Genomic DNA, 72,089 nt, shown 5'->3' with positions numbered 1-72,089 from the left:
ACAGGAATTTTAAAACTATATTAATGTCCCATAGTTGCCTAAATTTGGGCATAGGGGGATTAGACAATTTTACTTCCTTCAAAAGACGGCAAACAAGAGGATGTTCTCCAACTTGTTTTCCATTCACGTAGGCATGGTTGGATGAGATAGCTGATCTATATAAGTTGATGGTACGAAAAGCTTTACCTTTGCTGGCTTCAGCAGATAAGAAATTGGCAATAAAGATCACATCTGCTGAAAAGGAATCAATGTTTTTTCCCAAACACCAGCTGTGCCATAAAGACCAGGCTGATTTGTAAGCTTCCTTGGTCCCGGAGCCGAGGATTGTGAGATGTATTGTGAAGCTTCTGATTAAATGAAAGCGAGAGATTGGGAATTGCCGAGATTTTCCAAGCTGACAGGGTCAGGAGATTGTCCAAAATGAGGGTCTGGGGACGGTGAAGCGGATCTAACAAAAGGTTCAGGAAAGAAGGAAGAAGGAAAGGAAAGTCTAATGAAAGTTCCAGGAGAGTTCGAAACCAGATTTGGGATTGCCAATATGGAGCTATGAGCACCAAAGTGGCTTGTTGTTGTCTGAGTTACGCAAGCACCCTGCTGATCATGAGAAAATGGGGGGAAGGCGTAATTCAGGGAGATTGACCAATCCTGTAAAAAGGCATCAGATGCTAAGGCCAACGGATCTGGCCGCCAACTGTAGAACTGAGGAAGCTGATTGTTGAGGCAGGATGCAAACAAATTGATTACTAAAGGGCCCCATATGTTATGAATTTTTGGAAAAATTGAGGAATTAAATTTCTAATCGCTCGAGTCTCGAAGAGGGCGCAAATGCCAATCTGCTACTAAGCTGAGAGCTCCTGGAAGGTACTCTGCATGAACCGAAATATGGTTTGAAAGGCAAAATTCCCAAAAGCCCTTGGCTAGTTCCGCCAAGGGTTTGGATTTTGTGCCCGAGGTGATTTATATATATCGGACTGCCGAAATATTGTCCATCCTGAAAAGGATAGCACAACAAACTTTTTTCTTTGAGAGGCTTCTGATTTCAAAGGAGCCGGGAAGCATTTCTAAACAATTGATATGCAATTTGGACTCCTCTAAAGACCACGTACCTCCAGTCGAGATTGGCCCACATTGTGCCCCCCTGCCTGTACAGCTTGTATCTGATTCTAATACTAGATCTGGGGCTGATGCAAAGATAGTTCTTCCGTTCCAGGCGTCTAAATGGTCTATCCACCATTGAAGTTCTGTGCGCGAATCGAGATCTAGCGGGATGGTGTCTGAATATGATAGGCCTTTTCCTAAATGTTGAAATTTCAGTCTCTCGAGAGGCCGATAACCTAGGGGGCCTGGAAATATCGCTTGAATAGAGGATGAAAGAAGACCAACTATTCGAGCCAGCGTTCTTAGAGAAATCAATGAGCCGCGTAAGATCTGAAGAATCTCTGATTTTATGCATTTGATTTTTGCGGAAGGAAGAAGGAGGATGGCCGAAACTGAATTTATTTGGAAGCCTAAGAATTCTATAAGCTGGGTCGAGATTAGAAAGGATTTTTCTCTGTTGATGATAAAACCTAGGTCGAATAGGAGAGAACATGTGAGAGATAAGTGAGACATAAGAGAATGAGGAGACTGGCTCATTATGAGGATGTCATCTAGATAAATGATGGGTCTTACACCTTGAGGCCTGAGAAAAGCTACCACCGGTCTCATGAGCTTGGTGAAACACCATGGGGCCGATGACAGACCGAAGGGTAGAGCTGTAAAATGAAAGTGTTGGTTTAGCCACTGAAATTGGAGAAATTTCCTGAAATCTGGATGAATTGGAACAACTAGATATGCATCTTGAAGGTCCAAACGAACCATCCAATCATGTTGGAGGAGCGTATCTCTGAGGTGAAGGATGGTTTCCATTTTGAAATGTTGATAGACTACGAAATGATTGAAGTACTTGAGACTGATTACTGGCCGCATCTTTTTGTTTTTCTTTTGGACCAAGAAAATGGACCTGGTAAAACATGACGGATCGGCTTGGGTAAGAGAAATGGCCTGTTTTTGCATGAGGGATTGTACTTCTGAAGAAATGAGATCGGACATTTCTGTGGAAGAACGTGGAAGGGGAGGCAGCTGTGTTTGAACAGGGATTGAATAAAGTTCGATAATATAACCTTGGACAGTTTTCAGAACCCAAGGCTCTGATGTGATTTCGGACCATTTTTGAAGAAAGTAACAAAGACGACCCCCTACAGGAATAGACCCAAGAGGTAGACTTACCTGATTGATTAGAAGATCTGGAATTTCTATAACCTCTTGAATGGAAACTTCTGCCTCTCTGCGGGTAGAATTGCTGCCTATATTCCTAGTAGGATGCATTGTAATAGCCTCTGGAAACTTGGTTGGAATAGCCACGGCCGGCAAAGCGGTTCCTGCCTCTGCCAGCCATGACAAAAACACATTGAGCAATCATTTTCTTTAAGGATTATTGAGCCTTATCCAGTGATGTGAACGTGGCCACATATTTACTCAGTTCTTTGATGAACGTTTCTCCAAAGAGTAAACCTTCAGTTTTGATATGAGGATGTACAGTCGCCAAATTGACTAATTTTGGATCAAGTTTCAATAAAAGACCTTTCCTCCTTTCATGAGTAAGCGTGGAGTTAGCATTTCCGAGGAGACAGGAAGTGCGCTGAACACATAAAGAGAGTTGCGTGTCAGAGGCACGAGAACATCGAAAAGTTTATCTTGGCAAGATGACCATGCCTTGTCCACCTCTTTTTGCGGATCCTTACCAAGTTTTGTAAAAAATGTTAGAAGAGGTTGGTCAATAGAAGGGGTAATAGAGGTTTTATGAGAAAGGGTAGGGTGAGGGCATTTGGACTTTAACTTGGCCCTGGTCTGTTTCTCCAAAGGGCAATTCAATTTGGCAGAAACATATTTGGCCAAGTGGTCCTCAGGAACCCACTCAGTAGAGTTGGGGTGAAAAATGTGGCATGGGTCAAACATTGGTAAGCCTTCAGGGTCCAAGAGAGTCATGGGTTTAGAAGTGTCAAGGGAGGATAATCTGTTTCTTTTTAAGGAGGGGGGCGATAAAGAACTTACGTCATCCTTGTCAGATAAATTAATATCTGATTCTATGTCAGGCATGTCGTCATCCGTATCACAGATGGAAGTAATGATTATAGGGGGTATATATAATATTTTTAGATTTAGATTTATGCTTTAAAGATGATTTGACATTGTCCAGATTTTTATACTCCTTGGTAGGAGTCTTGTGAGGAACCGTGTCCTCTGCCATGTGTGAGGAACCCTCACTTACCTTTAGCGGCATTTTTTGTAATTTCTTGGCATGCTTAATAGGTGAAAGGCGCTGACTGCTTTCCCCCGCAGACTGGGCGAAATGGTCTTGGTAATCATGTTAGAGATTGATGACTCCAAATTTTTTGATATTTTTTTGAGAGGAACATGAAACTGCCTGTTGTACAGAGGAATTAATAAAAGCATTAAGTTCTTGTCCAGTGGTGTTAATGTCATCAGGTGCATCCTGCCCTAAAGGAGAGCTGTCAGTCTCCATATTGTAGCTGTAAACTGAACCTGACTGAAAAACCTCTGAAACCAGCAAAAAAGGGGTTAAAGCTGGAGAGGGAGGTGAAAAAATGAAACACCGCCTATGGGCGGTACTATGAAGGAAAGAGGAAATCCAGGAAAACTGTAGCTGTCGCTCGAGCAGAAAGGAGGAAGCGACGAGCCCAGGTAAGGAAAACGTTATAAATAGAAAATATACTGTGTGGAACGAAAAAGAGATGCTAGCGCTTCCTCAGATGAATTAAATATGGCGACTGCGGTCTGAGGAAATGAGAAAACCGTTGAAAAGGGGGAGCGCGAGGAGCAGCGCTCGGGATACGCGTGCGGCAACTTGCCAACTAGTGAAAGGGAAAAAACGTCAGAAACACGCCAGAGCCTGAAATGCAATAACCATGAAGACTGTAGTCGAAATATAATAAAATACAATGAAAACACAAGTAAATATTGAATAAAGAAAATATGAAGGTACTTAACTTGACTGCAAGCTGCAAGAAAAGAGGGCTGTTCACAGTCAAGTGATGTCATAATACCCTATATGCATTCTGATTGGTTGCCATGTTGTGACTACGTTTTTGTCCCCATTGTCTCTTTTTCCTTCGCCTCATAGGATTTGTAGTATGTTTCTTGATTGCTGCTGTTTAAATAAAGTAAGAAAAGAAACGCATAATAGGCGCCTCCGGTCTTGACATAAAATTGCACTCAGAGTCTCATTATGTAGCCTAATGTTACTGTATTTGGACACAGTGAAGACATTTTGAATGTCGATTAACTTTACAATGTAAACTTCACGTCTTGCGCAATTCACAAGAATATCAGGGGTAGCGGAAGTGACATCACACGCACTTTGACCTTCATTTTTACTTACACACACGTTTACACATACACGCATTCACACTTACACATAGTCTCTCCCTCGCGTAAACACACTACCCGCAAGCACGCACACAACATACATTTAAAAGCATTTTTTTACTTACCTCAGCTGCCAGGGAAGGTCATATTCCGGCCAATTGTACTCTATTTGTATTACACTAACAGTGAATGATGAAGCATTATTCACTATTATTGTAGTAAAACAATTGTGAGAGCAAAGAGAGTGGAGCCCCAACCGACGTCATGAGGACGAGCTGCCACTGAGTTCCTGGCATTGAGTTTGCCACCTCTGATACCAGGGGTTGTAAAGACAATGTCAGAGGTCGCAAAGGATAAGCAAGGGGTCGCAGGTGTGACCCCTGGTGACCCTTAACTGACATCCATGAAGATGAAGTGGTAATTATTATGGTAAAGATTAATTTCTAAAAAAAAATTAAGGAGGCCTTTGTCTACGAAATACTTGGAACTGCTGTGTCGATTTGGTAATCATAAAGATGTCTTTTGAAGGAATTTACATGTTGTTCTATTTGTATTTGCCCCTTTGATGCAACCTGCACCCTCCCCCCGCCTAAAAATTCCAAAAGTATTTAAAGAGTGTGGGGTTTTCTCAAAAACTCATATTTTATTCTGGGTTCCTTGGTGTATTGCGTCCTAAATTCCTTGTCCGATAGTTTATGCCGAACAATAACTTTTTTTTTTAACTTTGTTATTATTTTACTTTAGCAAAAATGATGATCCGTGTTTCGCTCTGCAGGATAAACATCCTTTAATCGCTTTCAAAGCATTAAAACGTGACTCAAATCACAGCAGTTTTTCTTCTCTTATTGCTCTATCTTGTAAAGTTGTCTCTTGTACTCGGGAGGCAGATCATAAGCCTTCGTCAGTTGTCTTCATTGGAGGTTCTTTGTGTATTGTATTCAGTCGTGTTTTATATTTGTCAGTGTCACTTTTTTCGTAGTTTCCAAAACACATACGTAAGGCCCCAGCAAGTTTAAAGCACAAAGGGCCAGATGTAGCAAAGGTTTTTACCCACTCTGTGTCTATGGGAAAAAGTGTTCGTATATATGGCCCAAAACTCCTTACTGTGACCAGAGTCGGACTGGGAAGAAAAATAAGCCGGGTGCTTAAAGAAATTGGCCCACATTTGTGGATTGCGACCTTTCGTGAAGCATTGCTTGGTTAGTATCAGGGGCTAGTTTTAGGAGAGGTTTGAGGTAACTGAAGCCTTTTTCCATCTGCAGGGCCATTGTTTAACAAATTTCACATTCATCTTGATGTCCATGAACCTCCCTTCTCCCGCGCTCGGATCCTCGAGACACCTCCATGCTTTTAGGTCCCAAAGCTCCTGCTCATTCATGGAGAACCTCATTGTCTACTAACCTACAGATCCCCAAGTGATAAGGTTCCCCCGTAGGTCTGAGTTTTGTTTATTCTCCGGGACCCGGATGCCTTGCTCGCCTTAAGACACTTAGGCCCATATTTATACTTTTTTAGCGCCACATTTGCGCCGCTTTTTGATGCAAAAGCGGCGCAAACTTACAAAACACAATGGTATTTTGTAAGTTTGCGCCGCTTTTGCGTCCAAAAAAATGACACAAATGCGGTGCAAAAAAAGTATAAATCAGGTCCTTAGGGGCCTATTTATGGGGAATCGATGCAGGGATGTGCTGCAACTTTTGTTGCTGCTCTGCGCTACGCCAATGCGAGAGGGCAGGAACGCACCGTATTTATGAAATATGGAGCATTCTTGCCCTTTCCCTCTGTGCTGGCTCACAATTGGCTGCCTAGTGCTAATGCAGGCGCCCTTGGTGCAAGAGTGCCTCCGTTGCATATGAGATTGAGAGGTTTGCACCGCTGGAGCGTAAAAAAGAAAAGGATGCAGCATCGGCGCAAGCCTCTCATAAAACAGCCCCTTAGGTTTTTGATCCTCATCAGTTGGTCCTAAAACTACCTGCTCTCCCACAGGGCCCTTAAACTCCCTGGTCCTCTGAGGCTCCCGCTCAGACTTCCATCCCTGAGCTTCCCGCTAGCATTGAGAACCCAAGAGGCTCATCTTCACTTTCAGTTTTACAACTGTGCTTTTTCCTAGCAAGGTCCGCGTAGATCCTTGTTCAACCTCAGGCCCTGAACCTCTTGCTCACTTTTACCCAGAAGCTCTTCCTCGCCCTCATGTCAGTGGAAGGCGTAATCGCCACGCAGTGGTGTAACGAAACTCGAAGGCACCCCCCTGCAAAGTACATCGAGGGCCCCCCTCCAGACTCAATTAGGATGACTCTGGCCAGAGTACTGTGAAGAGGTGGCCCCTGGAGCTTGGCCCCACCCCTGCACCAGGCGGGCTGCAGGGGCCTATGTTATGCCACTGTCACCTTGATTGACCGAGGCTTCTGTTTACTGTCAGCTCTCCTGGTGCTCAGCATACCCTCTGGCCCTGAGGTTCCCACTCACAGCTCGATCTCCCAAGCCCCTGCTTACACCTAAGCACCACAGACTCCTTCTCAGACTGAGGTTCCAGGCAAAGGCCCTTCTCAATTTAGGTCTTTGACTCCAACACTCAGGTTACTAAGGCTGCAGTCTTAATCTCAGTTGGCAGGGACTTTTTCTAACCCTCAGTATAATCACTGTTTCTTAAGGGCGACGCTCCTCCACTTGGGGGCCTCTGTTCGTAACAGATTTTAATTTATAAACCTATTTCAGCTCTTTCATGCCCTCTTTAGCCAGGTCACTGACAGTGCACAGGCACACTGGCCCAAGATATAAATGTGTGTACATCTAACATTCAGAAATACCGACATGTGTTTACAATATTTTAACACAGCAGCAGCTCACTCATATTATTGCAAATCATTTCTGGGATATGATACCCTTCGATTTCTCATATATGAGGTCCTCTTTTGATGTAAAAGAAACTTTTTTTATGGATACTGCATGAAACATAAACACATTTGTCTGCAAAATGTCTGTAATAGACTCTCATACATCACCCACATTAAAAATAAATGAAAGGAAAATGGTATCTAAAACAATCTGTTTAAGAATTATTCAAGGTCGCCAGAGCAAGCCTCTCTGAAGATCAGAGCAGGCTGTATCAAGGGGAATCCAGAAAGGTTGGGTACCTGGGCCACAGCCCACTTTGCCCATGCCTTAAAATGTCTCTGGTCATGTGGAACTGCCCTTTTAGTAAACGTTCCCCAGAATAAAAAACCACCCTGGCACTGAAATTTCAAGAACAGAGCTCAGGGTGGCCTTCCTAGCCAGTAAGTCTGTTAAGTGCTTGCAGAAGCTGAGGGGCTTTAGACCAGAAGGACTCTGCGATTATTATTTTTTATACAATGTTATGTTATTGTTTGCAATAAGTATTGTTCTGTTTGAAAGTATGGCTCTGAAAAATCTATCTGAACACATATGGTTCTGTAATAAACTTATATATGAGTGTTATATGTTGAGTATTTTTTCATGTTGTAGTATATCTCAACAATTCTTTTGAAAATTGAACAAACAAACATTTGTGATAATTTGCTCAACAAGAGAACAGACGACATCTGACACGTGTTTCACTATGTTGCCCTTATGGCCCTCTAACTTTGCTCAGGCGAAATGGAATGAACATAGCCTCAGTTATGAATTTGATGGCAAGAACCAGACCTCTAATGCAGATTCCACAGGGTTAGGTGATGAACATGTGTTAAATTACACTGATTGTTGCTATTACCACATACCCATTGAATTGGTATTTACTGCATATGTTGAATATCGAAAGTGTGGTGAATACCGGGCCCAATAAATAGAACATGCACAAAATATCAGAAAGTGCTCATTTTCAGCTATTGAAAGTTTCAGGAGTGAGAAAATGAATTGCTAGAAAGTGGAGCTAGGGAGGACAACACACGGGTGCACCTCAGGACACCCCTAAAGTACTCCAATACCTTCTTCTTGTGTGGGAGTGTGAAGACATTCTATTTGTATGGACAAAGACCCTTGAAGCAAGACAAACAGAATCTATTGCCATCCTCTGATATCACTCAGTCATCACCAGGGGAATCCATCCAAACTCCATCATCGACCACAGCAGGGTACAGAAGTAACGTTTTACGGATCTTGAGCTGGAGGTCCTGGCCAAGGTGGTGGTAAGACACCAACGCCCTCTGAAGGGTCTTCTCATGCTGACGATGCCATCAAATCAAACAAGAAGATGCTGTGTAACACGATAACAGGCAAAATCAATACCGTGTCATTATACCCACATGATGGGGAGAACATAAAAACAAGTTCTTGAAATTCCAAGTCCTTAAGGGAGTTGGCAGGATCAGGCAGCAGAGAACAGCAACTGGTGGTGCTTGTCCACCATGGCTCTACCTCAGATCATGAGGAGAAAAAGTGATGACCATCCTCAACACGCTTGGAAAGAAGTTCTTGAGGTAGGAGGAATGCAAGGCAAGAGGCATAAGAGTTGTAATGTAAGTAAATGTGGTTGTTAAAAAGTTGACTTGGCTGAGAAACATCATCATTGTGAAGTAACCAATGTGACTTGTTAGACATATTCAGATTGAGCCATGAATGTGCTGCCATTAGGGGTAACAGCTCTCTCCTGGGACTGCTCACACGCATTGAGATTGAGGGGAAACAATAATAATGCATTGTAATCTTGCTCATGAAGGGTTGGTTTGTCGCCAGTGCATTGAGGGTAATGCGTCACCACATTATGACCAATGCTGCTTCTCTGCAGGATCATTGCATTGTGGTTTGACCCAGGACACCTATCACAGCCGTTCACTATACACTGGTCCACATCACGCAGCAAACGCACATGAATAGTGTGCTTCGTTTTACACTTGTGGCACACTCCTACGTGAGGCTTCCAGGTGTCCGTGAGTGCAGTGAATTGACCCGGCCCTAGGATATAAGGAAATCCAGCTGCGGCATAGGTGTTTGCTTTGCTGGCAATGACTGCATGAGTGTCCAAGAGGAATTGTATATGCTGCCCACTCACTCTCTACAAAGCATCCATCACATTGCAGCGTATTTTGCTGAAGGTTGACTGACAAATGTCATGCACAAGTCCTACCGACTGCTGTATAGTGCCTGTTGCAAAGAATGCTAGTGCCGCAACTATTTCCAGGGAGGGGGTAGCAGTGGCTCCCACATTGGGGTCCATGGTATGAACATACAGTATGTGTTGTAAGGTGCCCATATTGAGTCTGTCTACCCTCTGGATCTCAAACTGGCTCATGTTTATGGGTTCCAGTCTTACTCCGTCAACCCTGAAACCCATCCTATGTTGCAGCACCATTTGAGGTCATTGACTGGTGGCCTGGTTTCCATCCTCATGCTGCATGGTTTGCTGTAGTAGAATATGGATCTGACATAGTTGCACAGCTTTTTTTTCCATTCACAAGACTTTCAGCATTTTTTACCACCTGCTTTTGCCTGGAGGTATTTTAAGGTGGCATTTTCTGCTGATTCTCAAGGACCTCTCATACTTCTTATGAGGTATTATTTATCCCGTGTGTTTTTTGCGTGTGGTACCTATATCACAACTGTAACTAGTACATGTGGTAACTAGTACATGTGGCCCCAGTTACACAGTATTTAGCACAACTGCAATATATCGCTTGCGGATTGTAACTTGTGATCAGCCATGTAAATACATTTCTGAGCTGTTTACACTGGCTTGTAGTAATTACCACTACGCCTAACTCATCATCAATTTAATAACAAAACAGTAGTTCTAGAAATACCGTCTAACTTCAAGGCATTCAGTAGAATTGTTCAATGATTAGTTTTATGTAAATATATAATCATACAAATTAGTCGAGATCCAGCGCTTCACTGCTTGGTAGAAACTATCTTTTTCTTCATATAGGAAATATACATACAAGGTGCAAACTGTACAGGGGAAACGTGCATGTGACGCAGTGCTGGTGTCAGGGAATATATACAAGAGTGATGAAAAGTTTGTGTTGGAATTATATTCATTCATATATTCCCTCCATGTGATTTTGCTACCAGGGTGCCAATGTTTTGGACATAATCTCAATTGTAAGGTCTCACTGAGACCAATGTAACCTGTCTAAAGCACCCAGGGCATCGGCCAGTATACGTACAAGCAGTCACAAATAACCTCCTGAGGAACACATTTCTCCAGTAATTCACGTTAGTACAAAATCCATTAAAATTATCTTCAAGTGGATGCCACCAGTTATTCCAGGATCTGTGCTACTCTACCCTACGGAGTCTGGAGTCTCATTCAGCAACTCATAATCGAGGCCTAAATCTTATAAGCAAATATAGTGATACCATACAATATCAAACCCAGATGTAAAATGGCTACTTTAAACCTGCGAAACCATAATCATGTATTCATAGTGATTTAATATTATTGTTCCCCTTCATCTCTACATCATTCGTGCACTAATATATTTTATAGTCAGGTGTGAATACTGCTTTTATCAATCTAAATTGGCATTTAAACCTAATATGCCTTCTAAGTTTCTTGACTGTAGTAAGACTAGATGCCATTTTATTCAAAGTAGTACGTTTGCACATTTCCTACATCTCAAAGCAAAGCATAAACTCCCTTTCAATGTTGTCAACCAGAAGGGAGAGTTCAGGAAATGAATGAACTCAGCAGGATGTTCATAATGTGTATTTACTTTCAAGGATGTCTTGCATTTTCTCCATGAGAAGATCCTGCCACCTGTTCGTTAAATAAGTTTTCTTGAAGTAACAAGTGCTTGTCACAGTGTCATAGACTTGTACTGAGTGAAAAGTGTAGAAAGGCTGTAAACATTTCCATCCTCTTTAGCACTGCATGCTCAGACTGACCTTTTATCTGATTGTTTGCTGTGCTACTTGCTATTTTTGCATTGAATGCATGTTAGACTTTTGGGCTTCAAGAAGTATTGTGTTTTATTTTAACAGATGGTGCATCGTCAACAGAAAGTTAACTCCACAACCAATACTCCACATCATGACTCCAGGAGCCAGAGGCAATGGATGAGCTTCTCCCAGGGTGATGGGGTGGACCACGGCCCAGCAGTGGACCTGTGGAAGTGGCTAAAAGTGGATGCACATCCAGGGGCGTAGCTCCGGGGGGTGGATGTTTAGGGTGTCACCCCCCCTAGAAATTGTATTATTTAGCATATAGTAGGGTACAAGTGCTTTCAGTCGGGTAGTGTGAAGTATCTGTCAGATTTCACCTGCAGTTTGTACACGACCACTCTGACAAACACACACACACACACACACACACACACTCTCTCTCTTATGTTTTGAAGGCCTTAGGAAATGTTGATTAGTTTGAAAAATATTGCATTTGAAGCACCCCTAGCATTCTGCACTCCTCTCTCTTTCCAGTGCCCCTTGATCCCCCCAATGCCCTGCTTCTCATATAATGTTTTTTAACAAGATATCCCAGCGTGACTGAGGCTCACCTCAGCCCCCCCAATCACACTGACCAAGCTACGCCCCAGTGTGCAGCTGAATCAAAACTGTAGGTAAACTGTTCATTCCTTATATTTGCATCCTTGCTTTGCAAGGCCTGTAAAGTTTTAGGGTTGTCAATGTATTGTTAAAAATAGTGTACACAAATGTCGCCCGATGGGAGACTACAGGTAAAAAAATGTTTGTGGGGAAAGTAGGATTAGGAGGACTTCAGTGTATTGAAAACAAATTGCTGCACTTTTTCAAGTGCTACTGTTACCGCAAGACAGGGCATCCTGGTGCCGTAACGGCAAAACAGCAAGAACTAATTGTACTTTTAACAGCCCAGTTTACAGAGGAGTCCTTAAAGAAAGATTTGTAGGAGCAACACTAAGATACTCAGGCAGATAATTTCGAACTGCTCTAAAAGAAAATGAACAGGCCCCAAATTTGGCATTTATTGATTAGCTGAACCTCTAAAAAAATGACAGAAGAGAAGCATAAACCAGTGATTGGTTCTTAACTATCCTCTTGTCCTGTAAGGCATTGTAAACAAAAAACAGGACTTTGAAGGCACATATTTTAAAGCAGGGGCCTTCAAACTGGAGGGGGGTGGAGGAGCCCTTAGGGGAGCCTCAAGTGATCAAGGGGGCTAGGCGCCTGGCTCTGGCCAAAAGAAGGAATATGCAGATAACAGTGCTTTGTTTTAAACAGAAAAAACATTTATTGCATTTTTTAAAAGGTAACAGAACTTAACTGCAATGTTTAAACAAGTCTAGACATATTTAAACATTGCCAACCTAATAGAATAATTGTGAAAAATTCTGAGGGGGGGTGTTATTGTTTTCCTCCACTGGGGGGCTGGGCATTAAAAAGTTTGAAAACCACTGTTTTAGAAACTGAAAGTCAATGCAAGAGTGGATCATGGTGGCGTACAGCCTGCAACGTAATTTTAGTATATGCTGAAGGACTACATTTTAATCAGTCTACAGTGTATTAAGACAATTAAGCCAGAAGGCCAAAATATAAAGATATTGGATCATCTAAACTGCAGGTGATCAGAGCCTGATCCACCGTTTTCCAACCGTACGAATGGATTTAAGTGTCTCAAAACATTTGATGACACTGAGGAGACCTGAGGACCACTGGAATTGTGCGGCAGGAGATGGACAAATTAAGCGTCTGGGTTCAGTAAATTATGCAGCAGGGAAAGGCAAAGTACACAGCATAATGCAGCACAATTTTTATAGTATTACTTAATTATTTTGTTATTTTCAAAGTTGTTAACACTGTCTGGGCATTGGTTGCACATCTTTAGTAACCATACATAGCTTTAAGCAACAAAACTGTAACTAGCAACAAAGGGCCTTCCACTGCGCTCCGACGCTAGAGGCTGCATTTCTAGAGACTTTTCAAGTGTTTTGAGCTAAAGGCAAATTTTTATTTTACGTTAAAATCTGCATATTATTCGCCAGGTGATGGTTTATGTGGCAAATACGTCACATCTATAATTATGCGACAATCTCCGCGGCCACACAATCGCATAATTCCCGTGGCCCTGTCTATAGGGCAGTGCTCAATTTGTGCTTGTTGTTTCCGGTGCTGAGCACCGGCACTCATTTTTGAGGGCCAGCGCTTATTCTTCGGCCTCAAGCATTTGCTGCAAGCAAAAGACACTTATGGGAAAGACGAGGAATAGAAAAATGAAAAAGCGTCACAAAGCTAGAAAACAGAAAGCTGCAAGAGTGAGTTTAAGAGGCAGGGAGTGGTTTTAAATGGATTGAAGAGGCCCGAGAAGGCTTAAGGATTACGCTGCCTCAGTATTCCATGCTCGGACGTTTAAATGCAGGAGCCGCGTATTTCAGAGGAGAGCCCTGGGCACCGGCACGTTTTTATTTACAAATTAAGCACTGCTATAGGGTACTTTTTTCCCAGCTGCTCGTTTCAACAGTTAACACATACGGATTGTTCTTTCGTAGTGATGGCTAAAATATAAGTTCCCTCAAAGTTACAGATTTCCCCACCAGGTGGCAGCATTGCATCACAGATGGATGTAAAACGAAGCACGCGGCTCTAATACAGTAAGAAGAGGGATTTAGATGTCCGTCCAGATGGGGAAGATCCCACGAGCAGGACAATGGGCCAAAGCAAGAAGATGGCCTCAGGCATGAAATTCCTCTTTTTCTAGCATTTTATCAGAAGCACCATCTTTAAATCAATGTAATGAATGATGATGAGTATCTGAATGGCGATTGCGGTTCACGGAGAGACCTCGCAGGCTTAAAAAACCGAAGTAGGGGGCTAACCAAGTTAGGCAATCTGCAAGTGACATCATGGAGCGTGACATCACAGTGCCAATATCACAACGCTTGACATTTCACATGGTAGCCCAGGAAGTGGCATCACAGCCCATGACCCCACAGGAAGTGACATCACAAGAAGTGACATCAGATGTTTAGACCTCACCCATCTGTTTAACAGGTCTATCATGAGTACATTTCAGCGCATTACAATATTTAACAAATGAGCGGCGCAACTCTAATGCAAAATCTGAGTCTCAACTTATACATTTATATTTTTAAAACCCTGTCACAAAGAAATTGGCAACAAGGAGGCGTGGCAGTAGTTCTGTTCTGCTTAACTGGTTGCAAAGTCTGCATTTTCAAATACCTTATAGGGTTAAGACGCCTGCTGCAGAGATCTTTGTGTGCCCGATAAATCATCTGTGATGTAAAGTGCTCCGACACCCTTCTCTGGGATGAGCAGAGCTATAGCGCTATAAAAGAAATAAAACAAAATAGTGGCATTTAAATTGTTATTTCTGTAAATACTGTAACACATTTGACATTCTTACAGTGTATGCATGTGCCTTATACACAGAGACTGAACAAAGTCAGAAGTGTGCCTCTCTTAACTACCTGTGAAGTGATAAGCTGTGTTCCTTTGTTTCCCCTCCATTGCATTTAAGTGTGAGGCTCCCCATATCTCCCTGCCAGGATACTCCAACAAAAGGAGGCCTGATGCCCCCTTAACTTCAGCCTTTGTTATGGGCCCAGCTGGAATATGATAAGCCTCCTCTCTGCCTGAACATTGCTGCTCGTAGGGAAAGTAGACAACGTTCAGGCGGTGCTGAATGTGTCCCGGTGTCTAACAATTACACAGGGACAAGTTTAGCATAGCTTTGTGGGGACCAACCTCTTGGCAGGGTAGATGGCATCCACCTTGTGAAAAGAGCATGTAGATGCCGTCTGCCCGTGTCTACCCTCAACTCGTACACTGTTCGCAGATTCCAGAGGCGTGCGCTCGATGTCCTGTGGGCAGTGCTTAATTTGTGCTTGTTGTTTCTGGTGCTAAGCACCAGCACTTATTTTTTAGGGCCGGGGATTATTCTTCTGCCTCAAGCATTTGCTGCGAGCAAAAGACACATATGGGAAAGACAGAGGAAGGGAAAAACGAAAAAGCGTCACAGAGGGAGAAAGTAGAAAGCTGCGAGAGTGAGCTGAAGGGGCTGGGACTGGCAGTAAATGGATTGCAGAGGCCCGAGATGGCTTCAGGATTACGCCACATCAGTACTCTGTGTTCGCACATTTAATTGCAGCAGCCGCGTGTTTAAGAGGAGGGCTTTGGGCACAGGCACCTTTTTATTTACAAACTAAGCACTGCATGAGGGTACCTTGTGCTCGTTGTCCCACTAGCACATGAAACAAGATGGGTGTGGGCGTGCATGTACAGAGTACCCCTGGCACCCACTATTTCTTGAGGGAGGTCTGGCAGACAGTACGTTTCTGGGAGAAAGAGCTTTGGGTGGAGGTGGGGGAGCCAGACAATTCATGGGAAGAGCAGAACCAGGGCTCTGGCTTGGCTCTGAGATCCCAAGTACGAGTGGGACATGCAAAAATTTTTTAAAACAACCTCCAGCAGCCACAACATGACAGAAAATAGAGATCAACTTGGGAAAGGTGGAGGAGTTCAGCATCCACTTACCTGGCTGGTGCGATAGTGCTGAAGAGTATCATTCCCTCACACTAAACCACCCCACTCGCAGCATCTCTTCCCTCTCATTTCGGGTGTTCATGGGGAGCAGGCCGGCTCCAGGGATTTGTAGTTGGATGGGACAAGGGTGCATTCGAGTAAGCCAGGGTGAGCCCAAGTTTTGTCGCTTCTGGGGGGAGCCTACAAGCCCTAGATTACATTATATGTAGGTACCACAATACAAAGCTTAGACTCTGTGTTTATTCAGAGCATGTAGAGAGCTACTTGAAAGTAATAGCTGATTTCTGTACACTACACATTGCCTTTAACACAAAAGCCTTGAATTATGAATTTCTAAATGAGGGTGCTGTGCTGCTTTGGCAATGGACTGATTATGCCATATATGGGACTAATTTCAACTCTCTCCCCCAATCCAAGGTATTCTGTTGTAGCAGTCTGTAAACTCATTGAGCTGCGGGCACCCCTGTATGCTTCCAGGAGACTGGAATTGTCTGAGGTATGGTTGCTCAATTTTATTTTTATCTTTGTATGTTTTTCAAAATGATCCTGTTTGACGGGGTGCTTAGTTGAAACAGTGGTGCATTACGTTGTGACCTACATGAGGCATGATGGTATTCTGCATGAGTGATCAGAGTGGCACTCATTTCTATTTTATTTGTTGCTGCAGTTGTAGGAAGCTGGCTCTGTATGTACTATATCAAAATGAGATGTAGGGGGTCATTCTGACCCTGGCGGTCGGTGACCGCCAGGGTCACCGACCACGGGAGCACCGCCAACAGGCTGGCGGTGCTCCGTCGAGCATTCTGACCGCGGCGGTTCAGCCGCGGTCAGAAACGGAAAGTCGGCGGTCTCCCGCCGACTTTCCGCTGCTCAGGAGAATCCTCCATGGCGGCGGAGCGCGCTCTGCCACCATGGGGATTCTGACACCCCCTACCGCCATCCTGTTGGATGGCGGTAGGGGGTGCCGCGGGGCCCCTGGGGGCCCCTGCAGTGCCCATGCCAATGGCATGGGCACTGCAGGGGACCCGTAAGAGGGCCCCACAAAGTATTTCAGTGTCTGCAAAGCAGACACTGAAATACGCGACGGGTGCAACTGCACCCGTCGCACCTTCCCACTACGCCGGCTCCATTCGGAGCCGGCGTCCTCGTGGGAAGGTAGATTTGCCCTGGGCTGGCGGGCGGCCTTTTGGCGGCCGCCCGCCAGCCCAGGGCAAATCTCAAAATACCCTCAGCGGTCTTGCGACCGCGGAGCGGTATTTTGTCGGGGGAAGACTGGCGGGCGGCCTCCGCCACCCGCTAGTCTCAGAATCACCCCCGTAGTGTGCACAGAGTCCAGGGGTTCCCCAGGAGGCTTGACAGAGGCAATAACAGATAATAGTAATGCTCTATTTGTGGAAGTATGGTCGAGCAGTAGGCTTATCAGAGGGTGGTGTTAAGCATTTGTTGTACACACACAGGCAATAAGTGGAAACACACACTCAATGACTTAACTCCAGACCAATAGGATTTTATATAGAAAAAGATTATTTCTTAATTTATTTCTAGAACCACAAGATTCATTTAGCAGGTAAGTACATTAAATGAAAGGTACTTTGCATAGTAATACTTAGAACTTTGAATGGAATCAACAATGTACACAGTTTTCTTTAAAATGGCAAAAAGCCATTTTAAAAGTGGACACTGCAATTTTCAACAGTTCCGGGGGAGGTAAGTAAAGTACAGTTTTTGAGGTAAGTAACAAACTTATGGGTTCAGTCTCCGGGGCATAGGTAGCCCACTGTTGGGAGTTCAAGATAACCCCTAACATCCACCACCAGCAACACAGGGCCAGTCAGGTGCAGAGGTCAAACAAGAGCCAAAATAATATGGGTAGCTATGGAGACAGGGGGTACTCCGGGTCTGGTCTGCTGGCAGGTAAGTACACGCGTCTCGGAGGGCAGACCAGGGGTGTATGAAGGAGCACTGGGGGGCCCCAAGTAGGCACTGGGACTATACCCTCAGCGGCGCAGGGGCGGCTGGATGCGGTGTGCAAACAGGGCGTCGGGTTCTCAATAGAACTCAATGGCGGGATCCGGGGGTCACTTAGGCGCTGAAGGCAGGGCACAGGAGGGCTGCTCGGGCAAGCCACCGACTGGGCAAGGGTGAGGGCCGCCAGATGGTCATTGCTGCACCAGTGGTCGGTTTCTCTTGGGTCTGGGGGCTGTGGGTGCAGTGCTTCTCCTGACGACGGATATCTTAGTTCCAGGCAGTCGCGGTCAGGGTGGAGGGTCCTTGGGATTCCCTCAGCAGTCGTCGTCGTGGGGGTCTAGAAAGACTAACCTAGGATGGACACAGAGTCGGAGTCGCGTGGGGATCCTCTCTAGCTAGTTGGTTTCTCTGGACACGGGCCAGGACGTCGGGTGCAGAATAGTTTGGACTCACGCTTCCGGAGTGAGGTGGGAGTCCCTTTAATGATGGTTTCTTGGTCTTCCTTTTGGACAGGTCAGCTGTCCCTGGGAGTTTCTTGGTCCTCGGTGATGCAGGCAGTCTCCTGGAGGCTTTTCAGGGGTCGCTGGTCCTGCAGAACGCGTTGCTTCTTCTCTTGCAGCTCCCCGTCAACAAAAGGATAACCTTCAAGCTCCTCACCCATGCACACAAGGCACTCCACAACACCAGTCCAGCCTACCTAAACAGATGACTCACCTTCTACACCCCGTCCGCCAACTCCGCTCAGCCGACCTCGCTCTCACCACCGTCCCTCGCATCCGAAGAGCGACCCCCGGAGGCAGATCCTTCTCCCACCTCGCCGCCAAGACCTGGAACACCCTTCCATTGCTCCTACGACAGACCAAAGACCTGCTGACTTTCAGGAACCGCCTCAAAACCTGGCTATTCGAGCAGTAGCAGCACCCCCCGCCCCTCAGCGCCTTGAGACCCTCACGGGTGGGTAGTGTGCTCTACAAATGGATTGATTGATTGATTGATTGATTGCACTTACAATGTGTAAGAATTTACTTAGACACTGTAGGGGCATAGTGCTCATGCAGCTATGCCCTCACCTGTGGTATAATGCAACCTGCCGTAGGGCTATAAAGCCTGCCAGAGGGGTGACTTACCTATGCCACAGTCAGTGGTTTGTGGGCATGGCACTCTGAGGGGAGTGCCATGTTGACTTTGTCTTTTCTCCCCATTAGCACACACAAACTGCACGGCAGTGTGCATGTACTGAGTGAGGGGTCCCTGAGGGTGGCATAATACATGTTGCAGCTCTTAGGGACATTCCCTGGTCACAGGGCCCTTGGTACCAGGGCTACCTTTTACAAGGGACTTAACTGTGTGTCAGAGCTGTGCCAATTGTGAAAACAAAGGTACAGTTTTAGGGAAAGAACACTGGTGCTGGGGCCTGGTTAGCAGGGTCCCAGCACACGTTCAATCAAAGCTGCCATCAACACTAGGCAAAAAGTGAGAGGTCACCATGCCAACAGTGGCATTTTCCTACACAATTGCTTCCAAATTTCCTAGGTCCATGCTAATAAGGCCAGTCCAATTTTAATTAGAATTCTGAGACTTGTATTTTTATTTAACCTGGTATAAAAGTAGAACTACAAATCCAAGATTTCTAAGGAAAAAAACAGGACTGGTACAATTAGTCACACATTGACCTAAGAACTTGGCAGCAATGAACTAGATGCTTAATAGCAGGAAGGAGTGAGAGATGGAATGCAGACAATGTACAACATCTGTTTGAGATGGTCACATATGGATCTCCCTACCTACAAACAGATGAGTGATAAACAACATGCTCTTGATAGCGGCAGTCCTGGTATAGGTCTGTAACATCCCCCAGACTGACCAGCGAGCACACAGCAGGCATGTACTATATACATGCCAGCCATTACAAATAATCTTGAGCCCAACCAGCAGTGGTGGCGAGCGATCCAGGGCGTGCACCAGTTACAGGCAGCCGGAGACGATCTACCTGGGCTCCATCCAGGAGCAAGAGGAAAGGGTAGCATGTGCATGACCTTGTTTGAAGGCTGGTTGGTAACAGCTTCGGGTCCATCTAGCAGCAACAGAGGAGCAATCCAATGCATAGAAGGGTCCAAGTGGTTATAGGCAGTCAGAATAAATGCACTATGCATCCACCCATGAACGACAGAGGGGTAACTTAACGCTTGCACTAAATGTAGGTGGTCATTGTAAACGTAAGGCATTACTAGTATGAACCTCCTCTTTCCCAGCGTCAAACAATATAATACACTCTGAGGTAGGGTATCCCGTTACAGGTAGGTTATATGAGCAGTAAGTACTGTACTGCGGCCTACAACCTCACACTTACGTTCATTCTAGTAATGTTGTAGCTGACAGCGGAGGAAGACAGCTTTAATCGCAAAATGTCTCTTATTTCTCAGGACACTGCCTTTATAACACTGTCTTTACCATGCAAAGCCTTAACCACAAATGCTTTTATCATGCATGCACCTTTGCTACACATGGTAAGTATCTGCAAAGTAAATATATTATGAGGTAAAGGTGGCTTTAGGGGTTGGTAGTGGTAAAAGGTGGTAAGTGTATTTTTAGGGTTAAGGGGTGGGAAATGGGAAAGGGGTTAAGGGCGAGTTTAGGGTTTTCGGTGGGTAGTGGTAAATTGAGTTATTGATAATTTTAGGGTTTAGAGGTGGGTAGTAGTGATTTTAGGGTTTAGAGATGGGTGGTGGTAGATGGATGTAAGCATTCTGTGCGTTATAGTCTTAGTTTGCTTCTACCAAATTCATGCGACAAACGGATACCAATGGTTTGTGAGTTTAAAGTGTAGTATTGGAAACTATGGGGGTCATTCACGCGGCCCCCATTCCGACATTCCCGCTGGGCCGGCGGGAATGAGGCCGCAACACAGGAGCCGGCGGTGTTGCGGCCGTGCGACGGGTGCAGTTGCACCCGTCGCGCTTTTCACTGTCTGCTTTGCAGACAGTGAAAAGCTGGCCGGGGCCCTGTTAGGGGGCCCCTGCACTGACCATGCCAGTGGCATGGGCAGTGCAGGTGCCCCCAGGGGCCCCAGGACACCCCTTACCGCCAGCCTCTTCCTGGCGGTGAAAACCGGCAGAAACAGGCTGGTGGTAAGGGGGTCATAATCCCCAGGGCAGCGCTGCTTGCAGCGCTGCCCTGGCGGATTATCACCACCGGGGCAGAAATGGTGGAAAACCGCCGGCCCCGGCGGTGCGACCGCGGCTTTACCGCCGCGGTCAGAATAGGGAAGAAAGCACCGCCAGCCTGTTGGCGGTGCTTTCAGTCATTATAGCCCTGGCGGTCTCAGACCGCCAGGGTCAGAATGACCCCCTATGTCTGTGATTACATGGAGAGAATGTGTGATCCAACACACAGACAAATGCTTCTGATACCTTCAGATTTAGCCAGGAGAAAGCTTCCTAAATGCAGTGGGGCCTAGGCACAACTGCTGGAACTGGGACTGAAAATTGCCAACTCTCAGGGCTGCAATTGTCCTGCGCTTTGCACAGAGTTTGAGTACCCACATTACATGGAAGTGTTAGAACCGCATTTCTACCATCTCACACTACTGAGTAAAAGGAGCAAGGAAGGTGAGCAAGAGCAGGTTAACATAACAAAGGACTATACACTAACTGCAGTATAGCTATAGTAACAACTCCTATCTTATGAGATTCAGGCTGTCGTGTAATAATAATTTCCAGATGATGCCGCTCAATACAATTCCACCTTTCATCCCACACAGACTGGAAGCGGAAGTTGGGCAGCGTAGCACTAGGCCTGGGCAGAGTTTGAGGAATTCTGCTATGCTGAACTTCGCAAAGTGCAGAAAAAAATCCATCGTGCTATGCGGAGATCCGAGAGAGGTGGAGTTTGTGTAAATCAGACTGTTCGCACTGATTTTCAGCGCCAAGAGTTTCTCCCGTGCTGTAAAATCAGCACGAATGGCATCATATGGAGTGCCAAAGGGCACTAATTTCTTTCTACCGCTCGAGTAGATTTTCTACTCGAGCGGCAGCTTCCTCATCGTGAGCAGTCACGGCCTACCTGACCGCCCTCATTCAGAAATCTCACTTGCGTTTGCCACCTTAGAGATTTCTCTTGCTCACTCTCGCCAACTTAAAGTTGGCAAGCAAGAGAAAAAACTCCACTCCACATCAGTCCGCGTGGAGTGGGGAAAACTCTGTGAACTAAACCAGCGGAGCAGAATTCTTCGTTCACCCCTAAGCAGCACGCACCCATCAGATTCACAGTAGTTCACTCTGAGTCAACCTCTCTTCTAGTTTATTAGTGCAGCTACAATAAACATTGCAGTGATGCTGGCTGTGGAGTAGAGCCAGAAGCAACTCATCACCACAAGCACTAGGCCTGGAACTGGCTCACAGGTTCGTCTACATTACCTTTTGGGTGATTGCCTCTTTCACAAGAATTGGTTGCCACTTATCACAGGAGATCAAACCCTATGCAGGAGATACCTCCCCAACAAACAATTAGGTACCCACTGATAGTCCATTACATGATCTGTCCATTTCCAGCAATCAAAGTCCGAAAAGGCTGATCAGAACTGGTCTGTTATACTTATGGTGGTGTGTCAAACTTTTCATTGACAAACTCCAATTTTCCTTTCTTAAATTACATGTTAAATGCTGAGTCCCAGAGCACCTACATTCTGCATATTTCTACATAGTTAGAGATTACAGTGGAATGGTCAGGGGTGCAATGTAGGCCCCTGCAGCCCATGTGGTACAGGGGTGTGCCCCACCCTTCAGAGGGCCCCCACTCAAACCAAAGCAAATGAATAGACATTCTTATGGGTGGCTCTGGGGCCCCACATCACATTGTACAGGGGTCCAGCCCCTGGGAATGATCTCGCTCCATCAGGGTCCAGGGACTCCCCCCGCAACACCACTCTGCCCCCCCCCCCCCCCCACTACGGCCTCCAGGAAGGTGCACTGAGTTCTTACATCACAAAACCTGCTGTGGTTGAGGAAGAAGTTTTGGTGTTCGGTTATAATATGAAACTCAGAGAAAATTGAAAAGGCCTCAGAAAGGTCTTCATCTCTGGTATCTGCCAGTGGCGTGTGAAGTGTCATGGGCCCTAGTAGGAGAAAGAAAATGGGCTTCCTGTTTGAATTGTAAAATGGTTCAGTGGCCCCCTCCAGCCTCTGGGGCCCGGTGCCAGTACACCTGCTGTACCCTGGTATCTCTTGTCTTCTGCTTACCAGCCTACCAACATCTCTGGCCTCCACCCGAAGTATCCAACCTCTCCAAAATAGATCACTGCCTTACAATCCATATCCTGCAGCTCAATATTCAAACATCTGGAATTGTCATATCCAACACATAGGTTGCAACAAAGCCTTTTCTATGCAGAGCCTGACTGGAATTGTAATGTCCCAGGGGGAACAAAAATTAGTAAAATCACCCAAGGCCGATATTGTTTCCAATTTCATACTTAAAACAGTAAAGATCAGAAGAATACTCTTTAAAATCTGTTCCTAGCTATACATATGACCTGACTGATAATTAAAGTAAAAAAAAATCAGAAAAGGAATGGTTAAAATGAAAGGAAACGTTTTTATTTTAAGTTGTATTTATGGATCATGTGTATGCCTTTGCAGAAACTTAAAATGTGAACAAATAGTATTTATCTGTGGGAAAGGTGTCACCCCTCCCCCCCATCATGTGTGTGTAGATTTACATAGCAGGCTTATCACCCATGAGGGTCTCCAGGCGCTATCCATAGGCACAGGAAGAATAAGTGATTGGCCCAGAATCACAGGATGTTACGTCAACGCCAATGCACGAACCCAGATCCCCAGCTCCCACCTCTCCTTATCTAACATATGTACTTAGTTGCTTTGGTCTTTAAAAACAAACTTTTGCTCACATCTTTATCTGATTAAACATTAGCAGTAGGTTGAGGAAAGGTGCATGGCGGTAGCAGGATTAATTCCTGCCCTATGGGGGGGAGACCACAAGTGGGATCTACTCTGAACAGAGTAGCAGGCGCAGCGGATGGAGTCCCTCGCCACACCCCTAATCTACCTGCACTAGTGCGTGGGGACAACGCCCACATCTCTAAAAGGAGATGCGTGATTGGGTCTCCTATGAGGCAGAGATCCTGGACCAATCAAGCAACTCCAGTAACAGTAAGACGGGACTGGGAGAACACCACGATATTTAGCAACGACACATGAGAAGTTAACAGGTGCATTTTGCATTGCCACTTATTCAGTGACCTAGAGCCAGATGTATCAAAGGTTTTTACCCATTCTGTGTCTATGGGAAAAAGTGTTCGTACATATGGCCCCTGGAGGGCTAAGGGCCATGTTTACGCGGGTCTGGACCACCTGGCCCCCCCTCTAGAACCGAGCGTGATTGGGAGGGCTGTCAAATGCATAATCCCAGCAGCTGTGAATGTACTGGTAATGTTTGGGGTGCCAAGGATGGGGCTGGCATGTTACACCATTTTTAAGTTTCCTGATGAGCCCCGTGCCTTGGAAAAGCCTGCATTTCTTTGTCTCAAGTTCCTTGAGAGAAACTCTAATACCTGCCCTGAGAGGGTGGGATTCCCAGTGGTAAATGAAAATTCAAAGGGCCCCTGCATTGGCACCGGCTTCCATGGGTTGCCAACTTTCCACAAGAAAAACATATTGGCCTTATGTCCATGTTTTAAGAGTCTGTAAAAGCCTGAATTTTATACTTGAAGGAAACTATATAAAGTCATCTGTACTTATTTGTAACATGACCTTTCTGGTTTTTTTTAGTTTACTTAGAAGTCAGAGTTTGTTACGGCAGCTCTAGAGCAGGTTTTCACATGCTTTTCATGTTATATAGTAAGAACTCAACCCAAAAGTATTGGTGTACTTTAAATGAGGACCATTTACATAACACAAGGTCTCGTTCATACTTTTTTGGGCGCGGGAGATTTGCTTAGAGTCACAGGATGTAAAGCCGACCAAGACTTGAACTGTTGATAGCTCTAGCAATAATGCTACCCCCTCCAGTGTTGGCGCTTTTAGAGTTTTAATACAATTATGGTTTTCACAGCTTGTTCAAATCAACATTGTGTTAAACTTATGGGAACACCAAGACAGATGCATTGTTTATTGGTCAGACATGAAAAAGTCAATTCATTTGTGTTAGAAATTGGGTCTCTGGTTGGCAGAGCTGAGCCAATTCTTTGAAAAATTAGTGCAGTTCCACACTCTCTCATTCACACAACACAATGCAGGAACTTGACATGCCTCACAGCGTTGCGTGAAATATTTGGAGATGTGGACCCTCATTTTTACATTTGGTACATTTCAGTCAAAGCAGAAATATCATTTAATGTGCTGCATTGCAATACGTGCAAATGTTAAAAATAGATTATTTCACAATATTGTGTAATTTGCCCGGCATGGCATTAGTTTTGGTAAATTGGCTCGTGTTTTTGGTGTCGGGGGTAAGGCAGACCCTGGCTCAGGACTGAACTTGCTGGCTTGCCTGCCTCTAATGATGAGTTGTGCTCTTGACATTCTCGCTGCCTTGCTGAAATAAGAGTGAATGTAGGGGGTCAATTAGGACCCAATGTGATGAAACTTCAAACGACAAATTGTCGTTTGCTTCTGTCTTCAGTAACTGCACTGCAGGGAGGTTCACATCCGGCCCCAAGGGCTTTTCCAAATTCTGTGTCAGGACCGGAGGCTCAGATTATGCTTCTCTTTCCATGCTTTATTTTTAACAACAGCCAATGAAAACCATGGAAAGTAAAAACTACATTTCCCAATACTAGTAATAACACGTGATGAACCATAGAGGAGGAAGCCTATAAAGTGTTGCATCACACCCAGCCACTCCTCTTTCTTTGCTGCTACGCAGCCAGTTAAGTGATTTTGTCTTTTATCTGTTATAGATTGTAAAAATGTATGGAGCGGTTTTTCCCTCTGTTTTAAAGCGTCCTTTGGATCGCTTTATGTAAATAGTGGAGTGGGAGCAGGGGAGCGAGGGCTCGTGCGTTCCCGCGCAGTCCTCTCTTTTTGCCGGTGTTTAAAGTTTTATTGCCAATTTTATTACTCGCGCTACATGAGCGCGTTGGCCGGAGCAGTGCTTTTCTCCTGCACGCTTCTCCGGAGCCCTTCTGGTCTCGTGCCAACCCGCGAACAGCCGCGCATTGATTATTCTGCCCCGGGGGGCCTTCCAATTACTCGTACTCGTCAACCGAGCGGAGTTTTGTTTGCCTTTCCCTCAGGGAGCCCCTTTTTCAACTAGTGCTCGTACCGGAGCGCGTGTTTTCAATTATTTAAACCCTTTTCAGGACGCTTGGCTACACTGCTACAGAGGCTCTGCCTCTTACAAGGCTAGCGCTGCTGCGCTATTAATTACTTGTTTTTTCTTATCTCCACCTGCTCAGCTCCCCAACTACACCCCAGTGCCTGGACACTGGGATTGAAATAATTATTATTCAGGCTGGGCCTGCTTCCAGGGTTATTGAACCTATTCACAGGGCAGCTCCCTCCACATCCTCCACATCTTATCTGAGTATTTTGTTTCTGCCCGGCTTCTTAAGACTTTTGACTGCTCCTTTGGAGCACCTTCTGCTGTTACACAGTATGGCTGGCTATGATGACCAGGCCGAAGAATTGTACTATCTGGATGAGACAACTGGGTCGTTTGACCAGGATTTGGTGTATGCTCTTGATGCAGGAGTGCGTCACTCAGTCAATCAGGCTTTAGCTCAAGCCATTCAACCCATCAAGCACCATCTATTGGGTTTGGTGGAGCAGCAGGGCTGGGTAGCCCCGGCGAGTGCCCAACCCATTGGGGAATCTTCCCTTTCATCAAGCACGCAAGCTTCTAAACAGGTTACTAACCCGCATGCTGCGGACTTTGAATCCCTTATAAGAAACATGGCAAGGGAGCATGACTATAATGCGGGCTCGCAAAAGAAAGCTGTTAGTGACCCAGCTTCTTCTTCTTCCTCCAAGCACTCCTCCGAGCAGGGTGATTCCCCCCCCTCATAAGCGCAAGAAGAAAGCTCATCATCAGGAGGCTCCTGCCCCTAAGGTTCTGACTTTCGAACTAGAGGACATAGTGCACCCCAGATCTTCACTGTGGTTACCACCCCCTGAGGTAGCGGATTATGTAGAGGCCCACATTAGGCACAGCTTCGATAAAGATATTCGCTCCAGGCTGAGATCTGAGTGCCACAGGCCAGATTTTCCCTCCAAAGTTACAGAGACTCCCGAATTAGACCCTACTTTGGTCACGTTCCTCAAGAAATCCGCAAAAGACCCTAAGAAGGGTATAGATCGTGCCTGGCGCGGATGCCAAGATAAGCTTTTGGATATTTCCGGTCCTTTAACAAAAATCTTAGAATTGGGTTTTCAGGCCACGGAGTCCGGGGATCCTATCAATCCGGACATTCTTGTGGGTTGGGCTCAGAGAGCTCTTTGCTTCTTAGGCAATGCCAATTGCGCCATTTCTTCGGAACGTCGCAGGTCTGTGTTGATGAAGCTAGACCCCAAATTGGCGGACCTCGCTGCATCGGAATCAGGCCCCGTGGCCCAGGGTTTGCTGTTTGGGTCCCCCTTCATGAAAGAACTTTCCAAGTTCGTTTCCGCCTACGCCAGTTTGGAAAAGGCACAAGGATCCATCCGGAGAGTGCTACGTCCACTTTTTAGAGGGGCTGGATGCTACAGAGGGCGTGCCTTCGGCCGCTTCAATCAACAAGGCCCTCAACGTGGCTTCTACCAGCAAGGGCGAGGAGGTTTCCAGGAGTACGATTCCTCCTCCTCCACCTTCTACCCATCGAGACCAAGATATGGTCGGGGCAGATTCCGCAGGGGGAGAGCCAAAGGCCAGCAATCTTTCTCCCAGGATTCGGGAGCCACAGGTGAGCTTGATTGTAAGTTCAGGTGTAATGTTGGGGGGCAGAACTCAGAATTTCTTGGAGGCTTGGCGCTTGATTTCCTCAGATGCTTGGGTCTTAGAGACCGTGCAGGGGTTCAAGCTAGAATTTTACGAATCCCCGTATCAACAGTGCCTTCCCAGGCAGGTATATTTTTCCCGTCAAGAACTCAATCTCATTTCCGCAGAAATTTCAGCTCTGGTAAAGAAAGGCGCCGTTGTCAGAGTGCCTCGTCACCCTTCGGGCTTTGTCAGCCCAGTGTTTCTAGTAGACAAGAAAGGTGGCGGTTCTCGCCTGGTGTTAAACTTAAAAGACTTCAACGGTTTTTTGCTATATCGTCATTTCAAGATGGAGGGCATCCATTTGCTGAGAGACGTTCTCCAGGAGGGAGACTGGTTGGTCCGACTAGATCTAAAGGACGCTTACCTGACCATTCCTATTTTTCCTCCGCATCAGAGATTTCTCCAGTTCTGTTGGGAGAACGTATATTACGAGTACAAAGTTATCCCTTTTGGTCTATCTTCTGCCCCTTGGTGTTTCACAAAAGTAATGCGTCCAGTCGTGGAATTCCTTCGGTCTCAAGGGGTCAGGTTAATTATTTATCTAGACGACATTCTGATCATGGCCCAGGATCGAGGCCTTCTTTTGTCCCATCTGGAATGTTCAGTGTCCCTGCTTCAGAGTCTGGGCTTCATAATCAATGCCCAAAAATCCATTCTGGTTCCATCTCAACGGATAGATTTTCTGGGGTTCTAGGTAGACTCGATGCAGTCTCTATTGATTCTTCCCCCCGGGAAGATTCATTCGATCAAGAGAGAGTTTTGGTCTCTATTATCCAAACAGACAGTATCCTTGAGGGCGATTGCCCGCATGGTGGGCCTACTTTCTTCTTCGATTCAGGCAATTTTTCCGGGTCCCTCGCATTACCGAGCCCTTCAACGTTTGAAGATATCTCATCTTCAGAAAGGCCTCCGTTATGCGGATCAGGTTCCCCTATCAGAGGAGTCTCGTGCAGAGATGAATTGGTGGTTAGATCATATGGAAGCCTGGAACGGCAGAGCCATCTTCAGCTCTTATCCGGATGTAGTGAAAGAATCCAACGCCAGTCGTTGGGGCTGGGGAGCCCGGTGCGGATCAGTGTCCACGGGAGGCAGATGGTCCAGCACGGAGTTGGGCCTCCACATCAATTGTTTGGAACTCCTAGCCGGCTCTTTTGCAATCAAGAGTCTCTCTCCCATCAGAGCGAACTGTTGTATCCTCCTTCGCATGGACAATATCTTGGCTGTGAGATATGTCAACAAGTTGGGAGGAACTCGTTCCCGCATTCTAGTGGAGATAGCCAAAGAGTTTTGGCACTTTTGCCTTCAGCACAGGATTTCAGTTGTGGCGGAGTACCTTCCGGGGACCAACAACTTGGTAGCGGACTGGAACTCTCGCCATCTGAGAGACTTCAGTGATTGGAGGTTGCATCCCAGAGTTTTCAGGACTCTGTCGGCACGGTGGGGCCCCTTTTCAATCGACCTGTTTGCATCTCGCCTCAACCGGCAGATAAAACGTTTTTTCAGTTGGAGGCCAGATCCGGAGGCGTCAAAGACAGATGCCTTTCTTCAGGACTGGTCACAGGAACGGAGTTACGCCTGTCCTCCTTTCTTGATGATTCCCAGGGTCTTGGCGCAGATCAGGCGTCAACAAGCGGAGTTGGTCCTGGTGACTCCTCTTTGGGGATCTCAGGCTTGGTTCCCGTTGGCAATGGAATTGAGCTGCGATCATCCGATCCTTCTTCCATTCCGGGAGAATCTCCTCCAGGACCCTCTGGGGTTGTTTCATCCTTTAATCCTGTCGGGTCAGCTATCCCTGGTGGCTTGGCGTCTTTCAGGGAAAGATGGAGCATCCCAGGGCTTTCGCAAGAGTCTTCCGAGTTCATTGCAAGTTCCTGGTCCTCCAGTACTCACAAGAGATACGCTTCGGCCTGGAAGAGATGGGATTCTTGGTGTAGTGCTAGGAGTGCGGATCCTTCTTCAGCAGGTTGCTGTTTGGTCCTAAATTTCTTATCCTCTCTTGCAGCGTCAGGTCTAGCATATCGCTCTATCAATAATTATCGTTCTGCTATTTCGGCAGGTCATTTACCAGTGGAAGGTAAACCCATTGGAGAATCTCCAATTGTGTGTAAATTAATGAGAGGTATCAGATTTTCTAATCCCCCCCCGTCCTCGTTATTCGTCCCTTTGGGATGTGAATATTGTTCTTCGTTTTTTAGAAGCTTGGCCTGCCAATAGATTTTTGTCTAGGAAACAACTGTCAGCTAAACTAACTATGTTGTTATGCTTAATTTCTTGTAAAAGAGTTTCAGACGTTAAGGCCCTGGATCTGGCTGGGAGAGTTTTTTCCCCTGATGGGGTTTCTTTTTCTATTTCAAGTAGAACTAAATGCAATCTGAAGACTGTTTCTTATCCCTGTTTTGTGGACAATCCCAAACTTTGTGTAGTGCAGTGCCTTAGAGCTTATGAGGTGAGTACAGAAGAATTTTGTTCTGATATGGGGGGTCAGTTACTCATTTCTTTAGTTAAGCCATATCATCCTGTTTCCTCAGCCACCATTGCAAGGTGGATGCGTTGGTTACTGAGTGAAGCGGGCATTGATATTTCTGGTTTTGGTGCTCATTCGGCCAGAGGCGCTATGGCTTCAAAATCTTTAGCTTTGGGTTCTCGTTTAGAGGACATTTTAAAGGCGGCAGACTGGTCTTCCCCGTCGACTTTTAAAACCTTTTATTGTAAACCTATTGTAGATATTGCATCGGTGGTTGTAAATCAGATTTGAACAAGCATAATCTGAGCCTTCGGTCCTGACATTGAATAAAAAAAATTCTAGCATTTGCGCTAAGAATTTTTCAATTCTATTAAGGACACGGAGGCGAGGATTATCCCACTGCACTGTTATATATTATTCAGTGTGGTACATATTATTTTCATTAAAGTTCATGTACGAGTTACTGTTTTTCAGTGCTTTCTCACCCTGTTTAGTAGTTGATATAAGTATCTATTATGATATTCAGTTTTTATGGCCTGAATTTTCTTTTTTCCTAGGAAATGATGAGAAGTAGTTTGGCCGTTTCTACATCGTTCTACTTCCAGTCAGGTGGGATTCCAGTTCTTCTGTTTTCAGGATTTTCGTTTTCAAGTTCATATTAAGACTTTGTTTTTTCTGTTGCGAATTTTGGACAAAGAAAGAGGAGTGGCTGGGTGTGATGCAACACTTTATAGGCTTCCTCCTCTATGGTTCATCACGTGTTATTACTAGTATTGGGAAATGTAGTTTTTACTTTCCATGGTTTTCATTGGCTGCTGTTAAAAATAAAGCATGGAAAGAGAAGCATAATCCTCGCCTCCGTGTCCTTAATAGAATTGAAAAATTCTTAGCGCGAATGCTAGAATTTTACTCTCCTCTGTTTCCTCTGCTTTCCAATCCCGAGCAGCTCCTTTCTCAGCCACTCAGACACCTTGGCTTTTCCCGCCTCCTCTCTTCCCCTTCCCAGTCCAGCTCCCTCCTCCAGCTGGGGGGGGGGGGAGTGTCCCCTCGGTCCCTTTGTGCAATCCCCCCTGGTGAGAGAGAGCCGGGGGCCCCTGGGCTGAGGAGCGAGGCCGGTGCCCCCCACCCCTGGATGAAGCAGCCCCGGAGCTGCTTGTTGTGAGTGTGAGAAGGTGATGCTGCTGGGAGCTGCTGAGAGCGTCTGCTGGGAAGTGAGACAACACAGCGGATGGAAGGGATGGTGAAGGAACTACACAGGATACACTTATTCATCAGTTCCTTGTTAGTATAGTGGTCAGTATCCCAGCCTGTCACGCGGTAGACCAGGGTTCAATTCCCCGGGCAGGATGGAATTTATTTTTTTCCACACAATACATTATCTTTACAGCCTGCTTTCTTACCGGTTTATCACTGGCACAAAGAAAACTTAATTATACTTGGTAGTTCTCTTTTTAAATTTCATTTTTAATCAATACACCGACGTGTTGCAAAGTACATTGCACAGATAATGGACAACTATTGGCAACAGGCTTCTAGGCTCTATTACTCCAGTGATTGCAATCAACTAAGGAACACTCTCGGATCACGAGAGGGGGCACCAGAATTGTATCACATAACACATTTTCCGTTCGATTGCTTGACATTTCTCGTAACTAGCTTACTATTATAAGCCAAACAATTTATATTTGGCATGAAATATAGAGAATGGTTAGGGGTCGATTTGTAATGTGGAAACTCCGTGTGTTCTAATCAATGATGTTTAAAGGCTACAGAAAAAAAATACTTCAGATTTTGTAAGTCATTCAGATGCATTTATTCAAATAATACCAGCGCCGGTTTTATGGTAGCTGTAGACAGCACTTGACCCCTGAGTGCAGGTGTCACATCACTAAGAAAGTTGCCGAAAAAATTAACGTATTCCCACTTTGAATCAACATTCTAATGGCGCCAAGAAAAAAAGTCCAACCTTCCAGCAAAGAGCTTCATTGTCTCTTCCATTCAAGCATTTATCCTTACACCCTTCCATCCACCACTGATAGCCACCATTTCACCTTTATATTCTGTCTTCCAGTAATTCCTCCATCCATCATTCAATCTTCCCCCTTTCCATCCCTCAGCCATTCCATCCATATGAATGCATGCATCCATACCTCCATTCTTTGGCTTAACATCCACCCATCCATTCTCTCTCTCTCTGACTTCCCTTTACTCTGCCATCCTTTCACCTGTCTACGTTTCCATTCACTCATCTGTTCACCAAATCTACTACCTACCCACTCGTTAATCCACCCACTCATCCATCTTTCCTATTACGCTTCCTGCTTTTCTTACACCCTTCCTTCCAACCCTCCTTCCATTTAACATTCCTTCGTTATTTCCTTTTTCTCATCTTTTTTCTTCCCTGCTTCTGCTTGCTCTCCTACTGACCCTTGCATTCATTTATAGCTTTAATTATGAGCTTTTGTCTGCTGAGTTGCAGATAGAAGAGGCCCATAAAAAAAAACACACCCGCTGCAGCTGCATAAGCAGGGGGTAAACAACGTAACCGCACATCGCTCTCAACCTGAGCACCAGATGCGGCGGAGGGCATGTAATAAAGGAAGCTGGGGTGCTCGGAGTCCTGTGCTGAGCCGAGCAAGCAGTGTGTTCGTGAATGTTCTGTAACGCCACTCCACACACACTGCATGTGGGGCTGACCTGACCCTGATGTGCTCGTTGGTCACATCACAACATTGGCGACGAGGATGGGATAAATAGCAGTTATTCCTCTGATGACCTTGTCCGTGTGAGGTGCATTTATACAGATCATGTAGGATCCCTGACGCAGATATGTTCCTAAAAAACTGATAAGGTGGCAGACTTCTCGTCAGCAATTGCATTAACAATCTCTAACAAGAGTGCATGATATTCCTATCACACGTAAGTGAGAAAGGGATATGATGTCAATACCTATGTGTATCACTGATAGTGACGCCGATAATGATGCGTTCTCAGAATGGGACTGAATGAGAAATCAAAACATTTCTTATAAAATGTAACCACATGATGAAAGCTAAAAGAAATAATAAAATAAATGAAATAAAACAGCAAGCTAAGGAGGTAAAAGGCCACTAGGTGACGGAGACACAGCTCTGCAAGCCAAAGGATAAGCTGACTCCTGTGTCCCAAGGGAAACCTAAAATGGATTCACCACAGTCTCTATATGGCTGTGAAACAGTCTTGATGCAGCTGTATTATCTTCCTCTCGATCCTTAGTAGATGATAATGAGATGTGCTAACAAATAGATTAATAGAGGTATGTTTGTGGACCAGGCAGAATGTTCTGCTTTAAACATATAGGTGGAAAAGCGTTCACCACCACCTAATGGTCAACTCTACCAGCTCACTTTGTGAATATCTGAACTCTGCATCCGTGAGGACCTTGCTCACAAATTCAATGTGTGCAGACTCCTGACATTCCATTAACCAAAACAGCTCCAGCCTCACTGGGCTACCATTAACTATGAGTTCAAGACCAGCTCAGAGGGGGTTAAAGAGGAACTAATGATATCCGGTATACAAATGCCCGGCTTGGAGAAACGCCGAAAGCCAGCCAGCTCTGCTCTGCACTAAAGTCATCCAGGATCAGACTGATCTTCCTTTCATGCTTTATCACAAGATTGGGAAGCTGCATGTCAATGCAGACATGGACAGTGCCCATATGTTTGTGCTTTCAGGCAACAACTATAGGTGACACCCAAAGTATGGGACCAGATACATTTTTCAATTACCCACATGCTCTCTAACTTTTCAAGTTCCTTTTCCATCAGAGGCCAGAGATGGAAAGGAGCACTTCAACGCTTCTGGCTTTACCGTCTTGTTCTATATGCAGAAGGGTTAGCCCATTATTGCAATAACCTAGTCTGTGGAACAAGTGTTCAAAGTCCATCCGTGTGCTCACATGACAGTCCCTTACTTGTTGTGCAAAGAAAATGAGACCTAAGTCTTCTGCAGTAACACCACTGATCAATATCCTAGTTCCTTCGAGAGCAACATAAAACTTGGCATTCACATCATGCCCTTGATTTTGTGCTTGTATGAAGAATACTCAAGCTAGGAAGGTGAGTGTGTCTCTTCACTATGTTTGAGAATCTCAATGTTCGCTCACGACATGTCACTCTGTAACACCGCATTGACTGTTTCTTCTTCGACTCTCGAGCTATGATGTGGTCCAGTTTTGATCACTACATGACCTAGGGATAATTCTGCTTTCTCCACTCAGCTGTTAGATAGTTCATGTGGCCTTGCCAGGACCCATATGGCTTCTAGTTTCATTTCGGCTTCCTCTTTTCTCTTGAAGTGGATAATGTTGTAACCTTAATAGAAATAGGATGTCAAGCAACAGAGTCAAGACAGGGTGAACCAGGTTTAAGTCATAGCCAGAGCATCAAAGTCATAGTCCAGGATGACAGCAGATACAAATATGACATCAGATAAAGCAGAACTACATTTTAGGAGGGGAGGACTGATGTGAAGAATGTGTTGGTTCAGTGGTATCAGACAGTAAGCTGTGTTTTAGGTTGCTTGAGCCAATAACCTTTACGCACCATGACCCATTTGGCCATGAATAACCACACCTTTTGTAAAGTTAAAATGTTTATTTCCCTAGATTAACAATGATATTGGCATGTAGATTAGTCTTGAAACCAAATGCTAAACATATACAAACACCACAGGTTGACCAAAACATCCACAGAATCTCAATTTAGCTGACGCATTAATAACTACAACCTTGAGGGCTACGGTACAAATCAATACCAGTAATAACTGAAAGACAGAGATAGTATACATCTAGGCACAACAGAAGAACAAAATCAATTCTTTGTTAATGATAATTATCCACATTTGGGCAATACTAACTAACCTTCGAAATTAGAATAGCATGTTTGGACTTCATGCAAAACAGTTTTAGTCGAAGTTAATTTGGAAAAACATCTAACTATGGCTCTATCAAAATAGTGGTTAGTACCTTAAAGGAAAATACAAATACAGTATAAAAGAATAACAATGTATTATACCTCTCCTCAATGTGTCAGCAAGAGGTGATCTCTTTATCAGGTGGACATCCGCCTGGTAGCATCAGTGATTGGACAATGAAAAGGAATGGCTCAGTCACAATTGGGCCCTAAGTTAACTGAACTATTTAAGAAGCAATAACTGAGGGACCAGCATAAGCAAATAGAGTCAAAGATAGGAAATAAATAATCAGGAACTGTTCAGCTCCTTGTACAGAATAGAATAAGCCTCTTCTCCCTCTGTGCAGTCGGGCTAAGTTAAAGTCACATAAAGTATCTTCTCACGCCTACATTGGTCAGAAAATTGTACGTTCACAGTAGGACCAATAACCATTACTTTATAAATCTAAAATATAACTAAGCAGTCTTTCACATGTGGCTGATTGGTTCCTCTTCTTCTGTTCTCATCGGAAGGTTTGTCAGGTAACTGTTTTGTTGCCATTCTAGCTGTACTCAGTGCGGCCATTGTTCAGTCCTGGGAACAGCTCCTTCTCACGCGTCCTACCTACAAAGAATTGCTTTCTAGTGTAAGACATTCTAACAGGCAGTTCTCATGAGAAAGTCTAATACTTTTACAAATCGCTTGGTCAACTCTGTGTGAACAAATGGACAATTTTCATACTCGGCTTTCACAGAACGTGTACATTTAATTAATTATTATTTCACTGTGCAGTTCAACATGAGCTTTTCTACTAGGCCCAAACTACAGAACTTTCGGTTTTAATGTTAACAAAACAAATACATTAATATAAAATCATTAACATGACATATTTAGTACATTATTTTCCTACACGCACACATGATTTAGACTATAAACGCATTTTCATAATCATTTCATTATTTGCATGGTGACCACGTCCGTTGGCACATTTCCATTAGACCCAAGATTTCTCTACGTTATTCTAATTGAGGTACATTCTTAACAGTTAATAAGTCTACATTTATTAGTAATTAATTCAGCTTTCACAATCCCTCCTCTGATGATTAAATGTATCATCACACGTTTCCACACATCACAAATTTTTAATTCACCTTAAAATTTCTTCTAACTATAATTTTCTTACATTTCTTTTCCCCTTCAAATTTTCATCAAAGAATTGATTTTTCCTTTGTTCTCACTTAATTTCTTCCCTCCTCTGATCATTTTTCAATTTCTTTCTTTTGATCACAGAAAAACGAATTCCCCATAAGCCAATGATACAAATCACAATAACTATAATTATCTGTATTATTTTCGCAATTATACCTTTCCCTAGGTTGCCCAGCCAATTTCCCACAGAAGCAAAACCTTTGCCAATGTTTCCCCAGACCCCGGGTTCTTTCAGCTCCTTCAAATCAGCGCTATCGTTAGTCAAATTGCTAATAAGGCTTCTAGTTTCTTTACTATTTACTATTCACTCAATCCCACTAACAACGTGTCAGTTCTAGACTTAGGCCTATACACACAAAGCTTCCCTATGTGTTGTCATCTAAAGCTAACTTCCCTTGTGTCTTTATTTCACTAAAATCATGATCATTTCTAAAAGTTATTTTCTCTAAGCCCTCTTCTCACTTCTACTTTAATACCTTTCTCCTGTCATCTGTTTGATCTAAGAAGCTCTTTTCTATGGGTGTAAGCAATCATGTCCACTTATTCTGGTGTGCGTACGCAGTGTCAAATGTCAATGTAGGTTCAAAGAAACCTCTCACTAGTACTATATCATTTTCCTTAGCTACTCTACTCAGGTACTTTACTAGTAGCGGAGTGGGGAAAACTCTGTGAACTAAACCAGCGGAGCGGAATTCTTCGTTCACCCCTAAGCAGCACGCACCCATCAGATTCACAGTAGTTCACTCTGAATTAACCTCGCTTCTAGTTTATTAGTGCAACTACAAAAAACATTGCAGTGATGCTGGCTGTGGAGTAGAGCCAGAAGCAACTCATCACCACAAGCATTAGACCTGGAACTGGCTCACAGGTTGGTCTACATTACCTTTAGAGTTATTGCCTCTTTCACAAAAATTGGTTGCCACTTATCACAGGAGATCAAACCCTATGCAGGAGATACCTCCCCAACAAACAATTAGGTACCCACCGATAGTCCATTACATGATCTGTGCATTTCCAGCAATCAAAGTCTGAAAAGGCTGATCAGAACTGTTCTGTCAAACTTTTCATTGACAAACTCCAATTTTCCTTTCTTAAATTACATGTTAAATGCTGTGTCCCAGAGAACCTATATTCTGCATATTTCTACATGGTTATAGATTACAGTGGAATGGTCAGGGGTGCAATGTAGGCCCCTGCAGCCCATGTGGTACAGGGGTGTGCCCCACCCTTCAGAGGGCCCCCACTCAAACCAAAGCAAATGAATAGACATTCTTATGGGTGGCTCTGGGGCCCCACATCACATTCTACAGGGGTCCAGCCCCTGGGAATGATCTCGCTCCATCAGGGTCCAGGGACTCCCCCCACCACACCACCCAGCCCACCCTACTACGGTCCTCAGAAAGGTGCACTGAGTTATTACGTCACAAAACCTGCTGTGGTTGAGGAAGAAGTTATGGTGTTCAGTTATAATGTGAAACTCAGAAAAAAATTAAAAGGCCTCAGAAAGGTCTTCATCTCTGGTATCTGCCAGTGGTGTAGAAAGTGTCATGGGTCCTAGTAGGAGGAAGAAAATGGGCTTCCTGTTTGAATTGTAAAATGGTTCAGTGGCCCTCTCCGGCCTTTGGGGCCCGGTGCCAGTACACCTGCTGTACCCTGTACCTCTGCTTACCAGCCTACCAACATCTCTGGCCTCCACCCGAAGTATCCAACCTCTCCAAAATAGATCACTGCCTTACAATCCATATCCTGCAGCTCAATATTCAAACATCTGGAATTGTCATAGCCAACACATAGGTTGCCGCAAAGCCTTTTCTATGCAGAGCCTGACTGGAATTGTAATGTCCCAGGGGGAACAAAAATTAGTAAAATCACCCAAGGCTGATATTGTTTCCAATGTCATACTTCAAACAGTAAAGATCAGAAGAATACTCTTTAAAATCTGTTCCTAGCTACCCATATGACCTGACTGATAACTAAAGTAAAAAACAATCAGAAAGGGAATGGTTAAAATTAAAGGAAACATTTTTATTTTAAGTTTTATTTATGGATCATGTGTATGCCTTTGCAGAAACTTAAAATGTGAACAAATAGTATTTATCTGTGGGAAAGGTGTCACCCCTCCGCCCCATCATGTGTGTGTAGATTTACATAGCAGGCTTATCACCCATGAGGGTCTCCAGGCGCTATCCATAGGCACAGGAAGAATAAGTGATTGGCCCAGAATCACAGGAAGTTACGTCAACACCAATGCACGAACCCTGATCCCCAGCTCCCACCTCTCCTTATCTAACATATGTACTTACTTGCTTTGATCTTTAAAAAACAAACTTTTGCTCACATCTTTATCTGATTAAACATTAGCAGTAGGTTGAGGAAAGGTGCATTGCGGTAGCAGGATTAATTCCTGCCCTATGGGGGTGGAAACCACAAGTGGGGTCTACTCTGAACAGAGTAGCAGGCGCAGCGGATGGAGTCCCTCGCCACGCCCCTAATCTACCTGCACTAGTGCGTGGGGACAACGCCCACATCTCTAAAAGGAGATGCGTGATTGGGTCTCCTATGAGGCAGAGATCCTGGACCAATCATGCAACTCCAGTAACAGTAAGCCGGGACTGGGAGAACACCACGATATTCGGCAACGACACATGAGAAGTTAACAGGTGCATTTTGCATTTTGCATTGCCACTTATTCAGTGACCTAAAGCCAGATGTATCAAAGGTTTTTACCCATTCTGTGTCTATGGGAAAAAGTGTTCGTACATATGGCCCCTGGAGGGCTAAGGGCCATGTTTACGCGGGTCTGGACCACCTGGCCCACCCTCTAGAACCGAGCGTGATTGGGAGGGCTGTCAAATGCATAATCCCAGCAGCTGTGAATGTACTGGTAATGTTTGGGGTGCCAAGGCTGGGGCTGGCATGTTACACCATCTTTAAGTTTCCTGATGAGCCCCATGCCTTGGAAAAGCCTGCATTTCTTTGTCTCAAGTTCCTTGAGAGAAACTCTAATACCTGCCCTGAGAGGGTGGGATTCCCAGTGGTAAATGAAAATTCAAAGGGCCCCTGCATTGGCACCGGCTTCCATGGGTTGCCAACTTTCCACAAGAAAAACATCTTGGCCTTATGTCTATGTTTTAAGAGTCCGTAAATGCCTGAATTTTATACTTGAAGGAAACTTTATATAAAGTAATCTGTACTTATTTGTAACATGACTTTTAGTTTACTTAGAGTTTGTTACGGCAGCTCTAGAGCAGGTTTTCACATGCTTTTCATGTTATATAGTAAGAACTCAACCCAAAAATATTGGAGTGCTTTAAATGAGGCCCATTTACATAACACAAGGTCTCGTTCATACTTTTTTGGGCGCGGGAGATTTGCTTAGAGTCACAGGATGTTAAGCCAACCAAGACTTGAACTATTGATAGCTCTGGCCATAATGCTAGTGTTGGTGTTTTTAGATATTTAACACAATGATGATTTTCACAGCTTATTCAAATCAACATTGTGTTAAACCTATAAGAACACCAAGACAGATGCATTGTTTTTTGGTCAGGCATTAAAAAATCTATACATTTCTGTTAGAAATTGGGTCTCTGGTTGGCAGAGGTAGGCACCCTGTCCAAATAGTGATCGCAATCCTAGTCAGGGTAAACCAGTTGCATATATTAACCTGTGCTCACCTTCCGGTAGTGAGACAGAGAGCAGGCAGGCTAACTTAGGAGTCAAAGTATTTGTGCAATACTTGCAACAGTAACACAGTGAAAAACCACAAAATGATTCCTCACCAAGTTAGAAAAATAGATTATAATTTTAGGAGTAAAACAAGACCAAAACGAGAAAGATCCAATTGGTAGATGTTGAGCTATGAATTTTTGAAGAATAAATGTAACGGTAGTGCTTAGAAGGTTAAACAGCCAACCAGGGCTATCTGGTCATGTTAGACCAGAGTAAGTCCAAACGTTGAGGCCGACCGTGATGAAGCATGGGCTGGCTACAGGGACCAACCTTGTAAAAGTCCATTGTGTGGAGGGTTGCGTCGACGTTGAAGATCCAATGCAGGTGTGATGCAAAGGCGATGCATCAGTTCTGATCTACGCAGTCAGGGATGTGTTGTTGTTGAGCCGGGCAGTCGTTGATGTGATGTCCTCGAACAGCAGTGTGGCATTGAACCCTTTGAGATAAGGGTGATGCGTCGTCATCAACCCATGCAGCCGACAATACAATGTCCTTTTCCTCAGCTGCAGCAGCGATACATCGGCTCCAACTGGCGCAACAACAGCAATGCATGGATTTTAGCAGAAAACAACTGAAGAACCAACTTCCATAGGTCCAGGACTGGATTGGCACCAATTGCTGGACAGTACTCACAGTTGGTAGAGTCCAAAGGATGTATCAGAGTTGAAATCTTTCATGCCCCTGAGACTTCAGAACAGGGGGCAAGCCGGCAAGCCCTTAGTGTCACTTTGGCTCTGGGGATGCAGAGATGCAAGTCCAGTCCTTCTCACTCCCACGCAAGGTGGGCAGCAGGCTGCAGGCAGCAGGGCAGGCACAGCAAAGCAAAAGTCCAGCAGAGTCCAGCAGAGTGACAGTCCTTTCAGCAGCCCAGCAGTCCTTCGTAGGGTAAGAAGTCCAGTTCTTATAGCCAGTGGTGCCTTTGAAATAGAGGAGACTTTAAAGAGAGGCCTCTGACATGCATAAAATCCCTAGCCATCCTACCCTGGCACCAGACACACCACAGGGGATTATGCAGCACTTTGTGTGGGGACAGGTACAGCCCATTCAGGTGAAAGTGTCAGCTCCTTCCACCTTTCCTACCCAGGATGACCCAAGAACATGTTAATGGCTCATCTGGAGTGGATGGCCCATCAGGCACACCTTCGTTCCCTTTGTGTGTGGCTCTCTAGAGGGAATGCACATAGCCCATCTGACACCCAGACGTGTATTCAGAGACAGGCAGAAGGCACTAGGCGCCAGATGTACGTAGCTTTAGATGTGCAATTTCCTAATTGTCAATTTTTACGATTTGCTTTTAGGAAATCTCAAACTGCTATGTACTACAGTGTGTTTAACACTGTTGGCGATTCCCAAATGGGCCGCAAGCGACATGCCTCATTAATATTCATGAGGCAGGTCACAATTTGTGACCCATCGGAAATTGTCACCACTCGTTGGTGGCCTGCATTTTCAATAAAGCAGTTTATTTTTTTGTAATGCAGCCAGTTTTCCTTAAAAGATGCCTGGGACCGCTGCCTTCTCTTAAACAGTGTTTGCACCCACATTCACAAAGGGACCTCTTCCTTGTTTACAAATGGCTACCACCAACTTGAAGTTGGTGGTAATCTGCAAAATGTTTTGCTACCGCAGTCCGTGTCGCATTACTGGTGGCAAAATATTCCTACATACCAGTGCGACTCACTATTAGGAATAGTTGCCCTTGGCACGCCCCTTCCTAATACTGAATTGCAAACCCTATTTTGTGAGCCAGTGATAGACTACTGACTCGCAACATCGGGTTGGTACATGCCAAAAAGCATATACCGGTCGAAACGGCTCCTAGGGGGCGTTTGCGACTGGTAAAAGGCTTTGTACATCTGGCACTATATGATTTTAGGTAAGAAAATGCCAACTTTCTAAAAGTGGCATTTTCAGAATTACAATTTAAAATCTGACTTCACCATAAGCTGTGATTTTAAATTGTGATTCTAGGGACACCAAACTTGGGGGGTCCCAAGTTTTAAGCAGAAAGCACATGCACTTAGGCAATGGTTAGCAGTGGTAAGAGTGCCCAGAGTCTTAAAGCCAATAAAAACAAATTCAGCAAAAAGTGGAGGCAAAAGGCAAAATGTTTCGGGAAGGCACTGAAAAAAGGGTCAGGCCTAACAGTTTGTGTTGCCATTGTTAGAGTTTTAGCCCAATGCTGGTTTTCACAGCCTGTAAAACCCAACACTGTGTTAAAACTCTCATACCAACACAGACACATTGTCTATTGGTAACAGCTACCCATAGACAACGTATCAGTTTTGTGTTTCGCTGTGATGATTTTTACAGCCAGTAAGAAGGAGAGGCTTGGCTCGGATTGTGCTTGAGGGTTCATGATAACCCTGAGCTGAGCCGAAGCTGGCTTAAACCAGGGTCAAGCTTTTAAGGCTCACCCACCTCTATCTTTGGGGAGTGCCAAGTCAGGGGTCTGGTTAACTTTCAAGAGACAATTCAAGAACTGAGTCATCAAATGATGTAACTTAGACAACAAATGTAATAAATGAATGGGAAAGAGACTTTAAAATGAAAAAATATATTTTTGTACTTTTCATTAGTGTCTTAGTAAGTACAAATTATGATATCACTGAATCGAGTGATATTTATTGAAAGTATTTTTTTAAACGAAACATTCAAGAATATCTCAATGCCCTAAAGACTTTGCTGTGAGCTATAATGTGTGAAAGGACCTAAGAACTCTCTTGCTACAATTAACAACTCAATGCCAATCAAAGGTTTGCTGCTACTGACTAGATCTAGTGCACAGCTCGTCACCGGAGGATTCTAACATACTCCTCCCTGCAGGCTGGGGTGGCTCCTTCGCTAAGACGGAGGAGAGTCGCACCCCAGTCTGAGCCAGCAGCATGTTAATAAAATGATAGTTGACTATCATTTTATTTTTCTGCTGCTGGTTCAGCCAGCAGTGTAGGTAGGGGCTGGCTGGGCCACGAGAGGTGGGAGGAGGAGAGAGTGCACCTAAGTGCGCAGGTGTGTTTGGCCGGCTGTCTCAGGCCAGCCAAACACACATGTGCAATTAGATGTCTCCAGCCTGGCTGTGTTGAACAGCTTGGCTGGAGAAACTGCTCAGACCCCCAGGGCTGTGTCTGAGCTGCGGTCCAAGCTGCTCAGACCAATCCTGGCGCTGCTCTCATGCTAAATTTAGCATGAAAGCAGAGCCAGGATTGCAGGGGAGCCTGTGCTGGTGTCCCAGTGAATGCGAAAGAGGAGCGACAAACGAGGCTGCGGGGTCCCTGAAGCTAAGTTTATTTTTTTTTTATTTTTTATTTTCTGCCCTAGGATGCTATGTGTGGAGATAGCCACTTCATCTCCATTGAGTAAGTTAGTAAGTGTAGGACAAATACTACAATGAAAATATAATACAATATTTCCATAGGAAATAATAGAATCAACTCTCAGTAGCTTTAAATGAATAATGTAAGCTAGTTATACCCCACTTCTGAAAGCCCGGAAAGAGTAATAAACATGCTTTTTCAATCCATGCAGCTTGTTGGAATTTTTTTGTCTGATTCAATGTTTACTTGAACTCTAATTCAGGCTTCCAACTTGACCGAAATGTGTGATCCAAAGCACATACCTTTGCTTCATAGTATCGGGAACCAGATATACAAAGATTTTATTTCTGGTTTGCATCACTTTTTTCATGCAGTCCAGACCGGATGTAAGATCTGTTTTGATATTTACAAATCAATGCAAATGTCAATATGCTTTGCAAAGAAGAAAAAAAAGGAACACAACGCAACACATTGCTCAGCCTTGCGTTACTTCGCATCAGGGAGGCATTCCTGTGAAACTACTCCTTAATTTTGATGCAAATCTAGATTCACAAAGATTTGTAAGCACAGGTTTGTGCCAAATAGTGCACCTGTGTGAGGTTGGTGTAACAAAGAGAACTATCTTTAATTCTCCTCATTCTTTACTCTCTGCATGTGTGCAGCATTCTGCAGCACGCATACAAAGAGAAAAAGCTGCCAGTTATTTTTTTGCACAGGAATGTACCCCTTCCTGCACAAAAGCTATCCTGACCACTCTTAAATTATAGTGCCTGTGTTGGCGCTAGGCAGCCCAATGTGCGCCAGCACAAGGAAAAAGCAGAGCTGAGCCAATTCTTTGAAAATATAGTGCAGTTCCACACTCTCCCATTCACACAACACAACGCAGAAACTTGACATGCCTCACAGCGTTGCGTGAAATATTTGGAGATGTGGACCCTCATTTTTACATTTGGTACATTTCAGTCAAAGCAGAAATATCATTTAATGTGCTGCATTGCAATACGTGCAAATGTTAAAAATAGATTATTTCACAATATTGTGTAATTTGCCCGGCATGGCATTAGTTTTGGTAAATTGGCTCGTGTTTTTGGTGTCGGGGGTAAGGCAGACCCTGGCTCAGGACTGAACTTGCTGGCTTGCCTGCCTCTAATGATGAGTTGTGCTCTTGACATTCTCGCTGCCTTGCTGAAATAAGAGTGAATGTAGGGGGTCAATTAGGACCCAATGTGATGAAACTTCAAACGACAAATTACGGTATTTATAGGGGTGAGTAGGGTTCCTGCTTTAGTGTCGAGGTTTGCTTCTGTCTTCAGTAACTGCACTTCAGGGAGGTTCACATCCGGCTCCCAGGACTTTTCCTCAGTCTCCTCTGTTTCCTCCGCTTTCCAACCCCAAGCAGCTCCTTCCTCAGCCCCTCAGACACCTTGGCTTTTCCCGCCTCCTCTCTTCCCAGTCCAGCTCCCTCCTCCAGCTGGGGGGGAGAGTGTCCCCTCAGTCCCTTTGTGCAACCACCCCCCCCCCCCTCCCATGAGACAGAGCCGGGGGCCCTGGGCTGAAGAGCGAGGCCGGTGCCCCCCACCCCCGGCTGAAGCAGCCCCGGAGCTGCTTGTTGTGAGTGTGGAAGGTGATGCTGCTGGGAGCTGCTGGGAGCGTCTGCTGGGAGGGGAGGAGGTTGTGTGAAGTGTTGAGGGGCAGCAGGTTTGTGTGTGTGTTTTGTGTAGTGAGTGTGTGTGTTTGTTGAGCCTGTGCCCCCTGTGGTGGTGTGAAGGAGCTGGGAAATATGAAAACACTTTGTAGATGTACAAGAAGCAGCGGATTGAAGGACAGGTCGAGGAGCTACACAGGAGGACATTTTCTATCAGTTCCTCGTTAGTATAGTGGTCAGTATCCCAGCCTGTCACGCGGGAGACCGGGGTTCAATTCCCCGACGGGGAGGATGGAATTTTTTCCCCACACAATACATTGTCTTTACAGCCTCCTTTCTTACCGGTTTATCACTGGCACAAAGCAAACTTAATTATACTTGGTAGTTCTCTTTTTAAATTTCATTTTTAATCAATACACCGACGTGTTGCAAAGTACATTGCACAGATAATGGACAACTATTGGCAACAGGCTTCTAGGCTCTATTACTCCAGTGATTGCAATCAACTAAGGAACACTCTCGGATCACGAGAGGGGGCACCAGAATTGTATCACATAACACATTTTCCGTTCGATTGCTTGACATTTCTCGTAACTAGCTTACTATTATAAGCCAAACAATTTATATTTGGCATGAAATATAGAGAATGGTTAGGGGTCGATTTGTAATGTGGAAACTCCGTGTGTTCTAATCAATGATGTTTAAAGGCTACAGAAAAAAAATACTTCAGATTTTGTAAGTCATTCAGATGCATTTATTCAAATAATACCAGCGCCGGTTTTATGGTAGCTGTAGACAGCACTTGACCCCTGAGTGCAGGTGTCACATCACTAAGAAAGTTGCCGAAAAAATTAACGTATTCCCACTTTGAACCAACATTCTAATGGCACCAAGAAAAAAAGTCCAACCTTCCAGCAAAGAGCTTCATTGTCTCTTCCATTCAAGCATTTATCCTTACACCCTTCCATCCACCACTGATAGCCACCATTTCACCTTTATATTCTGTCTTCCAGTAATTCCTCCATCCATCATTCAATCTTTCCACTTTCCATCCCTCAGCCATTCCATCCATCCATTCATCCATCCGTTCACACATCCACAATCTATAAATGCATGGATCCATACCTCCATTCTTTGACTTATCATCCACCCATCCATTCTCTCTCTCTGACTTCCCTTTACTCTGCCATCCTTTCACCTATCTACCTTTCCATTCACTCATCTGTTCACCAAATCTACTATCTACCCACTCGTTAATCCACCCACTCATCCATCCTTCCTATTACACTTCCTGCTTTTCTTACACCCTTCCTTCCAAGCCTCCTTCCATTTAACATTCCTTCGTTATTTCCTTTTTCTCATCTTTTTTCTTCCCTGCTTGCTCTCCTACTGACAATGGCGTTCATTTATAGCTTTAATTATGAGCTTTTGTCTGCTGAGTTGCGGATAGAAAAGTGCATGATATTCCTATCACACGTAAGTGAGAAAGGGATATGATGTCAATATCTATGTGTATCACTGATAGTGACGCCGATAATGATGCGTTCTCAGAATGGGACTGATAATGAAAATCAAAATAGTTCTTATAAAATGTAACCACATGGTGAAAGCTAAAAGAAATAATAAAATAAATGAAACAAAACAGAGCAAGGTAAGTAGGTAAAAGGCCACTTGGAGACAGAGACACAGCTCTGCAAGCCAAAGGATAAGTTGACTCCTGTGTTCCAAGGTGAAACTAAAATGGATTCACCGCAGTCTCAGTCCCTTGTCTCTATATGGCTGTGAAACAGTCTTGATGCACCGGTATTATCTTCCTCTCGATCCTTAGTAGATGATAATGAGATGTGCTAACAAATAGATTAATAGAGGTATGTTTGTGGACCAGGCAGAATGTTCTGCTTTAAACATATTCGTGGAAAAGCGTTCACCACCACCTAATGGTCACATCTACCCCCTCACTTTGTGAATCTCTGACCTCTGCATCCGTGAGGACCTTGCTCACACATGCAATGGGTGCAGACTCCTGACATTCCATTAACCAAAACAGCTACAGCCTCACTGAGCTACCATTAACTATGAGTTCAAGACCAGCTCAGAGGGTTAAAGAGGAACTAATGATATCCGGTATATAAATGCCCGGCTTGGAGAACCACCGAAAGCCAGCCAGCTCTGCTCTGCACTAAAGTCATCCAGGATCAGACTGATCTTCCTTTCCTGCTTTATCACAAGATTGGGAAGCTGCATGTCAATGCAGACATGGACAGTGCCCATATGTTTGTGCTTTTGGGCAACAACTATAGGGGACACCCAAAGTATGGGACCAGATACATTTTTCAATTACCCACATACTCTCTAACTTTTCAAGTTCCTTTTCCATCAGAGGCCAGAGATGGAAAGGAGCACTTCAGTGTCTCAGCACCTCTGGCTTTACCGTCTTGTTCAATATGCAGAAGGGTTAGCCCGTTATTGCAATAACCTAGCCTGTGGAACAAGTGTTCAAAGTCCATCCGTGTGCTCACATGACAGTCCCTTACTTGTTGTTCCAAGAAAATGAGACCTAACTCTTCTGCAGTAATACCGCTGATCAATATCCTAGTTCCTTCGAGAGCAACATAAAACTTGGCATTCACATCATGCCCTTGATTTTGTGCTTGTCTGAAGAATACTCAAGCTAGGAAGGTGAGTGTGTCTGTTAACTATGTTTGAGAATCTCAATGTTTGCTCACGACATGTCACTCTGTAACACCGTATCAACTGTTTCTTCTTTGACTCTCGAGCTATGATGTGGTCCATTTTTGATCACTGCATGACCTAGGGATAATTCTGTTTTCTCCACTCAGCTGTTAGATAGTTCATGTGGCCTTGCCAGGACCCATATGGCTTCTAGTTTCATTTCGGCTTCCTCTCTTCTCTTGAAGTGGATAATATTGTAACCTTAATAGTATTAGGATGTCAAGCAACAGAGTCAAGAAGGGGTGAACCAGGTTTAAGTTATAGCCAGAGCATCAAAGTCATAGTCCAGGATGACAGTAGATACAAATATGACATTAGATAAAGCAGAACTACATTTTAGGAGGGGAGGACTGATGTGAACAATGTGTTGGTTCAGTGGTATCAGACAGTAAGCTGTGTTTTAGGTTCCTTGAGCAGATAGATCTTTGATTCGCCTGGCTCTTGAGATAGTAGGGATATGATGTAGGGTGACATCTGGTGTAGGAACGTGGATTATGATGTGGGGAGGCTGGTTAGGCTTCACTATGTAATACTCTCACAGTACCCCAAAGATGGTCCTTTGGGTTCACATTAATAAATTCTTAGCTCAGTCGTGGCAGTGTAGCAAAGAGCAGTCAGACTTTACTAGAGGAACATGTGATAAGCATTTCAGAGTATCAACATGGACAATAAGTAATTAACAAGACTTGAAAGAAATTTGACACCAATTTATACAAATAAAGCAGTGTTTTATATAATTTTAGACACTAAAACAAAACAAATCAGATATGTATAATAAAAGTTATAGATGTTAGAGTAGAAAGAAAATCAGAACATTCACAAATCTCACCATGGTGGTCAACGGTAAAAGTTACTTGTGAAACTCGGTTACTTGTGGGGTGGGTTCAAAGGAACTCACTCATGGTTAAGGTTGTGCGGGTCCCTGGACCAAGCCGCAGCAGTCAGACCAATTTTACCTGGCTCGTCGGGCCCGGGTGCAGAGGTGTCCTGGCTGTACTTGATGCTGAATGCGGGAGCCGTGGGTGCTGAAAACTGGTAATTGTGACACTGTGAGCGCATCTAGCCTTATTTGGTCTTTTAGAGTTTAATTGATAAGGGGACGTGTTAGAGGTTCCATGGACCATTTCACTACGCATGGCGTTGTTCCACCATAAATCATACCTTCACCATTTGATACACCCTCCTAATCAATAGTCAACATCAAATACATTGGAGCCAATAATCTTTATGCACCATGACCCATTTGGCCATGAATGACCACACCTTTTGTAAAGTTAAAATGTTTATTTCCCTATATTAACAATGCTATTGTCATGTAGATTAGTCTGAAAACCAAATGCTAAACATATACAAACAACACAGGTTGACCAAAACATCTAAAGAATCTCAATTTAGCTAACACATTAATAACTACAACCTTGAGGGCTACGGTATAAATCAATACCAGTAATAACTGAAAGACAGAGATAGTATACATCTAGGCACAACAGAAGAACAAAATCAATTCTTTGTTAATGATAATTATCCACATTTGGGCAATACTAACTAACCTTCGAAATTAGAATAGCATGTTTGGACTTCATGCAAAACAGTTTTAGTCGAAGTTAATTTGGAAAAGCATCTAACTATGGCTCTATCAAAATAGTGGTTGGTACCTTAAAGGAAAATACAAATACAGTATAAAAGAATAACAATTTATTATACCTCTCCTCAATGTGTCAGCAAGAGGTGATCTCTTCATCAGGTGGACATCGGTCTGGTCAGCATCAGCTATGGGACAATGAAAAGGAATGGCTCAGTCACAATTGGGCCATAAGTTAACTGAACTATTTAAGAAGCAATAACTGAGGGACCAGCATAAGCAAATAAAATCAAAGATATTAAATAAATCATCAGGAACTGTTCAGCTCTTTGGACAGAATAGAATAAGCCTCTTCTCCCTCTGTGTAATCGGGCTAAGTTAAAGTCACATAAACTATCTTCTCACACCTACATTGGTCAGAAAATTGTACGTTCACAGTAGGACCAATAATCATTACTTTATAAATCTAAAATATAACTAAGCAGTCTTTCACATGTGGCTGATTGGCTCCTCTTCTTCTGTTCCCATCGTAAGGTTTGTCAGGTAACTGTTTTGTTGCCATTCTAGCTGTACTCAGTGCGGCCATTGTTCAGTCCTGGGAACAGCTCCCTCTCACGCGTCCTACCTACAAAGAATCGCTTTCCAGTGTAAGACATTCTAACAGGCAGTTCTCATGAGAAAGTCTAATAGTTTTACAAATCGCTTGGTCAACTCTGTGTGAACAAATGGACAATTTTCATACTCGGCTTTCACAGACTGTGTAGATTTAATTAACTATTATTTCACTGTGCAATTCAACATGAACTTTTCTACTAATCAAATCAAATCAAATCATTAACATTTATAAAGCGCGCTACTCACCCGTGCGGGTCTCAAGGCGCTAGGGGAAAAGGGGGGGTTATCGCTGCTCGAACAGCTAGGTCTTTAGGAGTCTCCGGAAAGCGGAGTGGTCCTGGGTGGTCCTGAGGCTGGTGGGGAGAGAGTTCCAGGTCTTGGCCGCCAGGAAGGAGAAAGATCTCCCACCCGCCGTGGAGCGGCGGATGCGAGGGACAGCAGCGAGTGCGAGGCCAGAGTAGCGGAGGAGGCGGGTGGGGACGTAGAAGCTGAGGCGTCTGTTGAGGTATTCCGGTCCCTTGTCGTGGAGGGCTTTGTGTGCGTGGGTGAGAAGTCGGAAGGTGATCCTTTTGCTGACTGGGAGCCAATGCAGGTGTCTCAGGTGTGCGGAGATGTGGCTGCTGCGGGGTACGTCGAGGATGAGGCGGGCCGAGGCGTTTTGAATGCGTTGCAGGCGATTTTGGAGTTTGGCTGTGGTCCCGGCGTAGAGGGTGTTGCCGTAGTCCAGGCGGCTCGTGACGAGGGCGTGGGTCACGGTTTTTCTGGTGTCGGCGGGGATCCAGCGGAAGATCTTGCGGAGCATGCGGAGGGTGAGGAAGCAGGCGGAGGACACAGCATTGACTTGCTTGGTCATGGTGAGAAGAGGGTCCAAGATGAAGCCGAGGTTGCGGGCGTGGTCTGTGGGGGACGGTGCGGTGCCGAGGGCCGTGGGCCACCAGGAGTCGTTCCAGGCGGACGGGGTGTTGCCGAGGATGAGGACTTCCGTTTTTTCAGAGTTCAGCTTTAGGCGGCTGAGCCTCATCCAATCTGCGACGTCCTTCATACCCTCTTGTAGGTTGGTCTTGGCGCTGGCGGGGTCCTTGGTGAGGGAGAGTATAAGTTGGGTGTCGTCGGCGTAGGAGGTGATGATGATGTCGTGCTTGCGTACGGTGTTGGCGAGGGGGCTCATGTAGACATTGAAGAGTGTCGGGCTGAGCGATGAGCCTTGAGGTACGCCGCAGATGATCTCGGTGGGTTCTGAGCGAAACGGAGGGAGGTAAACTCTTTGGGAACGGTTTGCGAGGAAGGAGGCGATCCAGTCCAGGGCCTGGCCTTGGATCCCGGTGGAGCGGAGGCGGGTGATTAGGGTGCAGTGACAGAGGGTGTCAAAGGCAGCCGAGAGGTCGAGAAGAATGAGGGCGACTGTTTCACCGTTGGCCATCAGGGTTCTGATGTCGTCTGTGACTGAGATGAGGGCGGTTTCAGTGCTGTGGTTGGTTCGGAATCCGGTTTGTGAGGGGTCAAGCAGGTTGTTGTCTTCCAGGAAGGTGGTCAGCTGTTTATTGACAGTCTTCTCTATTACTTTGGCTGGGAAAGGCAGAAGAGAGATGGGGCGGAAGTTTTTCAGGTCGCGCGGGTCAGCCGTAGGTTTCTTTAGTATGGCGTTGACTTTGGCGTGTTTCCAGCATTCGGGGAAGGTAGCAGAAGAAAAAGAAGAGTTGATGACGGTCTGGAGGTGCGGGGCGATGATGTCGTCGGCTTTGTTAAAGATGAAGTGCGGGCAAGGGTCCGAAGGGGCGCCGGAGTGGATAGAGTTCATGATGGATTTGGTTTCTTCCGTGTTGATTTGGGTCCAGTTGTTGAGGGTGATGGCCGGGGATGCGGGTTCGGTGGTGTTTGGTTGGGTCTGGTGTCCGAAGCTGTCGTGGAGGTCGCTGATCTTGCGATGGAAGGAAGTGGCGAGGGATTCGCACAAATCCTGTGAGGGCGTGACGGCGTTGGCGTTGGCGCTGGGGTTGGAGAACTCCTTGACGATGCTGAAGAGTTCTCTGCTGTTGTGGCTGTTTTTGTCCAGTCTGTCGGTGAAAAAGTTCCTTTTGGCAGCGCGGATCAGGTGGTGGTGTTCGCGGGTAGCGTTCTTGAGGGCGGTCATGTTGTCAGCGGTGTGATCCTTGCGCCAGGCTTTCTCAAGGGCACGACAAGTTTTCTTTGATTCTTTGAGGGTGTCAGAGAGCCAGAGAGGTTTTTTGGTGTTGGTCTGTCGATGCGTGCGTTTGAGGGGAGCAAGGTTGTCTGCGCAGTTGGAGATCCAGTTTGTGAGGTTGAGGGCTGCGTCGTTGGGGTCGGTGGTGAGGGTGGGTTGGTTGGCGGCGAGTGCGGAGAGGAGTTGCTCTTCAGGGATCTTGTTCCACTGTCGACGAGGGATGGGTTGAGTGCGGAGGTGGCGGGTCTTGCGTCGGAATGTGAAGTGGACGCAGCTGTGGTCGGTCCAGTGTAGGGCGGAGGTGTGGCTGAAGAAGACGTGTTTGCTGGCGGAGAAGATAGGGTCGAGCGTGTATCCGGCGATGTGGGTGGCGGTGTTCACCAGTTGTTTGAGGCCGAGGTTGGCGAGGTTGTCGAGCAGGGTGGTGGTGTTGGGGTCGTTGTTTTGTTCCAGATGGAAGTTGAGGTCGCCTAGGAGGATGTAGTCCGGCGAGGGAGTGCGGGGAGATGAAGTCGGCGATGGCGTCGCTGAAAGGGCCGCGTGGTCCGGGAGGACGGTAGACGAGGGATCCTCTGAGGGTGGTCCTCGGGTCGGTGCGAATCTGAAAATGCAGGTGTTCAGCGGCGAGAGGGGTGTCTTCGGTGGAGGTGGTGACGCTGATGGAGTCTTTGAAGACAATGGCGATACCTCCTCCTGCTTGGTTGGTGCGGTCTTTCCTGGAGATCTTGTAGCCTTCGGGGATGGCGGTGGCGATGTCTGGAGCTGAGGAGGCGTTCATCCAGGTCTCCGTGATGAAGGCGACGTCCGGTGCTGTGGAGTCCAGGAGGTCCCAGAGTTCAACGGCGTGTTTGTGGACGGAGCGAGCGTTGACTAGGATGCACTTGAGGTGGTTGATGGCGCGTGGGCTTGTGGTCGTGGTAGTTGCGTGGTGGAAGATGCGTTTGCAGGAGTTGCAGGCGAAGGGTCCATGGGTGCGTTTGGGGTGAGCTTGGAAGCAGGTGTTGGAGCGTCCTGGGTTGAGGGCGAGGAGGGTCGTGGGGTCGTAGCGGATCAGCGGGGCTTGGGAGAGCTGGGGACCAGGGGTCGTGGCGCTGGGCACGGGCCAGGCGCGGACGGGCGCAGACGGGCTTGCCTCTGGCGCGCGGCGCGGTCACGCAGCGGCTGCCATATGAGGTAGGAGGGGGGGGAACAGAAGACCGGAAGAACAGAAGAACAGAAGAAAGGAAGAAAGGAAGACCGGAAGAACAGAAGAAAGGAAGACCGGAAGAACACAGAAGAACACAGAAGAACACAGAAGAAGATACAGAAAACGAAGAACAGAGGGCAGAAGACCACAGAAGAAGATGAGGAAGAAGAGAGGCGACAGGAGAGGCTGAGAAGCACACAGAAGAAGAGAGAAGACGGGGAAAAGAAGAGTACAGAAGAAGATTACAGACGAGGAGCGAGGAGGAAGAACAGAGAAGAAGAAAAGAAGAAAAGAAGCAGGAGCAGGAGAGAGGGTGAGTAGCGCAGGGCAGAGCGAGGGGCTGGGAGGTGGGGGTACTTACTGTGAGGTAGGTGTCAGGAACTCAGGAACCTGGAGGAGCTGCAGCGGCAGGGGGAGCGACCTACCCTTGGGTCAAGGGTCGCTACCACTGTCGCGCAGCGGCCGCCATATGAGGTAGGAGGGGGGGAGGGGTCAGCTGGGGGCGAATGGGAGCTGGGGGGCGGGGGCGGGGGCGTGCAGGAGGTCGCGGTGGGAAAGCGCGAGGGAGGGGGGGACAGGTAGAGTGAGAAGAGCTGGGGGAGGGGGGTTTAAGGGTGGAGGGGGGTGAGTGTTAGGAGGTTTAGGAGATTAGGGAGAAAGATAGGAGTAGGGTTGTGAAGATAGGGGAGGGGGGTTGTAGAGGTGGGTGAGGGTGAGAGGTAGAGTGAGAGGATAGGAAGATAGGTAATAGAGGGGGTGGCGGGAGGGCGGAGAGATAGAGAAATAGATAGAGAAAATAGATAGATAGAGAAATAGATAGAGAGATAGGAAGATAGGAGGAGGTGGAGAGTGAGGGAGTTAGTGGGATAGAGAGATAGAGAGATAGGTAGATAGGAGGAGTGAGGGAGGTAGATAGTGAACGGGTTAGATAGGGGAGATAGAGAGGGGGATGCGAGTGAGGGAGGGGGATGAGGCAGGAGCAGGAGGGCAGGCGCGGGGAGAAGAAGACGGAGGAGGCAGAAGAGCCGAAGGCAGAAGACAGAAGAACAGAAGAACAGAAGAAAGGAAGACCGGAAGAACAGAAGAACAGAAGAAAGGAAGACCGGAAGAACAGAAGAACAGAAGAACAGAAGAACACAGAAGTACACAGAAGAACACAGAAGAACACAGCAGAACATACAGAAAACGAAGAACAGAGGGCAGAAGACCACAAAAGAAGATGAGGAAGAAGAGAGGCGACAGGAGAGGCTGAGAAGCACACAGAAGAAGAGAGAAGACGGGGAAAAGAAGAGTACAGAAGAAGATTACAGACGAGGAGCGAGGAGGAAGAACAGAGAAGAAGAAAAGAAGAAAAGAAGCAGGAGCAGGAGAGAGGGTGAGTAGCGCGGGGCAGAGCGAGGGGCTGGGAGGTGGGGGGTACTTACTGTGAGGTGGGTGTCAGGAACTCAGGAACCTGGAGGAGCTGCAGCGGCAGGGGGAGCGACCTACCCTTTGGTCAAGGGTCGCTACCACTGTCGCGCAGCGGCCGCCATATGAGGTAGGAGGGGGGGGAGGGGTCAGCTGGGGGCGAATGGGAGCTGGGGGGCGGGACGTGCAGGAGGTCGCAGCGGGAAAGCGCGAGGGAGGGGGGGACAGGTAGAGTGAGAAGAGCTGGGGGAGGGGGGTTTAAGGGTGGAGGGGGGTGAGTGTTAGGAGGTTTAGGAGATTAGGGAGAAAGATAGGAGTAGGGTTGTGAAGATAGGGGAGGGGGGTTGTAGAGGTGGGTGAGGGTGAGAGGTAGAGTGAGAGGATAGGAAGATAGGTAATAGAGGGGGTGGCGGAAGGGGGGGAGAGATAGAGAAATAGATAGAGAAAATAGATAGATAGAGAAATCGATAGAGAAATAGATAGAGAGATAGGAAGATAGGAGGAGGTGGAGAGTGAGGGAGTTAGATAGTGGGATAGAGAGATAGAGAGATAGAGAGATAGGTAGATAGGAGGAGTGAGGGAGGTAGATAGTGAACGGGTTAGATAGGGGAGATAGAGAGGGGGATGCAAGTGTGGGAGGGGGATGAGGCAGGAGCAGGAGGGCAGGCGCGGGGAGAAGAAGACGTAGGAGGCAGAAGAGCCGAAGGCAGAAGACAGAAGACCAGAAGACCGAAGAACAGAAGAACAGAAGAACAGAAGACCGGAAGAACAGAAGAAAGGAAGACCGGAAGAACAGAAGAACACAGAAGTACACAGAAGAACACAGAAGAACACAGCAGAACACAGAAGAACACAGCAGAACACAGCAGAACACAGAAGAAGATACAGAAAACGAAGAACAGAGGGCAGAAGACCACAGAAGAAGATGAGGAAGAAGAGAGGCGACAGGAGAGGCTGAGAAGCACACAGAAGAAGAGAGAAGACGGGTAAAAGACGAGTACAGAAGAAGATTACAGACGAGGAGCGAGGAGGAAGAACAGAGAAGAAGAAAAGAAGAAGGAGCAGGAGAGAGGGTGAGTAGCGCGGGGCAGAGCGAGGGGCTGGGAGGTGGGGGGTACTTACTGTGAGGTGGGTGTCAGGAACTCAGGAACCTGGAGGAGCTGCAGCGGCAGGGGGAGCGACCTACCCTTGGACCTACTAGGCCCAAACTACAGAACTTTTAGGCTTAATGTTAACAAAACAAATACATTAATATAAAACCATTAATATGACATATTTAGTACATTATTTTCCTACACGCACACATGATTTAGACTATAAACGCATTTTCATAATCATTTCGTTATTTGCATGGTGACCACATCCGTGGGCACATTTCCATTACACCCAAGATTTTTCTACATTATTCTAATTCAGGTACATTCTTAACAGTTAATAAGTCTACATTTATTAGTAATTAATTCAGCTTTCACAATCCCTCCTCTGATGACTAAATGTGTCATCACACTTTTCTACATATCACAAATTTTTAGTTCACCTTAAAATTTCTTCTGACTATAATTTCTTACATTTCTTTTCCCCTTCAAATTTTCATCAAAGAATTAATCCTTCCTTCATTCTAACTTAATTTCTTCCCTCCTCTGATCATTTTTTAAATTTCTTTCTTTTGATCACAGAAAAACAAATTTCCCATAAGCCAATGATACAAATCACAATAACTACAATTATCTGTATTATTTTCACAACTATACCTTTCCCTAGGTTGCCAGCCAATTTCCCACAGAAGCAAAACCTTTGCCAACGTTTTCCCAAACCCCGGTTTCTTTCAGCTCTTTCAAATCAGCGCTATTGTTAGTCAAATTGCTTCTAATTTCTTTACTATTTACTATTCACTCAATCCCACTAACAACGTGTCAGTTCTAGACTTAGGCCTATACACACAAAGCTTCCCTATGTGTCATCTAAAGCTAACTTCCCTTGTGTCTTTATTTCACTAAAATCATGATCATTTCTAAAAGTTATTTTCTCTAGGCCCTTCTCTCACTTCTACTTTAATACCTTTCTCCTGTCATCAGTTTGATCTAAGAAGCTCTTTTCTATGGGTGTAAGCAAGCATGTCAAATTATTCTGGTGTGCGTAAGCAGTGTCAAATGTCAATGTAGGTTCAAAGAAACCTCTCACTAGTTCTATATTATTTTCCTTAGCTACTCTACTCAAGTACTTTACTATAGGGACAAACGAAAATACTGCATCATAGTTTGAATAGAAGTACTGAATGTACTCCTGGTTATAAAATCTTGTTAGTAAAAGACTGCAACGTATTCCCTAGGTTAATGGCAGACTATGATAAGTAACTCCTTCCTGTACTGATAAAGGAATCTGCGTGCAAACATAACAATCTCTAGCATCCATCGTCTTAACATACTCACGCAATAAGTGGTAGAAAACGTTAGAGGAAATATCTTCTTGTGAACTGGCTACATGCAAATACTTTTCATCTCTCCTAAATTTGTGTAATGCTGTAAGTGTAGTAGTAGCTTCTAGAGCAGAGGTATGGTTGGCCACAGTTTTGTCAAGAAGAGTCATAGGGCCTGATTACGACTTTGGCGGAGGGGATTACTCCGTCCCAAATATGACGGATATCCTGCCATCCGAATTACGAGTCCATTATATCCTATGGAACTCGTAATACAGAGGGTGGGATATCTGTCACATTTGGGACGGAGTACTCCCCTCCACCAAAGTCGTAATCAGGCCCATACTCACAATCAGCACCAAACAAAATATCATGCACACAATTGCCAAACCAATACCTATGAATTTACAGCACCTATTCTTTCTAGCCTGTTGGTTGTGGTTACTCATGATCTGTAATGAATCAAAAAGTAGAAGAGGGAAAAATATAACTATGACGCAAAAGTAAAACAAAAATCTTCAATCTTCTTAGCAGTTATATACAGCTTTCAGTCTTTTTTCCAGAACTTTGTGTCAAAATCTGCAATTTGTTACAATCGGTGAAGCAGCTTGTCAAATCAGGTTATCTCAAAGTCTCTTTCGGTTACTTTCAATGTCCCTCTTTTCACTTTTCTTAGTTTTCACAATTTTACAAAGTTCAGTTCATTGATCTCGTTCACGTGCCAAAGTACTGACCTGGAATTTCTCGATCAAAACAAAAAGACAAGAACTCTCTGCCAATCACTAGTTGTCACATACGCCAATTCAGGACCTGCGTCCCTTCTATTTGCAATTCTCTTTCTCTTCAGCCTTCGATCTCCACTTAATTCTCCATCGCTCAAGTCTTCCTTTCTTGTGGTGTCTACTTTTTCTTCGATTATGACAACATGCTTGAGTCTTTTCCCCTCTTTTGTGATGTCAGACACTTGTCTTCCTTCTGTGATCCTTTAGTCAGTGCTTTTTTCAGTGCTGAACTTGTAACTTCTCCTTGTTCTGCAGGATTTTGACTTGATGTACCTGCAACTGGCTCAGGAGGAGTCAGATCGCTTTGACTTTGATCCGCCTCAACTCCTTCCACCTCGGAGCTGGTGGTTTGCTCTGTTAGTTTTTTATGACTGTCTACTTCTGGGAGAGCCCTCCTCTGACTAGACTCTCCTGCTGTCTCAGCTGAGACTTGTCCACTGCTGACCTCCTGTATTTCCTTCAATTCGTCTCTTACAAGGGTATCTGGATTTTCTCCTGTTTGCTCAGAATCTGTGTCTGATTCTATAGTTCCTTTTCTGCCTCTGACGTCTGTCTGGATGTTGTTAGCAATCTTAACAACTCTTCTTCATTCTCCAATGGACAGGGTACTTTCTGAGTATGGCTGGCATGGATCCAGTTCGGAACTCCAGCGCACTTCACAGCTGTAGTAGTTATCAGTACTACTTGGTGGGGGTCCCTTCCACCGGGATTCCAGACAAGTCTTCCTCATGTGTTTTCTGATCACAACCCAGTCTCCCGCTCTCAGGTTGTGGCTTTGTTCTTGGGATGGCTGCAGTGTGGTGGCCTCCACCTGATGAGAAAATGAGCAAACCACATCAGCCAGAACCCTGCAGTAATCCAACACCATATCATCTGTTATGTTCACAAGAGCATTGGCAGAAACGGCTAGCAAACTCATTGCTCTGCCCATCAAGATCTCATGCGGCAACAGTTCAGTTTTCCTGTCGGGTGTGTTTCTCATACTCATCAGGACTAACGGCAGTGTGTCTGGCCATTTCAAATTCATGGACGCACACATCTTTGCAATCCTTGACTTCAGAGTACCATTCATTTGGTCAACAAGTCCTGAGGCATCAGGGCAGTAAATACAGTGTAACTTCTGCTCAATGTTTAATGCTGAACATAGTAATTTTATTACTTCATTGTTGAAGTGACTTCCTCTAACTGATTTTAAAGAGATCAGAAGACCAAAACGAGGTATCAGCTCTCTAAGCAGTAACTTTGCTACAGTAAGGCCGTCATTTCTTCGAGTGGGGTAAGCTTCAATCCGATGACTAAAGATACAAACAATCACCAACACATATCTCAGTCCTCCATACACAGGCATCCCAATGAAATACATCTGCATCCTGCTAAATGGACCTCCCGCTCTTCCAGTGTTGCTCAAGTTAACCACTGTTATTTTACCCACATTCATCTGCTGGCAGATGATGCAACGATGGCAAACTGCTTTGGCAACCTGTCTAAATTTGGGATTAAACCATGTGTGTTGGAAAGCGAGAATCATCACATCCCTCCCAGCATGTGCTTGACCATGATAGTATCTGGCCATTTGTGCCAAGAAACAGTTAGGGAGAACCACTTGTCCCTCCCCGGACACCCACAATTCGTCCTCCCACTGTACGCATTTCTGTTTAACATACTCTTTTCTTTCATCTCTGCTGACCTTTTCTTGCAAAACTTTCAATTTATCCCAAGTATCTATGATGTGTAGTGCATAATTTGGGCATGTTTCTTCTTCAGGTAACAAGTCCCACTTGTCTTTGAAAGATATACAATTTAATGCACAAAACCTTGCGACTTGATCTGCATATCCATTTCCCATTGAAACAAAATCTTGCGATCTCTGGTGGGTACTGCATTTCACAACAGCAATCTTTTCGGGCATTTGTAAAGCTTGTAACAAATCATCAATTCTGTCACCATTTCTAACTGGTGAACCTGAAGGGGTCAGGAAACATCTCTGTGACATAACTTGTCAAAATCATGGACTATTCTAAATCCGTACTGGCTGTCTGTATAAATGGCAACTTTAAGTTGTGCTGAAACGTGGCATGCTCTCGTAAGGGCTACCAATTCAACCACTTGTGCAGAATATACTTCCCGAAGCCAGGAAGCTTCGAGTATTCCAGAAATTGTGCACACTGCATATCCTGCCTTTAATGTTCCCAGGTTATCTCTTAAACAGGAACCATCAACAAATATCATTTGGTCATTTTCTTCCAATCGGGTATCTCAAATGTCAGGTCTAGGTTTTGTGCACAAATCAGTAACTTCTAAACAGCCATGTTAGACATTTTTCAAATTGTCAACTTCATTATTTTCCATTGGAATTAAAGTTGCTGGGTTAAGCACTGTACACCTTTTCAGTACAACATTAGGACACCCCAAAATAATGACCTCATACCTTGTCAGTCGGGCATTTGTCAGGTGTTGAGTCTTGGTAAGCAAAACATCTATAGAGTGACTGACCATAACAGTTAAAGGATGTTCCATCACAATGCCCTCACTCTGAGTGAGGCTTAATCCAACCGCAGCCACAGTACGCAGACAGCCAGGTAAAGCTGCTGCGACTGTGTCCAATGTAGCTGAAAGAATCTACTGGGCGGTTTATATCACCATGTTGTTGTGTCAGAACAGACAAAGAACATGCATCACGCTCATGACAAATCAACAAAGGGTTTCGTGTAGTCAGGCATTCCCAAAGCCGGAGCTTTGCACAAACTTTCTCTCAATTCATTAAACGCTTTCATACAAGTTTGATCTAGCTCTAAGGGTTCAGTGACGTCTTTGTGAGTCAGCTTCTGCAATGGCTTTGAAATGATTGAAAAGTTTGGAATTATCTGGTGACAATAGCTCACCATTCCCGGAAACATTCTGCCATCTCTCTGTGTAACAGGAGGATTCATCCGTAATATGGCAGTGACCCTTTCTCTGGATATTTTCCTAGCTTCCTTTTCAATTTAGTGCCATAAATATCTCACTTCTGTTTAACAGTACTGTAATTTTGCTGGGGACACCCTGTGCCCATTTCTTCCCAATTGGTTTAGTAAGGCAATAGAATCTTGCCTGCACTCTTTCTTTGTTTTTGAAGCAACCAACAAATCATCAATGTATTGGACTAATGTCAATTGGAAAGGCATTTCCAATGACTCCAGTTTCCTTTTCAGCATCTGATTGAAGATGGACGGTGACTCTGAAAACCCTTGAGGAATTCTGCACCAACAATAGACTATTAAAAAATTAAAAACAGAAAGGAAACTGGTTATCCTCGTGAAGAGGTACAGAAAAGAATGCTTGTGATAGGTCCACTACAGTGAACTAATCTGCATCACATGGGATCTGAAACAATATTACTGCTGGATTTGGCACTACTGGACAACATTTGATCACAATATTGTTTATTTTCCTCAAGTCCTGAACTATCAGAAATTTCCCACAAGGCTTTCTCAATCCCATTATAGGTTAATTACGTGGACTGCTCAATACCTCTTTTAGGACACCTTGATTCACAAATTCTGCAATTATAGGGGCAATTCCTTCAATCGTATCCCGTGTCATGTGATATTGTGGAATCTGTGGGAAATTCGCTTTTGGCTTAACTGGTACTTTAACTGGCTCAACTCCTTTGATCAGACCAATGTCTTTTCCTGAAAAATCCCAAACCTTCATCTTAACAGTTCCTTGTAAATCAGGAGGAAGATCACACACTGTAAAAACAGGAAAGAAACTGCTTAAGGGGTATTCTTCATTTACTAGTTCATAGTCCGCTGTCTCAATCTGGTCATCTTCATCATAACTGTTTGTCTGAACGGCAATTCCATCATTTGAACAGGTAATTGAAGATCTTGTTTTGCATAGGAAGTCCCTTCTCAGTAGGGATACCGGACTTGAATCACAAACTACAAACCTGTGTAGTCCTCTGAAGTTCCTGATTTTTACTGAAACTGGTTCTGTAATTGGGCCTTTGACCTGTGCCCTGCTGAGGAAGCATCATCTGTTGCTGATCCATCGGGGCTTGAGATATCTGTATTTGCTGCCTAGGTACCATTTGAACTTGGGGTTACATTTGTTGTGAGTGTGGCATTTGCAAACGTGGCAATTGCATTTGTTGTGTCTGCTGGAAACCTTGCACCTGATTCACATTACTTCGGAAATTTGGATTTTGACCTCTCATTCTTTGTCCCCTCATATTTTGAAAAGAATTGATTTAATTTGTCTGTGGAAACAACACCTTCCTATACTGTGGTTGGACACTCCCGTTTCGAGCGTCTGAGGCCTCCGCAAGCGTGACACAGTAACAATCTTTTAATTCCATGTACATCAATCTGATTAACCACAGTATTCAAATCGGTTCCACGATTTATATTTTCATTTCCACCAAAACCTCTACCTCTGGCCTGATTCTGACACACCGTGTTTCCCTGATGCTGCTGCTGCTGTTACGGAAGGCTCCCTTGCATCCCTGTTTGTGCCACTTTAATCTGCATCACCATTGCTTTCTCTTTCAACTTTCTCTGTTTCAATTCAATCTCGTTGCTGCAGTACTTAGCATATTGCAATACCTCATCAATTGGCTTTGCTTGCCAGCAAATCAAATGACTCTTAATCATCTAGCTAATTTCAGGTCTCAATCCTTCAACAAATCTGAACACAAAATGAATCATGTCTTTCGGCTGAATTGTTTCTGTAACACTGTAATGCTTAAACACCTGCAACAATCTATCATAGTACGCATGTATGGACTCTTTTCCTTCCTGAGCTGTCCTGTCTATTCTCTGCCAATTAATATTCTTGGGCGAAATTCTCACTTTAAGAAATTCTGCCACCTTATAGTGATATTTCATTACATCAGGAGATAGTGCACCTGTAGCTAGATCTCTCTGAGATTCTTACGTCGGCCAATCTACACTTCGCTTGCATTCAACCCATTAGTCTGCTGGAACTACTACCTCCAACAAGGTGTTCAAATCCTCCCACAGGCATTTTGCAAGCTTCACAATTCTATCTGTCTGATGCTACCATTCTACTGGTTTCTCTCTCAATCAGGGATAATCATTGTAAATGACAAATTGTCACTTCTGTTCCAAGGGACATAGATGAAATTCCCTCCAGGAATTTCTCTAATTGGTAATATTTTTACTGAATCATCAGTCTGCTGCACTTATCTAATCCTCCCCATGTTTGAATGCTCTGAACTAATTCTCTTATGTAAATCTTCATTCCGGGTATTCTCATGTTCTGAAAGTCCTTTGAGTTGAATTCTAATCTGTAACTCCTGTTTTGTCTTCTGAATTTCTATGTCATATTTGTCTGCTAGTCTCTGATGTACCAATCCTGCTTTGTTGGTAATTAGTTTGCACAAAAAGCGCAACTCATGTTCTCGGTATGATTCAAGTCTGTCAGCTCCAATTGTTCCCTCAATCAGTTCGTCTATCTCCAATTTAAGCCTGGTCAAATTCAATGAACTTCCTCTACTGGAATCTCCTTGAGTGCTACTCAACTCATCCAACCATTCAGTTAATTGCTGGGCGGTCAGACTTTGTAAAGAGGCATTATTATTACCTACTATAGGTATCTGCTGCAACGTTAAACGTAGAGTCTCTGGTGTCATTGTAAATGGGTTAGGACCTGACAAACCTTCTGATCTTCTCAAATCATTTGGTGGGGTCCTGGAGTAACTCAAATCAATGAACGGACCTGTTCCATCAAATGTTGGTCTCATGGGAGTCATCATTCTTGCGTTCTCAGTAAGTCTATCCCTCTCTATGCTTGGATTCAGGATTTTCTACTCACTGCTCTTGTTGTTTCCCTGTGCAAATAAGGATATGACTTGTCCAATTGTAACAGGTATTAACACAGCGTCTGGACTCGATCTAACATTTGGATCTCTCAGGTATATTACTCCTGTATTCTGACTTGTCAATGCAGACATCTCTGTTTGTGACCCTGCTATGGGGATGTATCTCGGAATTGCCTGGGTTTGCATTGGAGACATCAAATTGGGTGTAGATTCTAGTTGAATCAATATCGGGTTCTGGTAAACCTGTCTCAATTGGGATGCATGTCTTGTCAGTACTACTAAGCTTGGTGTTGAGTCCACAATAGGGACGGCTGGATGAATTCTAGGTATGTCATCCTGTGGTATCGGATTCTGAAATGTGGAAGTGCTAGGGACAATATGGCTAACCTGTACTGGCCTTGGTGTAGCTTCAATCAGTACCAGAGCTGTAGAATCTACACTAGTACTTGGTCCTGCCTCATGTGCATGTCATGCATATGGTGGGGGACGACCTCTAAGTAACTGCAAAATAAACTCGTCATCACCTGATTCTTCATCGTAACTCTAAGATTTTTTAGACTCTATTGATTTCTGCTCTCTGTCATTTGAAGGCTACGAATCCCTCTTTTTGGTACTCTTTCTAGCCTTGCTCTTGTTTTCCTGTGTAATTGCACGAAACATCCCAATTCCCTATAAAGTCTCCGCTCTCCAAATTTTCTGCTCTCTATCCCATCTCGCTTCAGCTAAAGTTTTCTCAGCTTTTCACATTTTCCCTTTTGAATTTCTGTTGCTGTTGCTTTCTGGCCACTAACTCCCAAATAGCTAACGCTTCAAATTGTGCAGGTCTCGGAGGAGGTTTTGAATCATACAGTACTCTCCTCAAATTCTCTAATATATTCTAATTAAATGTTCCATGGGCAGGAAACGCTAAGCTTCCTTACCTTCTCTGTCTCTTTGCACCATTGTTTTAAGAGATAGAGCTGCACCTTGTTTTTCAAATACAATGTATGCGGGTGTACCTTCTGGCAGTACAATTTCTTCTATTCTAACTGGAATGAAGTATCTCCCCTTAGGGCACTTTTAAGTGCTTTGAAAAACGTAATTATCAGCTTTTAAAGTATTCTTTTACTCAAATCAGGAAGTAAATTTCAATCCCACAATCCTTGTGAGGAAGCCGATGCAAAAATTTGAAGATGGAGCAACAGGTGGCGTCGGATGAATGTTTTGCAGTATGCCCTCAAGATAGATCTTGGATTCGCCTGGCTCCTGAGATGGTCGGTATATGATATAGGGTGACGTCTGGTGTAGGAAGGTGGAGTATTATGTAGTGAGTCTGGTTAGGCTTCTCTATGTAATACTCTCACAATACCCCAAAGATGGTCCTTTGGGTTCACATTAATAAATTCTTAGCTCAGTTGTGGCAGTGTGGCAAAGAGCAGTCAGGCTTTACTAGAGGAACATGTGATAAGCATTTCAGAGCACCAGAATGGACGATAAATAATTAACACACCAATTTATAAAAATAAAGCAGTGTTTCATATCATTTTAGACACTAAAACAAAACAAATCAGATACGTATAACCGGAGTTATAGATGTTAGAATAGAAAGAAAATCAGTACATTCACAAATCTCACCATTGCGGTCAACGGGAAAACTTACTAGTGAAACTCTGTAACTTGCGGGATGGGTTCAAAGGAATCCACTCATGGTTAAGGTCGTGCGGGTCCCCAGACCAAGCCGCAACAGTCAGACCAATTTTACCTGGCTCGTCGGGCCCGGGTGCAGAGGTGTCCTGGCTGTACTTGATGCTGAATGCGGGAGCCGTGGGTGCTGAAAATGGTAATTGTGACACTGTGAGCGCATCTAGCCTTATTTGGTCTTTTATAGTTTAATTGATAAGGGGACGTGTTAGAGGTTTGACTGACCTTTTGACTACGCTTAGCGTTGTTCCACCATAAATCATACCTTCACCATTTGATACACCATCCTAATCAATAGTCAACATCAAATACATTGGAGTCAGTAATCTATACGCACCATGACCCATTTGGCCATGAATAACCACACCTTTTGTAAAGTTAAAATGTTTATTTCCCTAGATTAGCAATGCTAATGTCACGTAGATTAGTCTTAAAACCAAATGGTAAACATATACAAACAACACAGGTTGACCACAACGTCTAAAGAATCGCAATTTAACTAAAGCATTATTAACTACAACGTTGAGGGCTACGGTACAAATCAATAACAGTAATAACTGAAAGACAGTGATAGTATACATCTAGGCACAATAGAAGAACAGAATCAATTTGTTGTTAATGATAATTATCCACATTTTGGCAATATGAACCAAACTTCAAATTAGAAAAGGATGTTTGGACTTCATGCAAATCAGTTTTTGTCAGTTTAACATGAGCTTTTTTAGTAGGCCCAAACTACAGAACTTTTAGGCCTAATGTTAACAAAACAAATACATTAATATAAAACCATTAATATGACATATTTAGTGCATTATTTTCCTACACGTGCACATCATTTAGACTATAAACACATTTTCATAATCATTTAATTATTCGTATGGTGGCCACATCAGTGGGCACATTTCCATGACACCTAAAAGTTCTCTACGTTTTTCTAATTCAGGTAAATTCTTAAGAGTTAATAAGTCTACATTTATTAGTAATTAATTCAGCTTTCACAACACTCAATCGCAGGTCAAGTTCGTGGGAGCCCATTTGGGGTTAAGCTTGTGTAGCCCCCTGTACCAGAATTCACCTAGGCAGAACAACTCGACCTAACCTGGGAGTTTCGGGTGCAGAGGTGTGCTTTCTATCCTCAGTGCTGAACGGGAGGTGTGGTTGCTGGTTTTACCACTAAGACAATGAGGAAGCAGATGGTGCTGAACGGAAGCTGTGGTTCTGGTTTTACCACTGAGACAGGTGAGGAAGCCGATGCAAAAATCTGACAATAGAGCAACAGGTGGCATTGGATGAATGTTTTGATGTGTACCCTCAAGTTGCACTGTGGAGTAAAGGTGGTGATGGTCAGACTGACCACCAACAAGCCTTGGCAGTGGTAAGGTGGAGGAGAAGCTCTCTCTCCTTCCAGAGGTGCAGTTGACAACGCGAGCCAGCTGTACTACACTTTACAGAAGGCATAGGACCACCTGTCTTTGGTTGATCCCTCGGATGGCCAGCGCTTCTTCGGATCTGGTGAGTGATATTTACCTGCAGTGGGCAGGGGACTAATGTCACTAGTCCGAGGGAGTCTGGTCTTGCCTTTGGCTCACAAAGAATTCCCTCTTACTAGGGGAATTGTTTAATCCTGGACGAGCTGCAGTCAAGCAGTTCCAGGAAGTTGCCACAGGTTCAAGGTATCACACCTTTCTTTAGAGCAGGTTCCTGTTGTCATCGTTGCGGGTCTTCTTGTGTCCTTTCTTCGCAAGTTGTTGCAGATCTGAGGTTCTGGTGGCAGGAGAGCCCCTTAAGTCCTAGATTTAGCAGTGTTAGGGGTGTGGGTGCAATGGGCTACCAGCACCAGCGGCTAATCTGCCCATGAGGTGACCATATCCGGTGAGCTATGAAACTTTTTCTACCCAGAACTCTCTATTTGGCCAATTTTCAAGATGGCAAAAGTCTTCCTCATGTGTACAGACCAAGCTGCCCACCATAGAGGTATAGCTAACCTTCTGGGGATGTACACTTCCTGAATACGGGCCTGCTGCCCAAGTGCAAATATGCCTGAAGGCAGGTGGACAGCTTTGCCCTCAAGTGGGAGACAGCCTGCCTGCATATCAGAGGAGTGTGCACTTTGAAGCTCACCATCTTGATATGCCACTTCACTAGCCTTCCTAGGAGGCCATCCAGGCCATTGTCCTTTATCCTTGGAGTTTCTGTACCTCTGCCCAGGGGGTCAGAATCCTGTCTTGGTGGCAGCAGCTGCAGGCTGGCAGCCAGAGCACAGGAAAACTGGGGTAACTTGGTGGGCAACCTCTAAGGTTGCTTTCTGAGTCCATGCGTCATCGCCCTCAACACAAGATTTGTGCCAGGGGTGAGAAGGCATCTTGTGTGATACCAAACCTGACCTATTTTGGTGGTACCTTAATGGAGCTGGCGACCTTGTGTTTGCCTGGGTGCTAGCCCATGTTATCATATGGACCAGCATTTACTTATAATAGGCTTTAACCCCTCCGCTGCCAGGCCTTTTCCACCTCAGGTGCCAGGCCTTTTTTGGGCTATTTGGGGCAGTTTGCCCTTAGGCCCTCAAAAACTTTTTGTCCACATAAGCTGCCAACGGCAAATCTGCGACCTTTTTTCCAACATTCTAGGGATTCTAGAGGGTTCCCCTTGAGGAGACCAAGAAATTAGCCAAAATACAGCAAAAATGTTGTTGGTTTTTTTTTTTAAAAAAAGGGGGAAGGGCTGCTGAAGAAGGCTTGTGGTTTTTCCCCTGAATATGGCATCAACAAAGGGTTTGTGGTGCTATAATCACTATCTTCCCAGCTTTCAGGAACAGGCAGACATGAATCAGAAAATCACATTTTCAATAAAATGTTGGCATTTTACTGGGACATATCCCATTTTTACTATTTTTTAAGCTTTTAGCCTCCTTCCAGTTAGTGAAAGAAATGGGTGTGAAACCAATGCTGGATCCCAGAAAGCTAAAACTTTCTGAAAAGTAGATGAAATTCGGAATTCATTTGTGTAGATCCTACAAGGTTTTCCTACAGAAAATAGCAGCTGAAATAAAGAAATATATTGAAATTGAGGTATTTTTCTCCACGTTTTACTGTGTAACTTTTTCCTGCAATGTCAGATTTTCAAAAGTAATATACTGTTATGTCTCCTGGACTCTTCTGGTTGCGGGGATATATTGGGCTTCTAAATTCGTCAAAAACCCTAGGTACACAGAGCCAATAAAGGAGCTGCACCTTGCAATGGGTTCTCATTGTATACCGGGTGTACAGCAATTCATTTGGTGAAATATAAAGAGTGAAAAATAGGTATCAAGGAAACCTTTGTATTTCCAAAATGGGCACAAGATAAGGTGTTGAGAAGCAGTGGCTATTTGCACATCTCCGAATTACGGGGTGCCCATACTAGCACGTGAATTACAGGGCACTTCTCAAATAGACTTCTTTTTTATACAGTGTCTTACATTTGGAAAGAAAAAATATAGAGAAAGACAAGGGGCAATAACACTTGTTCTGCTACTCTGTGTTCCCCCAAGTTGCCCGATAAAAATGGTACCTCACTTGCGTGGGTAGGCCTAATGCCAGCGACAGGAAACGCAACATGTACACATCACATTTTTACATTGAAATCTGACATGTTTTTTGGAAAGTGCCTAGCTGTGGATTTTGACCTCTAGCTCAGCCGGCACCTAGGGAAACCTACCAAACCGGTGCATTTATGAAAACTAAACGCCTAGGGGAATCAAAGATGGGGGGACAGGTTATGTTACCCAGAATCCTTTGCAAACCTCAAAATTTGGCAAAAAAACACTTTTTCAACACATTTCGGTGACAGAAAGTTTGGGAATCTGAGAGGAGCCACACATTTCCTTCCACCCAGCTTTCCCCAAAGGCGCTTGATAAAAGTACCTCACTTGTGTGGGTAGGCCTAGTGCCCGCGACAGAAAATGCCCCACAACACAACGTGGACACATCAAAATTATCAAATACAAAACCACCTATTTTTCCTTGGGGGCACCTGCGTTTTTGGTCCTGGGCTCAGCAGCCATATAGGGAAACCTACCAAACCCAAACATTTCTGAAAATAGACACTTGAGGGAGTCCAGGGAGGTGTGACTTGTGTGGATCCCCCAATGTTTTCTTACCCAGAGTCCTTGGCAAACCTCAAAGTTAGATAAAAAAGATCACATTTTCCCACATTTCTGTGTGGGATCACCACACCACCGCAAATTTCCTACCACGCAGCATTCCCCTCAGTCTCCTGGTAAAAATGATAGCTCAATTGTATAGGTGGGCCAAGTGCCTGTGACATGTCGAAAATGAAGCCGAATCAAAGCGGATCCAAAAGGGCAGTTTGAAAAAAAAGTTTTTAGGCTGACAAGTGAGGCAGAATTTTTTACGGTATAGATGCGACAATGTTGGATGGTAGAAATGTTGTGGATTCCTGCAGGTTCCATCACAAAATTGTGGGATAATGTGTGATTTTCAGCAAAGTTGGAGTTTTGAAGGGCATTATGGGTAAGAAAATGGTGCGGGGTGCATGTGAAGCAGACCACCCTGGACTCACCCAGATGTTTAGTTTTCAGATGTATCTAGGTCTTGTATTTTTTTCTACATGGCAGCGTCCCAAAGTCCAAAAAGTGTAGCCCTCACCATTCCAAATGGGACGATTTTGAGAGTAAGACAAGCTCTCATGGCCCAAATGTAAAACCACAACCCAAAATAATCAAATGTCCTCTTGCTCGCTATTGGGATAAGATCTTTTAGTGTGCAGGGGGGAGAGCTGAAAGACTGCTGCCCCCTTCAGTTGGGGTGGGGGCAAAACCACACCCATACTGGTTGGTAGCCACCACTCCACTATTTTATTTTTTATTCCCTGGCATCTAGTAGGCTTTCTGCCCCCCTTCGGGGAGTGGATCGGGGGTAACTGCCCCATCTGCCCGCCGATGTGCAGAACAACTTTATCTCCATTTATTTGGGGTGGGGGTATGGCCATACCCCCACCCACTTTTTCAGAAAAAAAGTCTTCCCTGGTGTCTGGTGGGCTTTCTGCCCCCCGGGGGGATGATGAACCTTACAAAAATAGACCAATCTGCCCCCAAGGGGGTCAGAGATAGCCTAAAATAAATTTCCTTCCCACAGGAGCGACTCTTGCCTAAGGGGTTGCTCCCCTTGCTTGAAATTGGTGCAAAAAAAATCCCTGGTGTCTAGTGGTTTCTGCCCATCTTGGGGGCAGATTGACATATTAAAAATAGGCTGATCTGCCCCCAAGCGGGAAGGAAATGGCCTAAAAACTATTTCCCACCCCCCCCCAGAGGTGTTCCCCTTATTAATGTAAACAAAAACCAGCAACCTGGTGTCGGGGGCAGAAAAGGCCTAATAAAGAAATTGCCCCCTGGGGAGCAACCCTGGCCAGAGGGGTCGCTCCCCTCATGCCAATTTAATTAAAAAAATAAATCCTTGGTGTCTAATGGCTTCTGCCCCGCCTGGGGCCAGATCAGCCTAATTAATATAGGCTGATCTATCCCCGAGGGAGGGGTGGGGGGCAAAGGCCTAATTACAAAACTGCTCCCTAGGAAGGGACCCTTGCCTAAGGGGCCGCTCCCCTTATAGCAGTAAACAAAACAAAAAATCCCTTGTATCTAGTGGCATTCCTGCAGCCTTTCCTTAACATTTCATGCCTCTCTGACCTCCCCTGACCCCTATAGAGGAGAAAATAATCTGTTTCTCCTCGCTCGCACTGGAAGCTGAGCTTCCAGCGCGAGGGAGGGCAACCTCTGATGAGGTCAGCGCGCTATACTGCGCTGACATCATCAGACGTCACTGGGGGGGGACTGGGGTGTAAGGTGTAAGGGGAAGCAATTTCCCTTCCATTCCTGCCGATGGGAGAGGGGTGCGAGGCCCTCGGAGGAGTGCTAGCGCATCCCCCGGGGGCCCATTGCTGGACGAAGTGGTTATGTCCCTGGCACCTGAGCGCTACGGCAGCGGACGTAAGCACCTCGTGGACGGTACCCGAGGGGTTAATGGAAGGCCTGTATAACTTGCACTTATATGCCCACCCATTTAATACAATGCACCCTGCCTTCTGGGCACAGGAGGCCTTCCTTAGTGGGACTGCCATTTATTAAAGATAGTGCTAAGGCGGTGCCACACATGGTGTATGCACTGCCCCTGCAGACTACAAAGGCAGGCCTGCTGTCAGTAGTTTCCTTGGGTCACTTATGGTGGCACAAACAGTGCTTCAGGCCCCGGTGATCCCTTTAAAACCCATGCCCTGGGTACCACTGGGACTTATAAGGGACTAGGGACTAGGGACTTATAAGGGGGTTGAAGTAATTGCCAATTAGTGATACTGATTCACAGTTGGCACTTTAGGGAGAGAGCACTGGCACCACTGGGGCCTGGTTAGCAGGCCCCAGTTCACTGTCAGAGTCATAACAAACAGGTTCTAGAGCACAAAATATGAGGGTGACCATGTGAAAAAGGGCACTTTCTATTTGTGAACTTTGAGGTTGTTGTTAATTGGTGAGTATGTTTACCTGAGTGGAAGGATGGTTAGAGCAGCAGCGAGGTCAAGGTCAGTACTGAT

General features: G+C 45.0%; 1 non-coding gene across 1 annotated transcript; it reads left to right on the top strand.

Annotated features, from left to right (window-relative positions):
* The first annotated feature begins 45,318 nt into the window (after positions 1-45,318).
* TRNAD-GUC (transfer RNA aspartic acid (anticodon GUC)) lies at positions 45,319-45,390 on the top strand. The gene has a single exon. It is a non-coding gene; the product is annotated as a tRNA-Asp (tRNA).
* The last annotated feature ends 26,699 nt before the right edge of the window (positions 45,391-72,089 follow it).

This window comes from Pleurodeles waltl, chromosome 4_2 (assembly GCF_031143425.1).
Source record: "Pleurodeles waltl isolate 20211129_DDA chromosome 4_2, aPleWal1.hap1.20221129, whole genome shotgun sequence".
NCBI classification, from domain to species: domain Eukaryota; kingdom Metazoa; phylum Chordata; class Amphibia; order Caudata; family Salamandridae; genus Pleurodeles; species Pleurodeles waltl.
This window is presented reverse-complemented; position numbering and strand designations above follow the sequence as displayed.